Source organism: Mobula hypostoma, chromosome 8, assembly GCF_963921235.1.
Source record: "Mobula hypostoma chromosome 8, sMobHyp1.1, whole genome shotgun sequence".
NCBI lineage: Eukaryota > Metazoa > Chordata > Chondrichthyes > Myliobatiformes > Myliobatidae > Mobula > Mobula hypostoma.
The window spans coordinates 50,131,583-50,203,671 of NC_086104.1; the positions used below are offsets into that span (position 1 = coordinate 50,131,583).

At 41.0% G+C, this 72,089-nt stretch overlaps 1 protein-coding gene across 1 annotated transcript; it reads right to left on the minus strand.

Moving 5' to 3' along the window:
• Positions 1–6,410: 6,410 nt before the first annotated feature.
• On the minus strand, positions 6,411–28,155 carry si:ch211-22i13.2 (uncharacterized protein LOC553945 homolog). Its single transcript, XM_063055830.1, has 7 exons — positions 28,022–28,155; positions 27,335–27,419; positions 23,872–24,015; positions 19,003–19,058; positions 18,782–18,856; positions 15,845–15,937; positions 6,411–14,698 (listed from the first exon to the last, which is right to left on the minus strand). The coding sequence occupies exons 1-7, from the start codon at positions 28,055–28,057 to the stop codon at positions 14,648–14,650; spliced, it is 540 nt and encodes a 179-aa protein (XP_062911900.1). The 5' UTR covers positions 28,058–28,155; the 3' UTR covers positions 6,411–14,647.
• Positions 28,156–72,089: the final 43,934 nt, after the last annotated feature.

Genomic DNA, 72,089 nt, shown 5'->3' on the forward strand with positions numbered 1-72,089 from the left:
CCTCAATCAACACTACAATGATATTTGGTTTTTAAATGTGCATTTAAATTAATTGGGCATTGAGCCAAGTTGGTTGAATTTCTTGCTTGAATTTTTCTACGCTGTGATACATATTGTCAACATGATTTCCCTGTGAAAATAGACTTCAGAACATCTTGTCTGGAGAGGATATCCTAAACACTCGTTCATGCTAATGTTTATTGTCATTCTAAATCCTTGCTTGACTCTATTAAATGTCTCACTGATTATGGAACTGTTGCATACAGATTGGTATAGCTGGTAGAGTTGCTGCCGCACAACACTAGGTATGTGGGTTCAGTTCTGACATTCTGCATGGAGTTTCAGCTCTTGGCTGGTGACTGCATGAGTTTTCTCAGAGTTCTCTGGTATCCCTCCCATATTCCAAAAATCACAGAGTTTGGTGGGTTAAATATCTTCTGTTAATTACTCCTAGTCAGTAGGTGAGTGTGGAGTTGACGAGAATGTGGGGGAGAATAGAAATGGCATCAATATACTGTAGGATCAGCGCAAATGGGTGGTTGATAGTCGATGTGGATTTGGTTTTCATTCTGAATGGCTGGTTTCCATGCTGTTATCTCACTATGACTCTCTACAATATTTTCCAAGATACAGTGGATTCTGGTTAACTGGGCAATCGGTTAATCAGGGCAGCTGCTTATTTAGGACAACCTTTAAAGAACAAAAATGAATCAAGAAAATTGCTGGGATTTCCTTCATTTATTTGGGGCACTTATGCCGCTTAATTGGGACAGGAGACTGTTGCTGAACAGTTTCTAACTAGTGTCAGTCACGGGCACTTGTGTGTCCATTTGACACTACACCATGCTTGAAGTGAACAGTTTTTAAATAGCGTCAGTTGCTTGAGTTTGTGTTCAAAAAGCAGTGATTTTTGTCACTGATACAGTAGTTGGTGAGAAATAAGCAGCAAGACAATTCAGAAGTGTTCTGGTTACTGCGGTTTCAAGCATTTAGGGTTGGAAATGCTAGAAACGGCCGGGAGTGAAAATGAAATGATTTCACTACTTCAGCAAGTGAGGAACTATGAAGAATTTGAAGGTATTGATGGCCTCTGTGCATTAATGACATAACTGTCTGCAGTAATGCCTTTTTATAAGATTCATAATGTCCAAAAACAAAAGATATTTGAGGTCAATGACTGGCCTTTTATACAAATAGCATTTAAATAAATATTTATCAAATTCATAGGTTTAAGTTTTTTGCTCAGAGAGTGGTGAGTGCGTGGAATGGGCTGCCAGCAACAGTGGTGGAGGTGGATACGATAGGGTCTTTTAAGAGACTTTCGGATAGGTACATGGAGCTTAGAAAAATAGAAGGTTATAGGTAAGCCTAGTAATTTATAAGGTAGGGACATGTTCGGGACAACTCTGTGGGCCGAAGGGCCTGTATTGTGCTGTAGGGTTTCTATGTTTCTATGTTTCTTTCTTTTTCCAATATTTTTATTAAATTTCATATACACAAATACAGAATTCATAAGGATACTTATTATAAATCAAAATAAGGTAGCACAAAATGCACTATATGTAAAACACACTGATACAATCATGGTATCCCATATTCACGATCAATCAAATAAAATAAATTGAATTATGAAATACAATAATATGGTTAAATATATTATAAAAAAAATCTACACCCACTACCAAGACAAAGCTGTTGGTAAAAAAAAACAAAAGAAAAAAAGAGTACTTTACCGTATAGTGTTTTATAATAGCCCAGATCTATATTTTAATAACAATAACACTTCAAAGATTTTCAAAATAGTTCCGAAAGGGTCCCCATAACGTTTGAAAATCTTGATCAGAATCAGAAATCGAACAATGAATCTTCTCTAAATTTAAACATGACATAACATCAGATAACCATTGAGCATGTATGGGGGGGCATAGTAAAGGCATCCGTTAGTCTTGTGAGACTATGGATCTGCGCCTGGAAAGTCTTCACTCTCCAGGGCGCAGGCCTGGGCAAGGTTGTATGGAAGACCAGCAGTTGCCTATGCAGTTGCCCAGCAGTCTCCCCTCTCCACGACACCAATGTTGTCCAAGGGAAGGGCATTAGGACCCATACAGCTTGGCACCAGTGTCATCGCAGAGCAATGTGTGATTAAATGCCTTGCTCAAGGACACAACACGTTCCCTCAGCTGGGGCTCAAACTCACGACCTTCAGGTAGCTAGTCCAATGGGGGGGGGGGGGGAACGACAACCTCCTTCCATTTAAGCAAGATCACCCTCCTAGCCATAAGGGAAATAAAAGCTAGTACCAGCAAATGAGAAGGCTCCAAAATTATAGCTCTTTCCTCAACAATACCAAATAAGGCAGTCAAAGGATAAAATTAACTTTAAAAAGTACAGAAAAAGTTTGGAATACTTCTTTCCAATATTTTTCAAGGCTTGAACATGACCAAAACATATGAATTAATGAAGCCTCTCCATTATTACGTCTGTCACAATAAGGAACTATATCTGCAAAAAACGAGAGAGCTTGTCTTTAGACATATGAGCCCTATGTATCACTTTAAATTGTAGGAGGGGATGACGAGCACATAATGATGAAGAATTAATCAATTTGAAAATAGCCCTCCAGGTCTCATCAGATGATGAAGTCTGTAAATCCTATTTCCCAATCTTTTTAAATTTTGTTTAAAGGAATCATTCTCAGTCCCAAAACAGACGATAAATATAAGATATCGAGCCATTTTCAAAAGGTTTCAAATTAAAAATTACATCTATTATGTTCTTATCCAGGCTGGTAGGAAATATAAACAGTTTAGATCTTAAAAAACTCTCTAATCTGTAGATATCGAAAGAAGTGGGTATTTGATGTTTTATTTCACTGAGAGCTGCTCAAAAGAAGACAGACACCCTCCAACAAACAGATCCTGAAATCGTTTAATGCCTAATCTAACCCATTCTCTAAAAAACAGATCGGTCGTAGATGGTTTAAAAAAAATTAGAAAAAAAATTAGAAAAAATAGGACTAGAAAGAGAAAATCTCAATAAACCAAAATGTTTTCTAAACTGTAGCCAGATCCTCAAAGTGCCTTTAACCACCAAACTGTCAGTTAATTTATTTAAATATAAAGGAAGAGAGGATCCCAGAAGAGAAATAATAGAAAATTTTGTAACAGAGTTGGCTTCCAAAAAGATCCATATTGGACAATCCTCACAATTAATATAATATAACCAGAACGGGAGATTTTGTATGTTAATTGCCCAATAATATAACCTAAAATTGGGTAGAGCAAGGCCTGCATTCTTTTTAATTTTTTGAACGTGGGCTTTATTTAATCGGGGTTTTCTGTTCTTCTGTATATAGGAAGAAAGAATCAAATCTAAAGAATCAAAAGGCTGAGGAATAAAAACAGATATGGCTTGAAAAAGATATATAAATTTAGGTAAAATATTCATCTTAATAGAATTAATTCGACAAATCAGTGATAAAGAGAGAGGCGACCAATTAGAAAGTGTCCTTTTCACATAATTCATTAAGGTTAGAAAATTTTCTTTGAATAGATTTTTACAATTCTTAATGATTGTTACACCCAAATATGTAAATTGTTTTCTTACAATTTTAAAAGGAAGGTTAATGTCGGATGGTATCAAATTATTTAAAGGAAACAATTCACTCTTATGTAAATTCAATTTATATCCTGAAAACTGACTAAAATTAGTCAGTAAAAGAAATAGCGGGTAAAGAAGTTGTAACATTAGATATAAAAAGCAATAGGTCATCAGCATAAAGTGAAACTTTATGAATAGTACCTTTCCTTAAGATACCGGTGATATCTTTAGACTCTCGAAAGGCAATTACTAAAGGTTCTAATACTAAATCAAAAAGCAAAGGGCTCAACGGATATCCTTGTCTGGTTCCACATTGGAGTTTAATTGGTTTAGAATTCTGAAAGTTAGTAAGGACCCAAGCGGAGGGAGATAAGTAGAGTAATTTAATCCAAAGAATAAAATTGGGCCCAAAATTACATTTTTCTAAGGTTTTAAATAGGTAATTCCATTCAACTCTGTCAAAAGCCTTCTCCGCATCCAAAGAATTCACACATTCCAGTATTTCCTTGGATGGAGAATGCATAACATTTAACAATCACCGTATATTAAAATGGGAATATCGACTTTTAATAAATCCTGTCTGATCATCAGATATTATAGAAGGTATAATATTCTCAAGTCTACGGGCCAAAACTTTAGATAGGATCTTAGCATCAATGTTGAGTAAAGAGATTGGTCTATATGAAGAGCATTCAGTGGGATTCTTATTCTTTTTAAGAATAAGCAAAATGGAAGCTTCATAAAAAGACTGTGGCAACCTACCCACCTTGAAGGAATCAGTAAGGGTAGGACATAAATAAGGTAAAAGCAATGAAGAAAAAGCCTTATAAAATTCTCCAGAGAATCTGTCAGGTCCTGGAGATTTCCCAGAATGGAATGAATATATAGCCTCAGTGATTTCCTCCTGAGAAATAGGTTGATCCAACTGCTTTTGATTATCATCCGAAAGTCCAGGAATATTTAATTGGTCTAAAAAATTGTTCATTGCAGTATTATATTTAACAAAATCAGAACTATACAGTTTAGAATAAAATTCTATAAAAGTGTAATTTATTTCAAAATGGTTAGCTGTCAAATCACCATTGGTTTTGCGAATTTCTTTAATTTGCCGTTTAGCTATAAAGGTCTTCAATTGATTAGCCAATAGTTTACCAGTTTTTTCTCCACGTATATAGAATTGGCTTTCAATTGGATACGTTATAAGAAGATCATATTTAGTTTTAATTTCAGTATGTCTTTTGTATAGTTCAGGGTCTGGTGCCAAAGCATATTTCTGGTCTAATTGTTTTAATTAATTAACTGTCAGTTCTCTCTTTCTTAGCTTTTTTCTTAATATATGCAGTATAGCAGATAATTTGTCCTCTAATACAGGCCTTAAAAGCGACCCAAATGATAACACTAGAAGTCTCTTCCAACGTATTTTCTTCAAAAAAAAAGTAATTTGATTCTCCAGAAATTTTAGAAAGTCCTTATCAGATAACACATTTAAATTAAAACGTCAGGATCTGTTCATATGAGTGAAACCAGGAAGATTTAAAGATAGAAATACAAGAGGATTGTCGGATACAGCTATTTCTTTATATTTAATGGATCGAACTAATAGAATCATTTGACTATCGATAAAAAAATAATCAATCCTGGTATAGGAATGATAGACATGAGAGAAGAGTGAATACTCCCTTTCTGCCGGGTGAAAAAAAAACACCAGACATCAACAATATCACATTTCATTAGAAAGGATTGAATATATAAAGCTGATTTAGGAGAAGAACGATCTAATACTGGGTCTAGATAACAATTAAAATCTCCTCCCATCATTAAAGAATAAAGACTCAAATCTGGCAGGGATGAAAAGAAACGCTCAAAAAATTTTGGGTCATCCACATTGTATACATTAGCAAATACAATTAATTTATTATCTAGCTTCCCTGATACTATGACAAATCGCCCATTAGGGTCAGAGACAACTTTATGTTGGAAAAAAAAGAAATTGTATTGTTTATGAAAATCGAGACCCCTCGAGATTTTGCTCTGAATGAAGAATGAAATTGTAAACTCCTCCACCGATTAAAAAGGCGTGCGTTGTCACAACTATGTACATGTGTTTCTTGTAGGAAAATAATGGGGGGCCTTAACTTTTTAATATAAGCAAAAATCTTATTCCATTTCACAGGATGATTTAACCCGTTCACATTAAAACTAAGTAAATCAATATTTTGATCCATTTTAAATACTAATTAACAGAAGAGTTAAAAGATCTGACCATAAAATAACTATTCTTTGCATTTGTGGTCAGATGCTAAATGCATTTCATTGGTTTTGTATCTGTACTCGGCACAATGATGATAAAGTTGAATCTAATCTAATCTAATAAATTATTAGAACCAGAGAACGAACCATAAAATAAGGTACTCAAACAAAAAATTTGGACGGTAGCCCAACCCAGCTTCCAGAGAAAAAAGAAACCACATCCCCTCCCCCTGCCAAAGCCAAAAAAGCCGGCCAAAGGACAGTCGACATGCTAAACCCTAAAGACAACCCTCCCAAAGAAATCCTGCTGGCGAAACTCCAATCATTCAAGGTTACTATGTTCCTACCAAGAGAAAACAGACAAAACAAATTTAGATCAGAAATCCAAAACATGAGGATTCATTTTAATAATTTCAAAAAAAATAGAAAAACCTCAAAAAAGTAATAAAAAAATCAAAGAAAATATCAAAAAGATATATAAACAGTCAAAATGTAAGTTTATTAAAACCTTATTCTATCCAAAATTAAAAAGATAATTGCACTTGTAAGAGATATAACACAATTAATCTTCCGCTTTCAAAAAACTTCTGTGCGTGTTCAACCGATCCCAGCCATTCCTGCACACCATTTTTCTGAACAATTAAAAGACATGTGGGGAAGCAAAGGGAGTGCTTAAACCCTTTGTTATAAAGCAGTGACATAACTTCTTTATATTTGCACGTTCAGCCATAACCTCCGGTGTATAATCTTCCACAAATCTGATCATCTTCCTGTTGTAATCAATCATTCCTACTTGACGGGTGTGACGGATTAAAAGCTCCTTAGTATTAAATTCATGAGAACATAAAATAACCGACCTAGGTTGCTCCCCCGACTTTGGTTTCGGGGCCTGTGACCGGTGGGCACAGTCCAACTTAGGCAGAGACGGCAATAAATCAGGGAATAGCTGCTTCAGAAAGCTTGCAAAGAACTCCATGGGGTGGGCACCGTCAATTGATTCTTCAAGATCCAGAATACGTAGATTGTTCCTTCTGCTTCTGCTTTCCAGGCTGGTAATCTTCTTTGTTAATTTTTCATTAGATAAGATAATTTTTTGCAGAGCTTACTCATGTCTTCTAAGTCCACTTCCAATATCGACAAAGTTTCTTTATTCTCCTTAATTCACTTATCATGTTTGATTAGAGTTTGTTGAATAGCGTCCAACTTGACGTTAAGATGTTGAAATTCCTCAGAAAGTTCTGTTCTTTGCTTTTTAAGGAAATCTCCAATTGATTCCAAAGTGGTTGGAGAATCATCTTCTTTTTCTTTTGCAGAGGCTTTAGTCTTTCTCAAAGGCATAATAGAGCAATATTGAGATTTATAATAAGGTTTAAAAAAACTGGTAGGGAACAAAGATAGATAAGGTAGGAGCAAGTTCAAAAATATGTTACCCCATCAGCTGCCAGCAGGGCGCTCTCTCTCTATGTTTCTAAATAGGTTTTTCAAACAGTGACAATTAAGCAGAACCATCACATCAGAATATTTACTTCAATTGCAAAATTAAAGAATGAAGAGGCAAGTTTGCAGGACAGAGTGTGAACATGCATATATTTCTATTACAGGAAAAGTTGCTCTGCATTTTGAGAGGTTGAGGAATAGACATTTCAGTATGAACACTTAGCAACTACAACTTACCATCTTTTCAATAAAAATTCAGAAAGAGGATTTACTGCTCAGTCACCCTGTAAAACTCACATTAATTCTTTAAAATAATTTTGTCTTAATGGTGAGATCCAAAAGAACAGAATTTTGCTTGTTCCTTCATAGACCAAAAACATAAATTTTGCCACTTTCAGCAATAGGATTATTGTGAAAATCCTCCATGTGGCAGTCATATCAAAATTCAAAATATATGCAAAAAGTTCTTCACATAATAAAATTTCTATTTTTGTTAACTGTTTACAAAAACAGAATAAAAACTGGACTTTCAAACTTAAAACGAATCTGTTGGATTTTGCCATTTTATTTGCAATTCCAATTGTCCTTTCCCTCATGATTCTATTTGAGTGCAATGATAAAATTCAGTTATGTGTAGGGTGTCTCATCAGATATCTATGTTGATTATAGCATGGAATACAAATGCTGAACTACTGACATTTAAATGGGAATACTTTCCTGTGTTTCTTTCTCAACATGGCCATACTCATACACTCCTGTTTTCCAAAGGCTAAAATCCATGTACAGCTGAGAATCTGGCTGCCCTCATCCTGAAAGTTCTCATTGAGAAGCACAAAGTGTGGTCTTCATTCACAGATCAGCAGAGAGAGTGGGTGACTTTCTGCTAACCATTATGTTTTGCCAGCAGTAGGTCCTCAGCTGCCAGAATAAAACACACTTCAACTTAGTTGGTCATGAAATCTTCAAAGTGAAACTCGAAAGGAACTATAGATGATGGAAGTCTAAAATACACAGAATGCTGGAAATATTTAGCATGTCAGGTCTAATCTTTTATCATGAAATAGTTATATCTGTACATTTCTTTTTAATTTATTCTACTGAATGGGAGGAGATGACACATTAATGTGCCTGTAGTACTTTCCTGATTACTTCTCTTGTCAAGCAGCAGCAAGCAATTCCATAACATTTCTTAAGGATAAAGTAAGGTTGATACATGTAGTGGATACGATAATTTGGTCATTTTTTGTTTGAGTGGCAGGAAATAAAATTTCATATAAAACGCAAAAATAAATTGGGGAGATGGATGAATATAGGGAACTGTTGAGTGTGATACATTTTGGAGAAGAAATTTGATGCTGAATGAAATGGCACTTCTTGGATGAAAAATACAGAGGAGGGGAGAAGTTTAAGGTGTATTACAAAGAATTATTGTTAAGGTAGTGGGGGATAAAGGAAGAGGAAAACTGTTGTTAAAGTAGAACAGGAAAGTTTGACTTGAATTGGCAGAAGGACAAAAAGGTCAAGGGACCGACAAATGTGTATGGGCAGTATTTACACAGCATTTGCCCAGATTGAGGTTTCTTTAATCAGAACATCACAACATTCCAGCTTGGTTGAACCCCAAATCATACTGACCCTGGACATATATTGTTTGTGAAAAGTCACACGGCTGTTCGTGGAGCCAGCTAATGAGCTAAGTTTGCATACGAACCCAGTGAGAGGGTTACACTAGATACTGGCATAGATTTTATGTGGAAATGCTGATACTGTACCGGTCTTTGTGCCTGACAGCAACTTAAGGACTTCTGTGCAGGTATTTGCAAATGGAGTGCATGGGTAGCAATTATTCTGACTCTGGAGTTCATACAAGTGAAAATCTGCTGTAAATACTCTACACTGGTACTTCACCCTTGAAGAATTCTCTGCAAGGTATAGGTTTTTGTTAATTCTTGGGATTCTTGGTTTGAATGGCATAAAGCAGCTGAAACAGTCATGGGTAATTAAAAAAAATTCATAGTTAAAACATTATATTTATTCTAAATATTTAGAAACATTTAACAAATTATTTTAGACCATTTTAAAGCCTTGTGTTTTATTTTTTTTCAAATTCATTTATGATCTTAAAGTTTATGAACACCTTTAAGGTGTGTTCTGCTAGTTTCTAAAACCCTGATTTAATGAAACTTCTATCTGTCAGTGATGTGAGGGTGAGCAGGTGCACTTTTTGTGCATGGGGCTAGATTTGGCACCTGGCATGACCCCACTCTAGCATGGAGCCCCTTTTTGCTGTGCAGGTCCTCACCAAAGGATGCTCTCTGTGATTTTTCAAGTTTCCAGTGAGATGACCAAAAGTAATTTTCCAAACATTTTACAAGTGATTGCTGGCCAGACAGCGCTCACTCCTGCTGCAAAATCTAGATAATTAAACTTACACTGTAAAACACTTTACTTGGGCGTTTCTATGGCATAGTCACTCCTGCGACGATATACTTCTTCACGAGCAAGAGATACAGATGCAGCTTGAGCGGTTGAGAATTTCAAACAGTGTTTTTATTTTAGGCTTTCAGCATCTGCCATTTTGATTTTCTGTACTTACTGTGGTACTAATGCCAAGAAAAAAGCCTCCCTTCTGATTTGTATACACCAGTGAGTCAATTATTTGTTTCATTTCATTGCTATCACAATAAATATGCTACCATACATCTATTGTGTTGTACTCAAGTTATCTAGCATAAAAACACTGAGTGATGACTCATAAGCATTTACTTTCATACACCTACTGTATATCCAGAGTAAATTAATTGTCAATTACAGGAAACTTTGGTGCTATAAATGCACCAAGTTATCAGTGATCAACATTTTCTTGAACAAGACTTTAGGTCCATCAAAAAACAAAATGCACAAGCTCTAATTAGGCCCTTGAGAAAAACCTAAACATTGCACCATCATTCAATGTTTGTAAGCTTCAATTATTATCTTACAAAAATAGTTGCAACTGCAGGTGAAATGTGGCCAAGTTTTATCTTTCACAGAACGCTATCAAACAGTGCAGACTGCCATCCTCAAAACACGAAAAACAATTTTAAAACAGCAAAATATCCCAAGGCACATCACAAACAAAAATAAGTATGATTAAATAAGGAGATAAGACAAGAGCAGAATTGGGCCACTTTGCCCATTCCGTTTGCCCCACCATCCCATCATGGCTGATTTATTAACCCTATCAACCCCATTCTCTTGCCTTCTCCCCAAGAACGTCCCTCTATTCCGACACTGTGCCCTCTCGTACTAGACTCACCCACTACAGGAAATACCGTCTCCACATCCACTGTACCTATGCCTTTTAATATTCAATAGGATTCACTGACATTCCCCCTCATTCTTCTAAAGTCTTTCCTGTATCTTGTTAGCAGCCTCATGTACAACATCTTCTCAAAGGCCTTCTGAAAATCCAAGTAAAGACCATCCACTGACTCTCCTTTGTCTATCCTGCCAGTTACTTCCTCAGGCAACGTTTTCCCTTACAGACTTTGGCCTACCTTATCATGACCCCCGCCTGTCCCCCCCCCCAAGTACCCTGAAACCTCATCCTTAATAATAGAATCGAACATCTTCCCAACCACTAAAGTCAGGATAACCAGCCTGTAATTTCCAGTCTTTTCCCCTCATTCTTTCTGAAAGAATAAAGTGGCATTTGCAATTTCCCAGTCATCTGGAACTATTCCAGGATCTAGTGATTCTTGAAAGATCATTACTAATGTCTCCACAATCTCTTCAGCTACCTCTTTCAGAACCCTGGGGTGTTGTCCAATTTGACTTATCTACCTTCAGACCTTTCGGCTTCCCAAATACCATTCTCGTAGTAATAGTAACTCACCTCTGCCCCCTGGCATTCTTGAATTTCTGGCATACAGCTAGTGTCTTCCACTGTGAAGACAGGCAAAATACTTAAGTTTGTTGGCCATTTTTTTGTCCCCCAATACTACCTATTCAGCATCATTTCCCAGCAGTCTGATACCCACTCTCACCTCTAATTTACTCTCTAAATATCGGAAAAATCTTTTGGCATTCTTTTATATTATTGGCTAACTCAGCTTCACATTTTATTTTTTCTCTCCGTACAGCTTTTTTTTAGTTGCCTTCCGCTGGTTCTTAAAAGCTTCCCAAACTTCTAACTACTCACAAATTTTTGCTCTATTTTATGTCCCCTCTTTTGCTTTCATGTTAGCTTTGACTTCCATTGTCAGTGTCACCCTCCGTTTTGAATATTTCTTCATCTTCGGGATCTATTTTTTCAAATTTCCCCCAGAATCTTCAACCTTTGCTGTTCTGACATCTTCCCTGCTAGTGTCCCCTTCCAATCATCTTTGGCCAACTCCTCTCGTGTCTCTGTAATTTCCTTTACTCTACTGTAATACTGATACATGTGACTATTTCTCCCTCTCAAACTCCAGGGTGAATTCTCCCATTTTATGATCACTGTCTCTTCAGGCTACCTTTACCTTAAGCTCTCTAATCAATTCCAGTTCATTACACAACACCCCATCCAGAACTGCCTTTCCCCTAATGGGCTCAACCACAAGCTGCTCTAAAGAGCCATTTCATAGGCACTCTGCAAATTTCCTCTCCTGGGATCCAGCACCAACCTCATTTTTCCAAACTACCTGCATATCGAAATCCCCCATGACTACCATAACATTGCTCTTATCACATGCCTTTTCTACCTTCTGTTTTAACTCGTATCCCACATCCTGGCTACTGTTCAGAGGCCTGTAAATAACCCCCATCAGGGTTGTGTTACCCTTGCAGTTTAACTCTACCAAAACAATGTGTATCCTTGGATTTTAAACTATGATCGTCTTTCCGCCACGACACCATACCTGCCAATCTCTAACTGTGCTGCAAGATCACCTACCTTATTCTGTATATTGCGAGCAATTCAAATATAGTACCTTCAGTCCTGTATTCATCACCATTTTTGATTTTGCCCCCCTGTTAAACTGCACCTCATCGCACTGACTTCAATTTTGCCTTATTATCTGCCTGTTCTTCCTCAAAATCTCTCTACACAATGCATCAAATTGTATACCAACCGCCCCATCCTTAGTCCTGTCACTCCAGTTTCCATCCTCCTGCCAAAATATTTAAAACCATGTCAATATATAATAGATATTATGGTAAAAAAAAAACCCACAAACTTTGTCAACAAGGTTTCTTAAGGCCTCGGAGATGGGGAGAAAAAAAAGTGGAAAGTCCAGAGAGGGAATTCAAGAGTTAGAAACAGCCTGAATGTGGAGTGATGCCCAAGAAGTCAGAAATGTAGGATGACACGTAGCTAAGAGGGGTTGAAGGCTCAAAGAAATTACAAAAGTAGGTCGGGATAAGGCTATGGACATATTGAAAAGTTGAAAAAGCACAGGGGAAGCGGACAAAGATGGTTTGGTGAAGGTGTTTTGGTTAATACCAAGTCTAAAGAGTAAAGAACATGAAATGTCTGCCGGGGTATGCTGCAATAGAGATAACAAAACATTCAAAGTCTTTTATGACCAAGTTAACCCCGCCAAAGAACACTGTCTTCTAGGCCTACATACTAACTGGGCACCATGCTGGGTAGCAGTTAGCATGACACTGGGCAGAGTTTGAAGTTCAATTCCAAGAAATCTTCAAAGATTGGTGGCTCAGAAAGGCAACATCCATTATTAAGGACCCCCATCACCCAGGACATCCCCTTTTCTCATTGTTATAATCAGGAAGAAGGTTCAGAAGCATGAAGGTACACACTCAGTGATTCAGGAACAGCTTCTTCCCCTTTGCCATCCAATTCCTAAATGGACATTGAACCCTTGAACACCACCTCACCTTATTTGATTATCTTTGTTTTTGCACTACTATTTTTAACTGATATATATTATATTTATTATTAAATTTATTTATTTTTCTACATTTACCATGAATTGCATTGTACTGCTGCCACTAAGATACCAAATTTCATGACATATGCCTGTGATATTAAACCTATTCTGATTTCAATTGATAATCAAGAATATTTCTGACAGTACTTGTATAAAACAACGTAGGAGTCATAGTACACTACTGCATAGAAACAGGCCCTTTGGCCCATCTAGACCATGCAGAACTATTACTCTGAGTAGTTCCGTCCACCTGCACCTGGACTATAGTGCTCCATACCTGCTGCAAGCTTTAATAGCTTTTCTCATTGTCCACTGTGCAATTAATCTTGGTGTCATCTGCAAATTTGCTGGTCCAGTTTACCACATTATCATCCAGACTGATACAGATAACAAAACAACTGATCCAGCTCCAACCTCTGTGGCATCCCACTAATCCCAGGCTTCCAGTCAGAGAGGCAACTATCTACTACCACCCTCTGGCTTTCACGTCATCCTGAATGACGAATAACTAAACCTTGTTGATCAATATGGGACTTTGTCAAAAGCCATGGTAAAGCCCATGTTGATAACATCCACTGCTTTTCCTGGTAAACTCCTTGAAAACTCTATAGCATTGGTTAGACACAACCTACCATGCACAATGAGAAATGCATGTGTCTGAAGGGATGAATTTTCTATATTTCATCCACAGCTTTTTATACTATTTTTTCTTTTATCACAATATGCAGTTAATTTCTTACTATTCTTTTTCACTACTTCTCAAATGATAAAGATATATTTCACCTAAGACAAGCCTTTCATGGGGTTCAAGTGCAGTGTGTTTTTGTCCATTTGGAAAACACTCCTTTTTGTAAATAGGGTGACGTGATGCATTCATTTTGTTAACCTCTGCTAATTAATGCTGACCATTTCCAATTTTAAACTGTATGCAAGCATTCAATTATTAGGGGTTCACCAAAACAGTTCAATCCAAAATTTTAATCTCCTGAGACAGAAGACATTAAAAAAGTAATATCCAATGCCTCTATCATTGATGTTTTATTAATGTGCCTTGTATTTTTTTTTCAGAAACTTGGAATGTATATAATTTTGTAAACATTGCCTGAATAAAATTCTGAAGAGTCAATTCTTCCCAACTAAGCAATTTCTAAGCAATGAAACAATTTGAGCTTTCTTAAGAACTTTTTTTCCAAATGGCTACTTTGGTAATAGAATGATGGTATCCTTCAGGATATTTAGTCTTGGTTAGATTGTTTTATGTTAATTGTTTCAAAATCATATAGTCAGATTTCAACCTTTATCGCTGGAATATAAAAGTCTCCTCCATTCACTTATGAAGGGGTTTTCCCTGAGCTGTGCAAGCACACATTGGCCTTCTGTATCAAAGTCCATGCTGTTTACAGAGCCTTCATTTCATGGTTTAGAAATCCCTCTGATGCACCTCTTCTCTACATAGCGGAGTTCAGGAACTGAAGAAGTTCAGCTCGATTTCGGTCTCGCTGTGGAAAGGAAAAAAAAAGTTTATCTGTCCTAATAGATTAAATGGATCTGTTAAGAGAAATAAGTAATAATTTCATAGTTGACTTTAGTTGGAGAATTTCAAAAAGTTCAAAGCTCAAAGTACATTATCAAAGTTGACAATCTTGAAATTTGTCTTCTTGCAGGCAGCCACAAAAACAAAGAAACCCAAGAGAACCCATTAAAAAACAGTCAAAAACCTAATGTGCAGGAAAAAAACAAGTCATGCAAACAATAAAAGGCAAACAAATAACATTCAGAACTAAAGTTCATGAAAGTCAGTTCACAGCCACGAAACCAGTTCATCACTGCAGCCGGTTCAGGAGCCCGTTAGTTGCAGGCCACAGCCTCAGATTAGGACAGAGAGAGTAAACCTCATGGAGCAGCCGTCCCTCTGTCCCCAACACTCAACCTTTTCAATCTGGCGCAGCACTTAAATCAGCCAAGCATCTTCGCTCTCAGGCCTGGGCCTTGCCACTTTGATTTGGCCCCAAGCCTGCTCTAGTAATGGCCAAACCTTAGCTTGTTCCTCGCTCTTGGGTTCTGCTGCCTTGATTCGGCCCGTACCCGCCACGTCGCCACAACCGTAATGCACCTTCAAGACTCCAGTTCACTGAATCCCCCCAGAGCATTGCAAAAGTGCCAGTTCGTTCAGGTGGTTCAAAAGCACAACTCCAAAAGGGAAATTACAGACTATTGACTGCAGTGACCATCACCCAGAAAAAGTGTGATTAATAGAGTAGTTAGATTTGTTTGTTGCCAGTAAAGTACTGCTGTGTCTTACCAGGGCCATCTCAAGCCTTAAACCACTGAAAATCTGTAAATGGCAACATAGTTTCACAGAAGAGTAGCAATTGCTCAAAAGAATATGTTCAAAATTTAACAACAGCTTGTATTGGAGACAGAAACTATAGTCAGGAATACCAAAAATTTAAAGAAAAACAGGTTCAAATGGGTGGCTTCAACAGATCGGTCTGATGACTGTGGAAAACAACTGAGACCAGTTGGAATTCCCGGCAGTGAGATTTAAAAATATAGACACACATCAGATAAGGTGCAGTACAGTGCTTCACAGATAGTGTTCTTTCAAATTACTCCAATTTAAAGGGTAAAACAAGGTAACATACCTCTTTATCACCTCTGGTTTTCTTAACTTTCATTTTTATCTTCTTTCCTGTAATCATGCTATATTTATCACTTTTGTCTCGGTCTTTCAGAAACTGTAATGAGAACAATATTTATAACCACAAAGCTGTAGGCTGAAAAACAACAATGCACAGATTGCCCTCCTGTGTTCATAGAAGGATCTGCAATTTGATGGAATTCTCACTTTTGAATTTCTAAAATGGCTACAAATTTTCATGAATTTGATTTCATAATTCCTCTTTGGACCTCTCTTCTGTTCCCAACAACCAGTTCACTCCTTCGGCATGTTCCCTTGTCACTGCAGGCTTGTATCATTTGTCATTTCACCTCTTCCCTTCCCACCAACCAGAGATCAGTCAGTCTTTCCAGATATACTTGTACTTCTCACTCCACTTTCCTCCCTTCAGTATTCATAAAGTGGTATTCTCTACAGTGCAGAACCCAAACATGAATTGGGTGTCTGCTTTGTGTAACACCTGAACTTGGTCTGCGGGACTACCCCGAACTTCCCGTTGGCACTTCACTTCCATTGCACTCAGGGCTATTGGTCTGTGGCCTCCTGCACTGTTACAATGAAGTCCAATATGAACTGGAGGAACGGCACATTATTGTTCAATTGGGCATGTTGCAGGCTTTCAGACTCAATAAAGAATTCAATGACTTTAAGAAATACAATTTCACTCTCTGGATCAGTTAACCATCTGTGATGATGCCTCAGCTGGTTCAATTTGGTTTTCTTTTTCTCTGGAAGTGAAGCACTTGCCCAGCTTGTGCTGCCTGGCGCAGCTCCTTCACATCTCCTACCTTCGTTTGTCTGCGTTTCCACTCTCTAACTGCTCCCTTTCATTGCCCTAATAACCTTGTTTATCCCTGTGACCAGTTCTACCCTATCAGAGGAGTCCATCCTCCCTGCAGCTTAATAAACTTCTTTCCTGCCTTTCCAGTTCCAGCAAAGGGCTGTCAACCTGAAATGATAACTCTTTTTCTTTCCATGAGATGCTGCCTGACCTGTTGAGTATTCCCAGCAGTCTGCATGCAACACACACAAGATGCTGGAGGAACTCAGCAGACCAGGCAGCATCTATGAAGCAGAGTATGCAGCCGACGTTTGCACCAAGACCCTTCATCAGGACACAGCAGCCTATATTTTTGTTTTAGATTTCCAGCATCTGCAGTTTTCTCAATTTCTATCAGGCACTTCACAACTAATCTACCTCTACTTCATGACTGATCTACCAATCATATTCCTGGCTTGCCTTAAAGTATGAACCTTTAATTCAATTACAGGCACACTGATAAGCCCAGAATTTATTTCCCATCTCTGAAATAGCATCTCTGGAGTGGGGGGGGGGGTGTCGTGTGGGGTAAAAATGTCAGGTACTACAGGACATGCATTTAAAAATGAGAGAGGGAAAGTTTAATGCTTATCTGTGGGGTAAGTTTTTCTATTTCCTCCCCCCCCACAGAGAACAGTGGGTGTCTGGAACGGGTTGACAAGGGTAGTGGTGAAAGCAGATATGACAGTGACCTATTAGAGATCATTAAAACATGGATTATGTGTAGGCAGAAGAGAGTTACTTTAATTTGGCATTATTTCTCACACAGATATTATGAGTTGAAGGATCGGTTCTTATCACGCATGGTTCTATCTTCTAGCAAATTTACACAATTTGATGCCTCTAAATAGGCACAGATTAGTCATCGATAGTCAGTATGAAGATGTTAAGAGACAGTTGTGCTTGACCATTTGAGGGGGACAAAGAGGGCTGTCTGGCTGCTGTAGTCAATGTGGATTTCAGCAAAACATTTGACAAGATCTCACATGACAGGATGGTCAAAATGGTGACAACTGCTGGGGTCCAAGGAAGAGTGACACACTGAATGCAAAAGTGGCTCAGTGGCAGGAAACCAAGGTAAAGTTTTTTTTTGTGGCTGGTTGACCCATACCTTTTGGTCGCTCTGTTGCAACCTTTTCCAGGACTCTATCATTTACAGTGCAAATTCTGCTCTAATTTAACATATCAAAATGGAAACTGTAGGTCTAACCCCTCAGCCTCTTTAAAATGTTCTGTTTTTTTTTCCCCACATGCAATGTTCTCCAAGGTGGATTTGAAACTTAGGAACAGGGAAGTATTATTTAGTCCTTTAAGCCTGTTCCATTACTCAATGAAATCATAATTGATCTGTAATGCAAGCTGACATACTCATCACTTGAGATTTTTTTTTCCAGAATTTTAATTGTAAATCATAAATTAATTAGCCTAACATCAAATGTCATTTATGGAAGAGAGTTCCAAGACATTTCTAACTTCCTTTGCAAGTAGTACAAATTCCTAACTTCAACATGGTTCTTTTTTTTAAGACGATGATTCCTTAGCATTGTTATACATTAGTGAATGAAATTAAATTAATTTGTTTACAGTGACAAAGGGTAGAAACACAGTATATTCAGCAGAAACCTCAGTATCATCCAGTACAAATTCTATTTTGTCACTGTAAATCTGAATCAATGTTACTTACATCTTAAGTACCACAAGTACTATTTGCACAAACAAACAATATTTCTTTATGAACCAGAAAAGGTTACAGAATGGTATACAGAAAAAATTCAAGAGCACGTCCCTTTGCTGGGATAATGTTTACCATCATGATTTACAAATATAATGTTTGAAATTTTTCTACAATGCTGGTTACATCCATGGCATCCGACATATCAACACCGAACAACTTCAGATACCGTAGCACTTTCTTTAAATCATTGTTGTACTTAAGGTTATTAACAGCTTTAATATGTGAAGTAGTTACTGGGAATTGTATTTGAATTTTACACCTTACCAACATTCTGTTTTAGGGAAGAGAATTGTCTGTTGTGGCTTCATTCAAAATGTTTTAGAATTACCAACTGAGTGTTGAATTACCTTAGAAATCTGGACAGGCCCTGAACATGTATTCTTTTTCTTCTTTTGCTTTTTCTTTTTTTCTTTTTTGCCTCGCTAAAAAGAAGCAAATTATAAATAACACTGCAAGAACTTTTTAATGGGTTCAATAATAGACTAAGAGCAGTTATGATTCAAAATACTGTATTTTCCTTATATCATTTTCTTATATCTTACTTCAAATGAAAAATAAAAATCTTCACCTTTTTGTGTTGTTTTTCTTTCTTCCTTTTTTTAATTTTTGACTTTTTCTGGGATTCTGTCAAAGCAGTTACAGGATCAGACACGAGTAATGTGTGGTAAATTCCGCTCAATATTTAAACATACCACCCTCTTAGAAGAAAACTGCTTGAAATAACATGTGTTTTCTCTGTTTCCAAATAGGATTTATCAAATTCTATTAATTTCCCATTTTTTTAAAGCAACATACCAAACAAATCTTCCGGACATAGTTATCGACAATAATAATTAAATGCTTAAGCATTTTGATTTCTGATCGAATGCTTCACAGAAATTTTTTGCAAAAAAAGCATGCAGAAGTGTGGACAATTGTGTAGTTTTGTTAAATCATATTCAGAGATGCGTGGTTACATATTGTAAATTTTATGAAAGTACATTAATAAGCAAAGCCTCAGGTATAGTACAAAATGCACATTCTGGGAGGTAGGTTGGATTTACAGTGGTATGCAAAAGTTTGGGCACCTCTGGTCAAAATTTCTGTTATTGTGAATAGCTAAGCAAGTAAAAGATGAACTGATTTCCAAAAGGCATAAAGTTAAAGATGTCACATTTCTTTAATATTTTAAGCAAGAAAACTTTTTAATTTTCATCTTTTAGAGTTTCAAAATAACAAAAAAGGAAAAAGGCCCGAAGCAAAAGTTTGGGCACTCTGCATGGCAGTACTTAGTAACAACCCCTTTGGCAAGTATCACAGCTGGTAAACGCTTTTTGTAGCCAGCTAAGAGTCTTTCAATTCTTGTTTGGGGGATTTTCGCCCATTCTTCCTTGCAAAAGGCTTCTAGTTCTATGAGATTCTTGGCTGTCTTGCATGCACTGCTCTTTTGAGGTCTATCCACAGATTCTCGATGATGTTTAAGTCGGGGGACTGTGAGGACCATGGCAAAACCTTCAGCTTGCGCCTCCTGAGGTAGTCCATTGTGGATTTTGAGGTGTGTTTAGGATCATTATCCTGTTGTAGAAGCCATCCTCTTCTCATCTTTGGCTTTTTTTTTACAGACGGTGTGATGTTTACTACCAGAATTTGCTGGTATTTAATTGAATTCATTCTTTCCTCTACCAGGAAATCTTCCCCATGCCACTGGCTGCAACACAAGCCCAAAGCATGATCCATCCATCCCTGTGCTTAACAGTTGGAGAGGTGTTCTTTTCATGAAATTCTGCACCTTTTTTTCTCCAAACATACCTTTGCTCATTGGGGCCAAAAAGTTCTGTTCAAAAGTTTCAAAGGAACATCTGAACAAGCCTGATGCATTTTGGAATCAAGTCCAGTGGACTGATGAAGTTAAAATAGAACTTTTTGGCACACTTCAAGATCCACAATGGACTACCTCAAGAGGCGCAAGCTGAAGGCTTTGCCGTAGCCCTCATAGTCCCCCGACCTAAACATCATTGAGAATCTGTGGATAGACCGCAAAAGAGCAGTGCATGCAAGACGGCCAAGAATCTCACAGAACTAGAAGCCTTTTGCAAGGAAGAATGGGCGAAAATCTCCCAAACAAGAATCTAAAGACTCTTAGCTGGCTACAGAAAGCAGTTACAAGCTGTAATACTTGCCAAAGGGGGTGTTACTAAATACTGCCATGCAGAGTGCCCAAACTTTTACTTCGGGCCCTTTTCCTTTTTTGTTATTTTGAAACTGTAAAAGATGGAAATTAAAAAGTTTTCTTGCTTAAAATATTAAAGAAATGTGTCATCTTTAACTTTATGCCTCTTAGAAATCAGTTCATCTTTTACTTGGTTAGCTATTCACAGTAACAGAAATTTTGACCGGGGTGCCCAAACTTTTGTATGCCACTGTATGAACTTGTTAGTTTCAGTGCAAACTAGTTTAATCTTTAGGTTAAATGCAATAGCTTCACAAAAATCCTCAAGAGAGACATCATAATCATTTCAATTTTTCTTTTGAATTATACATTTTCACATCTATGTGAAAGCAAATCAGAAGCCATGGGGCCCAGACACAGCTGAGAGATCAGGATGCTGCCTTCAGATTGGGGGGTAAGATGGCTCTCAGGTCAGCAAAAGTTGTGTTTCCTGCGCCATCAGGAGGCCAAACAGGATTATTCAGAGAATATACAGCCATTTTGGTGACACAGAGACATGAGGGGCATGCTGGAGGGCATGCAGTCCATCCTGTGCGTTAACAACAGTGACGCTTCTCTCCCTCATAGGCTAAATGTCTTTTACGCTTGGTTTGATGCATGGAATAGTGTGCCGACGAGGAAGCCCTCCACCCCTCGAGGAGCAGACACTATCTGGTTACAACTGATGTGAGGAAGACCCTAGCTAGGGTCAACCCACGTAAAGCTGCAGGGCCTGATAACATACCTGGTTGGGTGCTGAGGTACTGCGCAGCCCAGCTAATTCAGGTTCTAACAGACACCTTGAGGATTAGTCCACTGTCCCCTCAGGCTTCAAGGTGGCTACCATCATCCCACTGCCCAAGAGGTGACAGCAACATGTCTCAATGACTACTGTCTAGTGCCACCAACCTCAACAATAATGAAGTGTTTTGAGTGACTGCTTATGGATTGCATTAAATCCCATCTGTCATATTGGACCCTTTCCAGTTTGCTTATCACTCAAATTGGTCCACTGATGATGCCATAGCCTCTGCACTCCACTCCATCCTGTCCCACCGGGAAAACAGTGCCTCATAGGCCAGAGTGCTATTTATTGACTTCAGCTCAGTGTTTACTATGATCCTCCCTCAGAAGCTGGTGGGTAACTGTCTTTGTTTCTCAACACCTTACTCTGAAACTGAATCCTGGACTTCTTGACAGAAAGACGACAGTCAGTCCATGTTGGCAGAAACATCTCTAGGTCTATTATGCTGAGCACTGGTGTTCACTACGGCTACGCGCTCAGCCAACTGTTGATGCATGACTGCGCTGTTAGATCCAGTTCAAACCGAATCACCAAGTTCGCTAATGACACATAGGCGGATGGCCTCATCAACAATGATGAGATGGCATACAGAGAGGAGGTAGAGCAGCTGGTAGGATGGTGGGAGCTCAACAACTTGAATCTCAACATGGACGAAAGAGATGATTGTGGATCTTAGGAAGGTGCAGGCTAACCTCTCCTCAGTGCATATACATGACTCCTCTGTGGAGAGAGTTAGGAGCACCAAGTTCCTGGGAGTGCACATAACAGACAATCTCACCTGGTCCCTCTTTGGTCAAGAAAACACAGCAGGATTTACACTTTGAGGAGATTGAGGTGAATGAGGTCTTCCTTTCACACCTCCCCCTTCCATTTCAACCAATATTTACAAGGGCACCATCGAGAGTGTCCTGACCAGCTGCATCATTGTCTGGTATGGGAATTGCAAGGTATCTGACTGCAAATCCCTACAAAGGATTGCAAACACTGCTGAGAGGATCATTGAGGTCCCTTTTCCACCCTTCAGAGATATTTATCAGCAGGACTGCACATACAGGGCTCTTAGCATTGTGAATCCCTCCCATCCAACCAACAATCTTTCTGAACCTCTACCATAAGGCACGAGGTACCACAGCATTAGAACAAGAATTGTCAGGATGGGAAACAGCTTCTTTTTCCAGGCTGTAAAACAACTGAACTCTTTGCCAACACCCAGATCCCATCAAGTATAAAGTGCCAGCAGCGTTACACTACTTCCTTTTTAAACATATTAAACATGCACCTTAATATTTGTTAACTTACTAGTGGTAATATTACTTTTTGTATTATGTGTGCGAGTTATACGTGATGTGTTATGCACTTTGGTCCAGAGGAATGTTGTTTTGTTTGGTGGTATACATGTATACAGCTGAATGACAATAAGCTGAACTTGAACTTTACGAGACATCTTCTCTTCCATCTCAGCTTCATATGCTCTGTTCCTTTCACCTCACTCTTTCCAATTCTCTTCACCTTTAATTTACACTTCTACCCACTGTGCCACCTCCTATCACCATTGTTTAACAGTCCACTTGACTGAATGAAAATTAATCCACTTGTAGCTGCTTTAGTAACACTGCATCAGTACACGAATAAAAAACGTAAACCTATCATCTGAAGTTTTATGTTTAGCTAATTTAACACTTATCTTGTATGATATTTAATATGATATTGAATTGTAGATAAAGAAAGTGACATTATTATCCATGTACATAAATCCTTTTCAATAATTTCTGATACTTTTAAATGTGGTAAAAACAATGTTTTGGTTTTTGGGGTTTATCAGCAGAAAATAGAAATTAAAAAATAAACAACAGACTATCAACTACAGAACGATGTTCAATTCTGAGCAAAGACATTAGAAAAGGGGAGGTGTACCAAGATATTACCAGGGAAGCATAGTCTCAAGATAAGGAATCATCCATTTAAAACCAAGCTGAAGAGAATTTTTTTTAAACTAGAAGGGGTTATAAAATTAAGGAATTCTCTAAGTCAAAAGGAAAACATGCTCAATAACCAAAAGAAAATTGGACAGAAATCAAAATAATTTTGGGGGATTATAGCAAATAAAGAAATATGAGATTGCCAACACAGCAGAGGTGGTTTAAATGTTCTGTCTAGATCTTAAATGGGAGAGCAGCTATAGATTTGAAGTAAAAGAAAATAAAACACCAGAAAGACTCGGCAGGCCAGGCAGTACCTTTGGAAAGAGAAATAGGATTAATAATTCAAGTCAGGGACACTTTGGTCAAACTGGGTAGGGGGAACGTTAGTTAAGTTGCCAGGGGCTGGGGGTTGTGGACATGAGCAACTCACGTTATGCATGTTGTGAATAGCACCAAGCTCAAAGCTACTATGGGGATGCATCTGATTATATTTTAGCTTCTATTGATGTTTTGCATATTCACCTCTACTGCTCGATCTGCTTTGACTTCTTGAAGATGATGAGGATGACGAAGATGATGAATTTGATGACGATGAGGAAGACGATGAAGTTGAAGTCACGGAAGAAGATCTACTTCTACTCCGTTTTCTTTTTCTTTTAGCTTTTCCTTCATAAAATATAAACAGCATATTTGAAACAGTAAATGCTATTATATGAACACAATTAATCATTCTTTCTTTGTATTATCGTCTCAATAGTTCAAATCACTAGCAATATAACTTCTAAGATTTAAGTGTTCCTATATTTTAATTTAATTTCATGACTGGATACTACTGCCTAACCACACCGCCATCTTCATCCATTAACACTTGACTAACTGAGATGAATTATCTGAGATATCCAGAACAGCAAGACTTCATACAGTATTATAGAATGTGATAGTATTGGGTTTGCTGACTGAAAAATTCTGAACTCAAATAAAGATCTTAAGCCCCATCTGATATAAATAGCTACAAGTACCCTCAATAAAGGTTGGTTCTACTGTAGCCACCTAATTGTCAAAGGCTAGATCACTTCCCTGTTTATCCCCCACAGCGCATTTAGCTGCCAACACCCACTATTTGATTGGATGCTTCTTCACTACCAAGGAGTTACTTTCAGCTAACAAAGTAGTTTAAACACAGTTCAACTATTTTTAATAATACACATTTACATTTAGATAAAATGCTTAAGATACATCTAAAAATCACAAAGAATTTCTATCTTAAAAAAGATTTCCAAACTACAAATGATTTCTAAAACACAAAGGATTTCCAAAACACGGGTACAATTCCTATACGATAAAAAGGCATACCAATGAGTTGTCTGTAGCAGAAATTGAAGTCTGAGGAATGAATTATACTTTACCCCATGTTTCTGTGATTTTTCTTGACCATTCCTAACAAGACTGACCACTCTTTTACATTTATACTGCTTTTTTGCCATTTGGATGACTTCAAACATATTTTCACACTGTTCATCTAAAAGCCTCTGCAAATCCATCTGGGGACAGAGTGTCCAAACACCTAAAATTAATATTGTGAATGCTGAATCTGTGTTCACAGATTTTCCAACTATTGATAGATTAGCTATTTGATGTGCTAAGTGATGGCATCAATCTGGTCTACAAGCTTCCTTGACATAACTTAGCTTGTGTTGTCTGGTTTGAAACAGGCCAATTAACCTAACTTGAGCAATCAGCACCGTGTTGTAGGCCAGCAGTCTGTGCTCTATAGCAGAGGTCCCCAACCTTTTTTGCATTGTGGACCGGTTTAATATTGACAATATTCTTGCGGACCAGCCGACCGGGGGGGTTGGGTTGCCAATGGACAAGGGTAGCAGTCAAATACGGGACACTTGTGTTTACCCCAAGAAAGACTACCATGACCACAAAGCCTTGCGCGGGCACCTGTGTGCGCATGCATTTGCGTGTATATGCCGATTTTTTTCCTACAAATCATTTTTGGTAATTCTGTTCAGTGAAACTACACTGTACATACATTATTTCTGCTTTATATAGGCTGTGTATTTATATATCATATCATATCATTCCTGCTTTTACTATATGTTAGTGTTATTTTAGGTTTTATGTGTTACCTGGTATGATTTAGTAGGTTATTTTTCGGGTCTGGGAATGCTCGAAAATTTTTCCTATATAAATTAATGGTAATTGCTTCTTCACTTTACGCCATTTTGGCACCAACGTTTCATAGGAACGCTCTGCCTTAGCGGGGACAATATGGGGCAAAGGCAGTCCCGTATGGGACAAACCAATTTAACCCAATAAATGGGATGTCCCGGCTAATACGGGACAGTTGGCAACCCTGGGGGAGGATGGTGTTAATCACACGACCGGAGTATAGGTGATAAGTCAACTATAAGTCACTTATAAGTGGCTGATACACTCAATTTTGTTTCTAAAAGGGTTTATCTAACAAATTTAATATTAAGCACACAGCGCATATTTTCCTTGCATGAATATAGGATAAGTCAATTATAAGTCATTTATAAGTCAATAGCAACATAACATTTTAAGTAACGTTTGGATATTAAACACACAGCGCATATTTTCCCTGTATGAACATATAAAATCATTGCAACACACCAATATCGCTGAATCAGTGGGAGCCCTGGGCTTGTTTCCCTGCAACAAGACGGTCCCATCGAGGGGTGATGGGAGACAGAAATACTCGAAGGGGGTTCCTTGTGTCCAGTCTATTCTGCAATTTAGTTTTCGTTGCCTTCATTGCAGAAAACCCCGCTTCGCAGAGATATGTTGGAAATGGAAGCAGCAACGTTTTCAGTGCTTTTGCGGCTATCTCAGGATACTCAGCCTTGACTTTGATCCAGAATGCCAGCAGAGATGTTATATCAAACATACTTTTTAGCCCGCCGTCATTTGCAAGCTCGAGGAGTTGATTTTCTTCCCGCGCTGACATGGATGACGTGTGCGTAATGACCTCACGTGCGTTCAATTCAACAGTGGGCGTGACAGGGAATGAGGAAAGGTGCAGCTGACTCATATCGCCAAATCATATCGTTCCCTCGTGGCCCGGTACCGGTCCGCGACCCAGTGATTGGGGACCACTGCTCTGTAGAGAGTGCTATTTGTTTACAAAGCTGACCTTTTAACTTCAGACTGATAATTACTTGCAATTTACATTAAGAACTGAAGACTGGCTCCCGTTCATGACAAGAATCTGAACAAATAATATTGGTTGGAAGTTTAGCTTGCTCAAAAACAACTCTTTGATCTTTAGAAGTTTCAGCTGCAATGTTAGAAAGCTGAGCTTGGATGAAAAAAAAGGTCCCCTGGCCCTGCACAGTGAATATTCATCACAAGAATACAATAAGCTATTGGATAAGTTATGTGATGTGATCGAAATAAAGATTGTGCATCAGCGTCAATGTGAAATATCAACGATGTGTCAAAGTATACTTGAGCTGACAAAATGCTCTAGATGTATCACAAGCAAATTGATAACAATCCACAAAATGAGATATTAGGAAATAAAGCAAAAAACTGGCAGATTTCATTTTCAGATGGAAGCTCATCAACCTGAAATATTAACAGCTTTACTCCCTCCACAAATGCTGCCTCCCCGTAGACTTTTTTTTTGCTTTTATTTGAGCTACGTTGTTGGTGAATGGGAGAACTGATTATTGAGTTCTGTAATACCTGTTCCTATTGTTTTTAGTAAGTAAAACTCCAAAAGCTGTTGGAGGCTTCTGAGAACCAATGGGAGGGAACTCTGCAAAGCTAAGTTATTCTGCTTCAAGGTATTAACACCACAAGCAACACACACTCCTTTTTAATTTAGGGTAGGTGAATCTGTCATTTTACTTAAATGGGCCAGGTATTTCATGAAATTACACTTAAATGATTCAAATAATTCCATTGTTCTTTATATAATCATAATTGACTATAAAACTTAATAAAACAGTACCTGTCTCTCTTTTCTGGTCCATTGTAGATGTGCTTGGGTTCTGCCTCATCTTTCTACCCCTCTCATTTCGATCTTCCATGACATACTGCGGAATTTACATTCCATAAAAAATTCAAATAACTTGCAACTTTATAACTTGAATGTTAAGCGCAACTTGCACAATTACAGCTGTAGCAAGCAGAATTCTGTGGGGATTTCGGTTATTAGCTAGCTTATGAAACAGACTACATAGATAACTTCAACGGGGCCAAGGTCACATGAATGAAGCAGCTAGAATACTAAAACATGATTACGATTATACTTAGTATACTGTGAAATGTGTTTCTATAACATGGGTTCAGTGTACTTTATCTACAATGGATATCTTTGATACAGCAAGTTCCCAGCGTCACTGGCGGGTTAACTGGAGCTGGACGCTGTTGGGGAGACATTTCACCCTTGCGGGAAAGATGCTATGAGACCACCACCTCGACTAGCATCCCAGGCCAAACCAAGGCCGCGGCTCGGTCTCGGGCCTACCGCTGAACCCAGATAGCTGGGTCAGGATTGAGCCCACCGTGTTGACGCCTGGACAAGGAAGGGATCCGAGCGAATAACACGGTCCCCCGCCCCTGCCTGGTTCCTGATGCGCATCTAGACATTGCCCCCCTCGGCCCGGTTATTGCCACTTTCCCCGTCCCCTCCTACCGGCCGCCGCGACTCTTCAGCCGCCCGATCCGCCATACACTGCGCACTAGGCGGCGGCACCGCCTGTCAATCACCCGGAAGCGGCGGGGAGCCCGTTCCTCAAATTGAATCCTTTGAAAAACATCTTCACAGCAAGCGGAGTGAACTCAATGCAGGTACCATTTGCAATTAAAGTTAATGGCACAATGTAGTTCTTCTACTCTTCAAATAAATTGTCAGCTGTTTGTTATTATGTGAGTCCAGCAGGGACTTTAACTTCATTGCTTTTGAGGAGAGATGAGTAGCATTAATGATGGGAGAGTTCTGCTGGAAGGGGAAGTTGAATTTTGCACCGAATAGAGCTGTGTTTAAAAACTGCTTATCCAAAAGTATCTAAATAATTGGATAGTAGATCAAATTTATGGTAAAAATAAAACCCGGGAATTGGAGACGAATAAGGGCTGATCTTCCCTCTTGGTGTTTGAATAGCATTGTTCTAATAATGCTAAAGCAGTTACCTTCCTTTGGGTGGTGGGGTACAAAGACGTTAAAATAATACACGACGAAAACTTCTCATGAGTGCAGTTTATGTCCAGGGCATTTCCATTGGGTTTATCTGTTTATGCATTTTAAAAAGTGCCGGCGAGGGAGGGCAAGACAAAAATGAATGTAAGGGATTACAGGAGAGGAGCAAATGAGATGACGAAGTAGAACAGGAGGCACTGGGCATTTTGGTGTCAGTAGGAGTTTTGGAATTTTAGTATCATGGATGTAAACTTCATCCTAATAAAGTTCAAAGTAAGTCTATTATTAAAGTAAGTGTATGTCACTATACAACCCTGAGATTCATTTTCTTGTGGGCATACTCAAGAAATATAATAACCATAATAGAATCAATGAAAGACCGCACCAAACGAACATACCACCCGTGTGTGAAAGATAAGCTACTGTGCAAATACAAAAAGAGATAATAATAAATAAATAAGCAACGAATATCAAAAACATGAGATGATGAGTCCTTGAAAGTGAGTCCATATGTTGTGAGAAAATTTCAATGATGGGGCAAGAGAAGTTGTGTGAAGTTATCTCCTTTGGTTCAAGAGCCAAGTATTTAGGCTCTTTCAGAGTAATCACAATACTTGAGGATACTGAAATTAAAAATAGAAAGTGTTTGAAGTATTCAGTAGGCCAGGTCACATCTGCATTGAATGAAGTATTTAAAGAAAAATTAACTCTATTTGTGCATGGCATTTCATTTGAAGAGGACTAGAATATAAAAGCAAGGATGTAATGTAGAGGCTTTATAAAGCACTGGTGAGGCCTCATTTGGAGTTCTGAGGGCAGTTTTGGGTCCCTTATCTAAGAAAGGATGTGCTGACATTGGAGAAAGTTCAAAGGAGGTTCACAAATCTGATTCCAGGATTGAAAGGCTTGTCCCATGTAGAGCACTTGATGACTCTGGTCCCGTACTGACTGGAATTCAGAAGAATGAGGGGTGACCTCATTGAATCCTATTGAATGTTGAAAGGCTTTGGTAGAGTGGATGTGGAGAGGATGTTTCCTATGGTGGAGGTAAGTCTAAAAGCAGAAGACACAGCCTCAGAATAGAGGGGCATCCTTTTAGAACAAAGATGAGGAAGAATTTCTTTAGCCAGAGTTTGGTGAATCTGTGGCATATTAAGCTCATTTATTTTTCTGCACTTTTGGTTTATTGAAATCTGAAGATAGTAGAACAGACAAGAATGAAATAATGAAGTAAAAAGCTACAATTAAAATGTAATATTAGTAGTGAATTATTTATTATATCTTGTTATATAGATAATTGATAAAGATAAAAACTGTGTTAAGTGTACACAAGGTCCTAGAACTTCTGTCTTGATAAATGTGTAATTAAACTCTAGGAAGTTGGTAATGCATCAGAAATAGAAAAACCCAGGATGCAAAAGTTAATGTGAATGCCGATAAATGAGTACACCTGGAAGGTGCCAACTTCTGATAGTGCATTGGAATTGTGATAAATGATGAAAGAGAAGCAAGTCAGCTGTTAAAATAGGTATCAATTAAGTGAACTCTACCTGCCAAATTGAAAATTGACTGAAAAAAGAACAAAGCCACCAAGCTTATCCATAAGAAACTCAACAACTACAAAAGTTTAACAAAATGAAATATGGAAATATTGTTGTAAGGAAATGTTATACCTGAACTGGCCACCAGAGGGAGGCAGAGATGAGCTAGCCAACCCCTTGCTCACTTGCCTTAGGCTAATTATTAGTTAATTGTTATCACTTGTACTGTGTTTATAGCCCTACTAAATTCTTTGTCCCCTCTTTCTTTGCTTACTCTTAGAATAATCTTTGATAAGAGAAGTGTTGCCTTTGTTTTTAGGAATCTTTAGTTTCTAAAGCTCTAGTTAATGTTCTTTTTAAATTTTGATTTTGCCTGTGAGTTTTTTGGACCCTCTGCCTGTACTTTGCTAAGGAATCCAGTAAAGCTTTGTTGGATTTTTTTCCCTCTAATTTTGTGTGACCTTTCTTTACAATTAGGTTCACCACTATTCTGTGTGAGAGAAGTTATATAGTCAGCTGTGACATTAAGACTGGAGCAGCTCTGTGTTGTTGAGCAGGGAGCCTTGCTTGGTACACGTCAAGGACAATTTCAGCAACCTATGGATGCTGTTAAGTAACTTGCTGAGTCTCTTCAGCCATTACACACAAGCCTTCTTCGTCCCGGTGTGCTGCCATGTCTGCACGAGTTCTGCCTCCTGGGACAGTGCCACCTGCAAATGTGCCAGCCATAGAACTCCAGATCCCAGATCCCAGATCCCCAGTGTTATGGCAACCTAGGTAGTTGCAAAGGCTTTCTTACTCAGTATGCCCTTGTGTCTGAGCTTCAGCCCTCAGACCTGCAGTCTGATAAATTCAAGCTCACCTACATTGTATCTCTGCTGTCAGACTGTACTCTATAGTGGGCAGCTGCTCTATGGTCCCGGCAATCTCCAAATTGCGGTGATCTGAAGGTGTTCACAGACAACCTTAAACAAGTTTTTGACCACCCAGTGGGCAAGGTGGCTGATCTATTGCAGTAGAATTCTGGACTCGGAAAGCCAGTGGGCTTCAGAAGCACACCTCACCACCTTTCACCGTGCCTTCTCTGAAGAAGTGAAGGATGAACTCACCAGTAGGGAATAGGGGTCCAGCCAGGGGGAAATCATAACCACGACCATCTTGATTAACAACTGTGTTTGTGAGTGGAGGAGAGAAACTCCAAGCCTGTGGTCACTGAGATGACCATCTCCTAAGCTTGTCAGTTCTAGTTAACAGCCAGAAAATGAACTGATGCAGCTAGGATGAACTCACCTGACACCTGAGAGGGAGAGATACATGAAAAAGGGGGGTGTTGTCTTTATTGTGGAGCCTGCCATGTCTCCTGCCCTGTGATAGAAGTAAAAGCCAAAAGCTCGCTAGGGACTAGGAGGACATTAGCGAGCAGAACAGCCCAACTTGAGATCCCCCACTCCTGTTTACTACTACCAGCTACTTGGAATGACCCCAATGTGGACTCGGGTGTAGCTGATAACTTCCTTGATACCGAATTGGCACAGGAGGTGTGCATTCCCCTACAGGCCTGTCCCTTGCCCTGGAAGGTTCAAGCTAGAGATGGCAATCCCATTGCCTCTGGAGTAATCAAGTATAGAACAAAGCCTCTTCTTTTGACCACAGGGAGAACCCACCTTGAATCAATTTCTTTGCATCTCCTCAAGGCCTCCCGAGATCCTTTGATTCTTGGCTATCCCCAGCTGCGGCTTCATGGCACACAGTTCTCCTGGGCCACTGGACCTCTTTGTTGGAATCCTGCATACAGAATTCCTGCACCTCTCCTGCGTCTCCAGTGACTAGGGTACACAAAGAAATAGCTGCAGCAGTTGAAGGGCTGGGTCCCTGTGACTCTCTTGACTGCTCATCAGACCTTGTGCATTTGCCTCCTGGGCATCGTGATCTGAAAGGGGTATTTAGTAAACGTTGAGCTACTGAGTTGCCACCTCACAGACCATATGACTGTGCCACTGAACTGCTCCCCCTAGTGTTCATCCTATTCCGTCTCTACCCCAGAAACAATGGCCATGGATGAACGTATCCAGGATGCTCTGGAGACTGGTTTCATTTGCCCTTCCACTTCACCAGCCAGTGTTTCCAAGAAAGGTGGTGGCCTTCGACCCTGTGTTGACTATCAAGATCTCAATAAAGTTACCACTAAGAACCATTAGCCTGTCCCATTGATGTCATCTGCGTTACAGCTTCTGCAGAAATTCACCATTTTTACGATGCTCTATCTGCGTGCTGCCTACAATCTGATATGCATCAGAGAAGGTAATAAATGGAAGACAGTCTTTTGCAACCCTAGTGGCCGCTGGGAATATTTCGTCATGCCATTTGGAGTGACTAACACCCCTGCAGTTTTTCAGGCCTTTGCAAATGAGAGATTTGTTTCTGTGTATCTAGATGATATACTAATCTTTTGAGGCTCTCTCCAGGAACATATTCAGGATGTTCAGCAGGTCCTCCAGAAACTCTGTGAAAATCACCTCTTTGTGAAGCTTAAAAAAAAATGTTCAAAGGTTCATTTGTTATCAAAGTACACAACTCTGAAATTCTTCTCCGGGTAGCCATGAAACCAAGAAAGAAAAAGAACAGTAACACTATCATCAACCCCCAAAATACCCTCCCCCGCACGAAACTCAATGAGAACATCTGCTTCCAAATCCTCCTCTCCATGCACGTAGAAACTAACAAATAAAACACAACAAGAATATACTCAAACTCCCCCTGCCCTGCGCAAAAAAAGAGAAAGAACCAAAATATTTAAAAAAACCATAATACTGGGGAAAAAAGTGCATAGTTCAAATCCATATCCAAAATGTAGAAAGCCTGGGTAACATTCTCTGGGCACAGTGGCAGACCACACAGACCTCCCTCTTCGGCAGCAGAGCCACCCCACCAGTAGTCAGAAGGCGGCAGCTGGCGCTCACCAACAGCAAGCTTGCAAATGTGAGTTCCATTCTTCCAAATTCTCCTTCCTCGGTTATGTTGTCTCTCTAGAAGGCGTGTAGATGGAGCCAGGGAAGGTTACAGCCATCACCAAATGGCCACTGCCAAAGACCTTAAAGCAAGTGCCGAGGTTTCTCAGCTTTGCCAGTTTCATTCACCATTTCAGCCCAATTGCTGTAACCATCTCCACACTAACCAAAGGCTCTCTGTCCTGTTTTCATTGGACGACTGAGGTGCAAACTTCCTTTGAAATAAAGGAGTGATTCACTTCAGCCCTAATACTGATGCACCAAAACCCTGAACTGCCATTTATTGTTGAGGTAGATGCATCCTTTAACCATAGAACCATAGAAACTACAGCACAGAAACAGGCCTTTTGGCCCTTCTTGGCTGTGCCGAACCATTTTCTGCCTAGTCCCACTGACCTGCACACGGACCATATCCCTCCATACACCTCCCATCCATGTATCTGTCCAATTTATTCTTAAATATTAAAAAAGAACCCGCATTTACCACCTCGTCTGGCAGCTCATTCCATACTCCCACCACTCTCTGTGTGAAGAAGCCCCCCCTAATGTTCCCTTTAAACTTTTCCCCCCTCACCCTTAACCCATGTCCTCTGGTTTTTTTCTCCCCTTGCCTCAGTGGAAAAAGCCTGCTTGCATTCACTCTATCTATACCCATCATAATTTTATATACCTCTATCAAATCCCCCCTCATTCTTCTACGCTCCAGGGAATAAAGTCCTAACCTATTCAACCTTTCTCTGTAACTGAGTTTTTCAAGTCCCAGCAACATCCTTGTAAACCTTCTCAGCACTCTTTCAACCTTATTAATATCCTTCCTGTAATTTGGTGGCCAAAACTGAACACAATACTCCAGATTTGGCCTCACCAATGCCTTATACAACCTCATCATAACATTCCAGCTCTTATACTCAATACTTCGATTAATAAAGGCCAATGTACTGAAAGCTCTCTTTACGACCCTATCTACCTGTGATGACACTTTTAGGGAATTTTGTATCTGTATTCCCAGATCCCTCTGTTCCACTGCACTCCTCAGTGCCTTACTATTAACTCTGTATGTTCTACGTTGGTTTGTCCTTCCAACGTGCAATACCTCACACTTGTCAGTATTAAACTCCATCTGCCATTTTTCAGCCCATTTTTCCAGATGGTCCAAGTTCCTCTGCAGGCTCTGAAAACCTTCCTCACTGTCTACTACACCTCCAATCTTTGTATCATCAGCAAACTCGCTGATCCAATTTACCACATTATCATCCAGATCATTGATATAGATGACAAATAACAATGGACCCAGCACAGATCCCTGTGGCACACCACTAGTCACAGGCCTCCACTCAGAGAAGCAATTTTCTACCACCACTCTCTGGCTTCTTCCATCAAGCCAATGTCTAATCCAATTTACCACCTCTCCATGCATACCTAGTGACTGAATTTTCCTAACTAACCTCCCATGTGGGGCCTTGTCAAAGGCCTTACTGAAGTCCATGTAGACAATATCCACTGCCTTCCCTTCATCCACTTTCCTGGTAACCTCCTCGAAAAACTCCAACAGATTGGTCAAACATGACCTACCACGCACAAAGCCATGTTGACTCTCCCTAATAAGCCCCTGTCTATCCAAATGCTTGTAGATTCTGTCTCTTAGTACTCCCTCCAATAACTTACTAACTTACTACTACTGACGTTAAACTCACCGGCCTATAATTTCCCGGATTACTTTTCGATCCTTTTTTAAACAACGGAACAACATGAGCCACTCTCCAATCCTCCGGCACTTCACCAGTAGACAGCGACATTTTAAATATTTCTGCCAGGGCCCCCGCAATTTCAACACTAGTCTCCTTCAAGGTCCGAGGGAACACTCTGTCAGGTCCCGGGGATTTATCCACTTTAATTTTCCTCAAGACAGCAAGCACCTCTTCCTTTTCAATCTGTACAGTTTCCATGGTCTCACTACTTGATTCCCTCAATTCCATAGATTTCATGCCAGCTTCCTTAGTAAATACAGACGCAAAAAACCTATTTAAGATCTCCCCCATTTCCTTTGGTTCCGCACAAAGCCGACCACTCTGATCTTCAAGAGGACCAATTTTATCCCTTACAATCCTTTTGCTCTTAATATACTTGTAAAAGCTCTTTGTTGGTGTTGGAGCTGCTCTCTCTCAGAGGTCTGTGACTGACAGTAAGTTTCACTCCTGTTCATTCTTTTCCAGTCAGACGCCTGTCCCTTGCTGAAAGGAACTATGATGTTGGAAACCGAGAGCTTTTAACAGTCAAACTAGCATTAGAAGTGTGGTGCCACTGGTTGTGAAGTTGTTCCTAGCACCCCTTTGTTGTATAGTTGGATCACAAAAATCTTGCCTATACCAGGGGACTGCTTGAATTCCTGGCAGGCTGAGTGGGCATTTTTTTTCTTTTTTTAAAACATGTTTTACTATCTCTTACAGACCAAGCTCGAAGAACGTGAAAGCTGATGCCCTTTCCCGCCAGTCAGACTGATCTGAGAAGGGCCTCTCTCCAGAGTCCATCATAAACAGAGGTGGCATTCTGGCTCCTGTTTGCGTTCCATTGAAGACACTGTCCGTGAGGCACAGTGCAGGGAACCCCCCTCAGATGGGATTCCAGTGGGATGTTTGTTTGTTCCAAGGTTCTCCAGTGGGGTCATGCTTCCCTTTCTGCTGGGCATCCTGGGGTGGGGAGGACTTTGGAGTTTATTCAAAGATGCTTTTGGTGGCCAGAGATGACGAGGGATATCCAATCGTTTGTGAATTCCTGTTCTGCGTGTGCTCAACACAGATCTTCTGATCAGTGCCTTGCTGGGCTTCTGCACCATCTACCCATCCCACATATCTTCTGACCTCTATGAATTTCATTTCTGGCCTGCCATCATCACAAGGAGGTGGTCGACCATTTTTCTAAAGCTGCTCACTTCATTTGTCCTACCTAAATTTCTCTCCACCAAAGAAACTGCTGATATTTTGCTACAGAATGTTGTTAGGATTCATGGCATTCCAGTTGACATTGTGTCTGATCATGGCCCCCAGTTTGTGTCCTGTTACTGGAAGGCTCTCTGGTCTCTGTTCTTCTATCGGTCTCTCTTCAGGTTTCTACCCCCAGTCCAAAGGTCTGATGGAAAGGGTTAATCAGGACCTTGAGAATTATCTCTGCTGTTTTGTGTCCTCTCAACTTTCCTCCTGAAGCCAGTTCTTGATCTGGGCAGAACTGGCACATAACATATTTCAGAGCTCCTCCACCAGCTTATCCCCATTTGAGTGCCAACCCACTTTTCTCCAGTCAGGAAGCAGAGGCTGGGGTTCCAACTGCAGAGATATTTGTTGCTCGATGCAGGAGGACCTGGAGAAGGGCTGGGGTAGTTCTGAAGTGCATCTCAACCATCACTAGAAGCAAGCCAACAGGAGGAGGAGATTTATTCACCCCTTAGAGACAGAGGATTTGGCTCTCAGCTCAGGACTCGCCTTTGCCAGCTGAGTCTAGAAAATCGGCTCTGAGGTTTGTTGGGCCATTTAAGGTCATCAGACCAGTCAACCTTGTCGTGTACCAGCTGGCTCTGCCTAGGTCTATCAGAGTAAGTCTCACTTTCCCACCTCTCTTGTCTCCTCTCCAGTTCCTTGCCTGCCCCCCCTTGCATTGTAGGTGGTGGCCCTGCTTCCAAAGTGAGGAGGCTGCTTGACTCCTGATGTCATGGTTACGGCCTTCATTACCTGGTTGACTGGGAGAAGCCGTCAGGTCTGATTGCTGTATCTAACGAGCCCAGTGAAAGCCGTCTTGGTCAATCATGGAATACAACAGGATCTCATTTCTCTCAGATACGGCAATCTTGCCCTCAGGCCCTCAGTTTTGTTCTCCAGTGACTAGACATTTGCCAACAAGATGCTGGGTGGAGAGGGCCTCATCCTTCTATTTTTTGGCTCGGCTTGGATCCCCCTGCCACACTCCCCCCCGCCCCCGACCCCTGCCTCACTTCCGATGATGGCTATGAACCTTTGTCCTCTTAAAGGTGCCATACCTGCCTTGTCAACGAGTCCTTCAGATGATCATGAGATCTGAAGATCATTAAGTTGATTTGAAAGTCCATTGTTTAGAGGGAAGTTGCATGTTGTGGGAGTAATTTGGAAGAGGTACATTTAAAAGAGTATTTGGAACTGTTGTTTGCAGTAGACAGATCATGGCCAAAGATCACCAGCGCCATCTTGATGGACACATGGACACATAATTACCAAATTATATTCATACAACTGTTTGTGAAAAATGATGATACTTGAATCCTAATGTATATGCCTCTTTAATTCTGATGTTATGCCTCTTATAAAAGAAAATAAATAGACTTTTGAAAAGGCATGAGCAAATAAATATTAAAAGAACATTCTATCTACTTGTGTTTGGAGAATAAAACATCATTTTGTCTAAATACGAGAGCAATAATAAACATTTGGGATATTTAGAGAGTTGTCTGCTATCAAACATCAGAACTGAGTGACCAATGTGATGTTGAGATGCCTAGAATATTGAGAAAGGACTGATTTTTTAAAAAATACCTGTATATCGAGGAATTTCCAGACTTATTTTGATCTATTATTAAAATATGGGAAACTTGTATTTTTCATAAATAGTTTGTTGTGTTGGTAATGCTGTTAGACATTGATTTGCCTGATTGGAAAAGTATCTTAATATATGATCTGCTCAATAATCGTGCAATGTGCAATCTTGTCTCATCATCCACATTCCTTTGCTGAAAGGTGTTGATTGATAGCAGACTGATGTGTTTTAATATCTTAATCCCTAAGACATTGGAAAGATCAGGCAGATTGGGCCTGATCACCATTGGTGTATTTGAATCACCATTCCAGGTGAGAACTCATTTCTAATGACTGAGCCCAAAATGGTAGAAAAAAAAATGAAGAATGGACATATGAGTCAGCATGAATGCAGAATGCACTGTTGTGTTTGTAAAATAACTTAATCTCAATGGATAAATCTGATTGGTCTTTGCACACATTCAAAAATTTGTTCTCAGTCTACTGTTAGGCAGCCTGGAGTTTTGATCTCTTGATGGGTGAGTTTATGACCATAAGATATAGGAGCAGAAGTAGGCCATTTGGCTCATTGATTCTCCTCTGCCATTTCATCACAGCTGATTCATTTTTCCCTTTAGCCCCCATACCCTGCCTTCCCTCCCACCCACCCCTCCATATTCCTTCATGCCCTGACCAATTGAGAATCTATCAATCTCTTAAATAAACGTAAAGACTGGGCCTCTACAGCTGCTTGCGGCAACAAAATTCTAAAAGGAAGCCTTCTAATTGACGCTGTGTGTTCTGGTCTTAGACACTCGCACCATAGGAAATGTCCTCTCCACGTCCATTCTATCAAGGCCTGTCACCATTTGCAAAGCTTCAATTAGGTCACCCTTCATTCTTCTAAGTTCTAGTGAATACAGGTCCAGAGCCATCAAACACTCTTCATGTGACAAGTAGTTTAATCCTGGAATCATTTTTGTGAACCTGATTTAAACACTGTCCAGTTTTAGCCCATCCTTTCTAAGACAGGGGACCCAAAACTGCTCTCAGTACTCCAAGTGAGGCCTCACTAGTGCTTTATAAAGTCTCAACATTGTATCCTTGTTTTTGTATTCTAGTCCTCTTGAAATGAATGCAAATATTGATTTGGCTTCCTCTCCAGAGACTCAACTTGCAAATTAACCTTAAGGGAATCCTGCACAAGGACTCCCAAATCCCTTTGCACCTCAGAGTTTTGTATCTTCTCTCCATTTAGAAAATAGTCAATCCTTTCACTTCTTCTACCAAAGTGCATGACTATAAACTTAACAACATTGTATTCCATCTGCCACCTCTTTGCCATCATTAAAGTCATTGACATATAACATAAAAAGAAATGTTCTCGACATTCCACTCTTTGCTTCTTGCCAATCAGTTACTGCTTTATCAATGCTAGTATCTTTCCTGTAATCCCATGGGCTCTTAACTTGTTAGGCAGCCTCGTGTGGCACCTTGTCAAAGGCCTTCTGAAAATCCATGTACACAACATCAACCAATTCTCCTTTGTCTATCCTGCTTGTTATTTCTTCAAATAATTCCAACGGATTTGTCAGGCAAGATTTTATCTTGAGAAAACCATGCTGACTATGGCCTACTTTATCATGTGCCTTCAAGTAACTGGAAACCACATCCTTAATAATCAACTCCAACATCCTCCCACCCACTGAGGTCAGACTAACTGGCCTATAATTTCCTTTCTTCTGTCTCGCTTCCTTCTTGAAGAGTGCAGAAACTTTGCAATTTCCTAGTCTTCCAGAACCATTCCAGGATCGAGTGATTCTTGAAAGATCATTACTGGGGTGTAGACCATCTGGGTCAGGAGACTTATCTACCTTCTGACCTTTCCATTTCCCAAACACCTTCTCACTAGTAAAGACAACTTCACACACCCGACCCCTGACACTCTGGAACTTCCACCATACTGCTAGTGTCTTCCACAGTGAAGACTGTCGCAAAGTACTTATTTACTTCGTCTGCCATTTCCTTGTCACTCATTACTAACTCTCCAACATCGTTTTCCAGCAGTTTCATGACTTCACATAGCTCAGTTGAAAGGTAATACTGGATGGGTCCTTTCTCTGAAAAGTCCTATTCACGCACATCTGAACAAATTAAGGTGGAATACGGGTACAGGTATGTAAGGTCAAAGACTGTGCTCTCGTAGTCATGGGGACATTTATTGTTCCTCTGAAGTCCAGAGTCTCAGCCTATCTCACTTCATGAATATGTTATCCATTTGATATAAATTTAATTGCTTAGGCAGGAAAGGGAATAACAATGCATCTACTATATAACTTGACTGCTTTCTTGTTGGTTTCTTGAAGAAGGGTTTCGGCCTGAAACATTAACTGTTTACTCTTTTCCGTAGATGCTGCCGGACCTGCTGAGTTCCTCCAGCATTGTGTGTGTGTTGTTTTAATTCTTGTTAGAATTTATTGTAAGATTATGTACAAATCAGAAAATAGTTTCAAACTACACTTTATCTGTAATTGGCTAATCATGTCTACTTCCAAAATACAAAACTATCTGCCAGCATTTTAGTTTATGCCAGACACAGCACTTGCAAAATTGAGTTTTGGATGTGATCATTGTTTATTACTTAAAGATCAAACTTTCTGGTGACATTTTCAGCAGAACACTGTTTATATTTGTCAGCTGACACACTCGTCAGAAAAATGACTTAATTTACCTGGTTAAATTGTAACTTTAAAACATTACGAAAGTGGAGGTGCTGGAACTTTTGAAACATTTTAGGATAGATAAGGCTCCAGGGGTGGAAAGTTCATACCCCAGGTTCCTACAGGATGCACCGAACTGACTTGGAAATATACTGTATTGCTGTTCCTTAACTGTTGCTGGGCCAGATTCCTGTAATTATTATCCAGCACATTGCAAAAACTTCATCACAGAGTCCAAAAAGTAGTTCAAGTTTAACTGTCATTCTACCGTACATGAATACCCATGAACAAAGGCAAACAAAACTGTATTCCTCTGGGGCCAAGGTGCTAAACGCAGTACCAACAGTCATACACGGCACAAGGCACATATAGCACACACAAGATAGCAGTAAAATAGTCCCACAAAAAAAAATAGCCCAAGTCCCCAAATGTTGTGGAAGCCTTTTGCCGAACGAACACTCGGGAGTGGGGAAGGACCAACTCCAGCATGGATGCTGTGCCACACCGCTTCTGGTATTGCAGTGGAGTGCCCGACTTCCGCTGGGTGGCTGCAAATCAAGATTTGAGACCCAGTCCTTGCTATGAGCGAGGCCGTGCAGCCGCCCCTCTCTCCTGCCCCCCCCCCCCCGGGCCATTTGTCAATAAACTATTTAATTGTACTTGCAGCATTCCACACCACAAATGTCCAACAGGCTCTTGTGATCACAAAGAAAGTGACTGAGAGGATGACCCACTGTTAGACTGCACACCCCCTTGGCACATTGATGCCTCGCTTGCAGGCTGCATCATGGTCTGCATCAAGTCCAGCTTCTTCAGTTTCTCTGCCAGGGACCAACTCGCTGATAGGGTAGACCTGCAGTATTTAAGTTCTTAACATCCGGTAGGGCCTTGTGATCATAAAAAAATGTTTAAAAAAGACAATTGCACCTTTGGTTAACCCCACAGAAACCACTGCACCTGAGCACGTCACCATCTTACCTAAAGTTCTTCACGCAAGTATCCAAGACAAGTTGTTTAGTTTGGTCCTTTTAACTGAGAGCAATGTTCTTGTGAATTGTTTGCTTTTTTCAGCATGATCAGAAATTAATATCCTTCCTTAAAGACAATTAGGAATGGGTGTTAAATTCTGATCATGCTTGCAACAACAAACGGCCTACAAGAGCAGCGGTACTGGGCCACAAATCATGTGCTACCGGGCCGCGAGGAAATCTTTCCTCATTCTCTGTCACGCACTGTTGAGCCATTACGCATGTGAGGTCATTACCCACGCGTCATCCATGTCAACACGGGAAGAAATTCAACTCCTCGAGCTTGCAAATGACGGCGGGCTGAAAAGTATGTTTGACATAACGTCTCTGCCGGCATTCTGGATCAAAGTCAAGGCTAAATATCCTGAGATAGCCACAAAAGCACGGAAAACGTTGCTTCCATTTCCAACATACCTCTGCAATGAATGCAACGAAAATTAAATTGCGGAATAGACTGGAACCCCTTCTAGTATCGCTGTCTTCCATCACCCCTCGATGGGACTGTCTTGTTGCAGGGAATTAGCCCAGGGCTCCCACTGATTCAGCAATATTAGTGTGTTGCAATGATTTTATATGTTCATACAGGGAAAATATGTGCTGTGTGTTTAATATCCAAACGTTACTTAAAATGTTATGATGCTGTTGACTTATAAGTGACTTATATAACCATATAACAATTACAGCACAGAAACAGGCCATCACTGCCCTTCTAGTCCGTGCCGAACGCTACTCTCACCTTGTCCCACCGACCTGCACTCAGCCCATAACCCTCCATTTCTTTCCTGTCCATATATCTATCCAATTTTTCTTTAAATGATAATATCGAACCTTCCTCTACCACTTCTACTGGAGGTTTGTTCAACACTTTCTTCAAGCTCCCCTGTCCTCCCCTGATAATTGACTTATCACTGTATTCATGCGAGGAAAATATGTGCTGTGTGTTTAATATCCAAACGTTACTTAAAATGTTATGATGCTGTTGACTTATAAGTGACTTATATAACCATATAACAATTACAGCACGGGAACAGGCTGTCACTGCCCTTCTAGTCCGTGCCGAACGCTACTCTCACCTCGTCCCACCGACCTGCACTCAGCCCATAACCCTACATTTCTTTCCTGTCCATATATCTATCCAATTTTTCTTTAAATGATAATATCGAACCTGCCTCTACCACTTCTACTAGAGGTTTGTTCAACACTTTCTTCAAGCTCCCCTGTCCTCCCCTGATAATTGACTTATCACTGTATTCATGCGAGGAAAATATGCGCTGTGTTTAATATTAAATTCGTTAGATAAACCCTTTTAGAAATAAAATTGAGTGTATTAGCCATTTATCACCTATATTCCGGTCGTGATTAACACCCCTCCCACCCCGAACAGAATCACCAAAAACGATTTGTAGAAAAAAAATCGGCACGTACACGCATGCGCACACAGGTGCCCGCGCAAGGCTTCATAGTCATGGTAGTCTTTCTCAGGGTAAACACAACGTATTTGACTGCTACTCCTGTCCATTGGCAACCCTACTCCCTCCGGTCGGCCGGTCCGCAAGAATATTGTCAATATTAAACCGGTCCGCAGTGCAACAAAGGTTGGGGATCCCTGTACTAGAACATTGCTATCAGTTAGCAAAAACCAGACTAACAAGTTTGATTTGATCATTTATGTATAAGGGAATTAAGTGATTGCAGATGCTGGTTTCTGGAGTGGAAAGTGAGCTCCTGGAAGATCTCAGCAGGTCAGGCAGCAACTGTAGAGGAAAATGGACAGCAACACACATAAAATACTGGAAGAACTCAGCAGGCCAGAAAATAGCACAACCATACACTTCCAGACACCATATTCCATCTGCCACATCTTTGCCCATTCTCCTCATCTCTTTAAGACCTTCTGCTGCCTCTGTTTCCTCAACACCACCTGCCCCTCTACCTATCTTCATATCATCTGCAAACTTGGCCACAAAATTTGATGATGTCCATTATTAAGGCATCTTCCCAACCACTGAGGTCAGAAAAACTGGCCTATAATTCTCTTTCTTTTGTCTCCCTCCCTTCTTGACGAGTGGAGTGTCATTTGCAATTTTACAGTCCTCTAGATACATGGCAGAATCTATTGAAAGATCATTACTCATGCCTCCACTATTCCTCCAGCCACATCTTTCAGAATACTGGGGTATAGACCATATGGTCCAGGTAACTTATCTACCTTCAGATCTTTCAGATTCCAAAGCTCCTTCTGAGTAATGGCAACTTCACTCACTTCTGTCCCCAACATGCTCAAACTTCCAACATATTGCTAGTGTCTTTCACAGTGACTGATGCAAAATACTTATTCAGTTCATCCACCATTTTCTTGTCCCCCATTACTACCTCACCAGCATCATTTTCCAGTGGTCTAATATCTACTCTTGCCTCTTTCTTGTACTATATATACTGTATTTGAAGAAACTTTTGCTATCCTCTTGCATATTATTGGCTAGCTTACCTTAGTATTCCATCTTTTCCTTCTTTATGACTTTTGGCTGCCTTCTGTTTTTCAAAGCTTCCCAATCCTCTAACTTCCCATCAATTTTTGCTTTCGTAACTGCCCTCTCTTTGGCTTTTATGATAGCTTTCACTTCCCTTGCCAGCTATGGTTACATCATCCTGCCTTTAGAACACTTCTTTAGGATGTATCTGTCATGCAGCTTCGGAATTGCTCCCAGAAACTCCAGCCATTACCCCTGTGCCATCATCCCCACTGGTATCCCCTTCCAATCAATTTTGGCTAGCTCCTTTCTCATGCCTCTATAATTTTCTTTACTCAAATATAATACTGATACATCTGACTAGTTTCTCCCTTTCAAATTGCAAGGTGAATTCTATAATATTATGATCACTGGCCCCTAAGTGTTCATAGAAACATAGAAAACCTACAGCACAATACAGGCCCTTTGGCCCACAATGCTGTGCCGAACATGGACTTATTTTAAAAATTACCTAGAGTTAGCCATAGCCCTCTTTTTCGAAGCTGCATGTACCTATCCAGGAGTCTCTTAAAAAACCCTATCATATCTGCCTCCACCACCGTTGCCAGCAGCCCATTCCACGCATTCACCATCTGCGTAAAAAAAACTTACCCCAGACATCTCCTCTGTACCTCCTTCCAAGCACCTTAAAACTGTGCCCTCTCGTGCTAGCCTTTTCAGCCCTAGGAAAAAGCCTCTGATTATCCACACGATCAATGCCTCGCATCATCTTATACACCTCTGTCAGGTCACCTATCATCCTCCGTCGCTCTAAGGAGAAAAGGCCGAGTTCACTTAACCTATTCTCATAAGGCATGTTCCCCAATCCAGGCAACATCCTTGTAAATCTCCACGGCACCCTTTCTATAGTTTCCACATCCTTCCTGTAGTGAGGTGACCAGAACTGAGCACAGTACTCCAAGTGGGGTCTGACCAGGGTGCTATAAAGCTGTAACATTACCTCTCAGCTTTTGAACTCAGTCCATGGTTGATGAAGGCCAATGAACAGTATGCCTTCTTAACCACATAGTCAACCTGCACAACCTGGGATTCAGCTCATCTGGTCCCGGAGACTTATTGAACTTCATGCTTTCCAAAAGCTTCAGCACCTCCTCTTTCTTAATGTCTATATGCTCAAGCTTTTCAATCTGCTGTAAGTCATCCCTATGATCGCCAAGATACTTCTCCATAGTGAATACTGTAGCAAATTATTCATTAAGTATCTTTGCTATCTCCTCCTGTTCCATACACACTTTTCCACTGTCACACTTGATTGCTCCTATTTGCTCACGTCTTATCCTCTTGCTCTTCATACTTTGAGAAAGCTTGGGGTTTTCTTTAATCCTGCTCACCAAGGCCTTCTCATGGCCCCTTCTGGCTCTCCTAATTTCATTTTTAAGCTAGCCTTATAACCTTCTAGATCTCTATCATTACCTAGTTTTTTGAACCTTTTATAAGCTTTTCTTTTCTTGACTAGATTTACAACAGCCTTTGTACACCAAGGTTCCTGTACCCTACCATCCTTTCCCTGTCTCATTGGAACGTACCTATGCAGAACTCCATACAAATATCCCCTGAACATTTGCCACATTTCTGCCATACATTTCCCTGCGAACATCTGTTCCCAATTTATGCTTCCAAGTTCCTGCCTGATAGCTTCATATTTCCCCTTACTCCAATTAAACACTTTCCTAACTTGCCTGTTTCTATCCCTCTCCAATGCAATGGTAAAGGAGATAGAATTGTGATCACCATCTCCAAAATGCTCTCCCACTGAGAGACCTGACACCCAACTGGGTTCCTTTCCCAATACCAGATCAAGTTCAGCCTCTCCTTTTGTAGGTTTATTTACATATTGTGTCAGGAAACCTTCCTGAGCACACCTAACAAACTCCACCCCATTTAAACCCTTCGCTCTAGGGAGATGCCAATCAATATTTGGAAAATTAAAATCTCCCACCACGATAACCCTGTTATTATTACACCTTTCCAGGATCTGTCTCCCTGTCTGCTCCTTGACATCCCTTTTACTATTCGGTGGTCTATAAAAAACACCCAGTAGAGTTATTGACCCCTTCCTCTTTCTAACATCTACCCACGGAGACTCAGTAGACAATCTCTTCATGACTTCCTCCTTTTCTGCAGTCGTGACACTATCTCTGATCAGCAGCGCCACACCCCACCTCTTTTGCCTCCCTCACTCTCTTGAACATCTAAAGTCTGGCCTCGGAGTTACTATTCCTGCCCGAGCCATCCAAGTCTCTGTAATGGCCACAACATCATGCTCTAAGCTCATCTGCTTTGTTTATGATGCTTCTTGCATTAAAATAGACACATCTCAAACCATCAGTCTGAGTGTATCCCTTCTCTATCACCTGCCTATCCTCCTTCTCACACTGTCTCCAAGCTTTCTCTATTTGTGAGTCAATCACCCATTCTTCCGTCTCTTCAGTTCAGTTCCCACCCCCAGCAATTCTAGTTTAAACTCCCCCCAATAGCCTTAGCAAACCTCCCTGCCAGGGTATTGGTCACGCCTGTCCCAAAAGAGGTCCCAGTGATCCAGAAATCTAAATCCCTGCCCTATGCTCCAATCCCTCAACCACGCATTTATCCTCCACCTCACTCTATTCCCATACTCACTGTCATGTGGCACAGGCAGTAATCTCGAGATTACTACCTATGAGGTCCTGCTTCTCAACTTCCTTCCTAACTGTCTATAGTCTGTTTTCAGGACTTCCTCTCTTTTCCCACCTTTGTCGTTGGTACCAATATGTACCACAACCTCTGGCTGTTCACCTTCCCACTTCAGAATATCGTGAATATCAGAAACATCCCAGACCCTGGCACCTGGAAGGCAAAATACCATTCGTGTTTCTTTCCTGCATCCACAGAATCACCTGTCTGACTCCCTAACTATAGAGTTCCTTTACCTTCCGCTCGCTAATTAATTCCAGTTCATTGCACACACCCAATTCAGAGTGTCTGATCCCCTAGTAGGCTCAACTATGAGCTGCTCTAAATAAAAACATCTCATAGGCATTCTACAAATTCCCCCTCTTGGGATCTAGCATCAACCTGATTTTCCCAATCTATCTGCATATGGAATTCCTCTATGACTATTGTAACTTTGCCCATTAGATGTGCATTTTCTATCTCTCATTGTAATTTGTAGACCGCATATTTGCCATTGTTTGGAGGTCTGTATATATGGTAACTCCCATGCGGTTTTGTAACTCTACTCGCAACGATTCTACACCTTCCAATCCTATATCACCTCTTTCTAATGATTTGATACGATTTTTTACCATTAAAGCCACTCTACCCCCTCGGCCTACTTGCCTGTCTTTTCAAAACTGTGTATGCTTGGACATTAAGCTCCCAGCTATAATCTTCCTTCAGCCACAATTTAGTAACGCCCGCAATCTCATACATGCCAATCTGTAACTGTACTACAAGTTCATCTACCTTATTCTGTATACTCCATGTATTCAAATGTAACACCTTCAGTCCTGTATTCATTAGAATTTTCAATTTTGTCCCCATTTTGCATTGTAGCTCATCCAGTTGACTGCAATTTTGCCCTATCATCAGCCTCTCCTTGCTAGGAGTCTCACTATACATTACCTTTGTTTGTATACCAGCTTCGTCCTATCACTCCTGCCAAATTAGTTTAAACCTTCCAAACAATTCTAGCCAACCCTCCTGCAAGGATATTGGTCCCCCTCGGATTCAGGTGTAACCAGTCCCTTTTGTGCAAGTTGTTCCTTTCCCAGGAGAGATCCCAATAACCCGGAAATCTGAACCCCAGTCCTCTACATCAATTCCTCCATTTCACATTCATCTGCCAAATCTTACCCTCACTGGCAGCAATCCAGAGATTATTACCCCAGAGGTCCTGCATTTCAGCTTTCTACCTAGCTCCCTAAGCTCTCTCTTCAAGACTCCTCACTTTTCCTATCTATGTCATTTGTGCCTATATGTCAAGATTTCTGGGTACTCACCCTCTCTTTAGAGTGTTGTGGACACAATCCAAACCATCCCTAAACCAGGCACCTGGGAGGTAACATACCATCTGGGTGTCTCTATCATGCCCACACAATCATCTCTCTTTTCCTCTAACTGTGGAATCTCCTATCGCTACTCCAGTCCTCCTCACAAACAAAAGAGAATCTACAGATGCTGGAAATCTAGGCAGGCAACACACATAAAATGCTAGAGGAACTCAGCAGGCCAGGCAGCATTTTGTGTGCGTTGTCCAGTCATCTTCCCTTCAGGCCAGAGACCTGGCCGCTGTGGATTCTCCTGATAGGTTTTCCCCCTCAACAATATCCAAAAGGGTGGCCAAGTGGTTAAGGCGTTCGTCTAGTGATTTGAAGTTTGCTATTTGGAGCCTTGGCTGAGGCAGTGTGTGTGTCCTTGAGTAAGGCACTTAACCACACATTGCTCTGCGATGACACTGGTGCCAAGCTGTATGGGTCTTAATGCCCTTCCCTTGGACAACATCAGTGGCGTGGAGAGGGGAGACTCGCAGCATGGGCAACTGCTGGTCTTCCATACAACCTTGCCCAGGCCTGCACCCTGGAGACTTTCCAAGGCACAAATCCATGGTCCCATGAGACTGACGGATGCCTATACTTATTATTGAGGGTAATGGTCACAGGGTTACTCTGCACTGTTCCAGTTCCTTAATGCATTCTCTCAGGAGCTGCGGCTCGGTGCACCTGGTGCAGATTACCCTACCCAACATGTGACTGTTTATTGGTCTGTGATGTGACATCACATGATTGGTCGATTCGCAGGCTTGGCCTTCCACTGATTAACGTTTGACCTACTAATCCTGCGTGTGTGAGCATGTCATTGTTTCCGAGTGACTACAAGTTAAACAGATCTCTTCGGCTGCACTGTATATGATAAATGTTCTGTTTCATCCTCTGGGTTTTTCTTTAATTGTAACAGTGGCGATGAGGAAGGGGTCTGTAACGTTCACTCTTTTGGAATACTTGCTCACATTGGAACAATGAGCATAACTGGGAAAGCTGAGGAATACTGTGATCCACAATATCCCCAGAATGTTTACGTCGAACGTTTGGACTGTTTTATTTTGCGGCAAGTGACATCATGGATCCCAATAAAAAAAGCCAGCATCTTGCTCAGTGTAGGTATGCGACCCAAAAACATATGACATCGTTCAAAGTTTGGTGAATCCCATCTACAAAATGTTATGGAGAACTTGTGATATTGATTGGGCCTCATTACAACCCTAAACCATCAGCTATTGCACAACGCTTTAGATTCAACACTTGTATTCAGTTAGAAAATAAATCTTTTGCAACATTTGTTGCTGAATGAAGGAAATGGACTGAATTTTGTGATTTTTGGTGCTGTCGGAGAAGGTATGATGCACGATCGCAGGCATATGTGTTGTTTGCATTTAACATTGCCTATTGGCAGAATCCGAGCTCACAGTTAAATCAGCCTTTGATATTGCAACTGGCACGAAGCAGTAGATAAGAATGCAGTTTTGTTGCAACAGTGCAAAGTACAAGGAGAGGCAAAGTCCCCATCACCTGGCATATACTGACATTAACAAAGTGTCCCGAGCCAAGAGAAAAGGGCATTATGCTCTGTGTTTCTGATGTTACCATTGCGGTGAGTTTCATCAGAAGCCTACTGACTGTCGACACCTAGACTCCATCTGCTGTACTTACCAAAAGAAAGGACACTTGGCAAGAGTTTGCCAATCTTGGCCTCCATTCAAACCAGAATGTTCCACATCAGCATAGTATGTGACTACAGAGCTGGAAGCATCTGTAATGCACTCAAATGGTCTAGGGCTGTTCCCTCTATATGCATGGTTTTAAATATTAATGGCAGACCCATTCCCTTTGAACTTGACACTGGATGTGCAATTACTCGATGCAGTGAGAAGACATATTTTTTGCCCTGACTCTTTGAAGACCCTTACACCGCCACATCACAGACTGTAGAATTACACGGGGGAAGCAGTTACTGCTGCTTGGCTTGACAGGGTTCATCTTGAGAATGAAAATCAGCTACCAGTGCATCTCACTAAAGGAGGTGGAGTGATTTTACTTGGGCACGATTGGCTATAGCAAGTTCCTGGCCTAGGTGTGTACCACATGAAAACTGACATGTCGGCTGAGAGCTTACTCAAGCAGTGTAAACTTTTCAGCAATCCTGATGAAGGTAAGCTCAAGGGTACCAAAGTATGTTTTCCAAAATCTGGCACAGCCAAACCAAAGGTCTTCATGGCATTTGAACAAAGACAAAGGTCTCGCTCTAAGTAAGAACTGGAATTCGATTGTAAACAAGGTGGGAGATTGGAAACTGATTGGATGGGGACTAACCAATCAGGAGGGACAGACTACAGGGGTATAACTACCACTGGACTAGACATGCCCAGGCATCATCCCTGAAGAAGATGGCAGAGTTTGTCATGAAAACGCCGGTTATAATTAATACCTGTACCCAGCTGGAAGCTCGAGAAGAGTTTATTCGTCATGTACGCTGGGAAAGCAGTGGATCTTTTTTTTTTTATGTCTTCAAGGCATGTTCCTTGCCTCCAAAATTGAGGTAAAGCTTATGCAATAACAAGAAAATGAGATAATTGAACCTGTGAGATTTTCACACTGGGCAACCCCTGTTGCGCCAGTAGTCAAGAGGGGTAGGAGCGTAAGGATATGTGGAGGTGACAAGGTCACAGTGAATCCATGCCTACTCACCGAGACATACCTGATTCTAAAGATAGAAGACATCTACGCAACACTATGTGGTGAAAAAATCTTCACCAAACTTGATCTCGAACATGCATACCAACAGCTCGAGCTAGAAGAGCAGTCTAAACCTCACTACTATTACAACCCACAAAGACTTGTTCCAGTATACTAGGCTGCCGTTTGGCATAAATTCATCTCCAGCAATATTCCAATGTACCATCAAATCCTGCGTTAAAGACCTGCCCAATACAATAGCTTACTTAGATGATATTCTGATTACAGTGTTGACCCAAGAAGAGCACCTGAAAAATCTTGATAAAACCTTCTCCCAACAGATGTGACTTAAAGCGCAAAGAATGCAACCTTCTGGCAAAACATAGAGAATACCTGGGTTTTTGCTTGGATTCCAAAGGTATACATCCAATCGAAGAAAAATTTTGCCCCATTCTTGAAGCCCCAGCACCAGGAAACATCCAAGAACTTCACTCCTTTTGGGCAAGTTCAATCATTATGCCAGCCTTTTGCTTCAGACAGCCACGCTTCTTGCTCTGCTGAATGATCTATTGAAGAAAGGTATGAGGTGGTATTGGGAAAGGGCAGAGGAATCTGCTTTTCAGAGATCCAAATAAATGTTGACTCAATCCCAAGCATTAACGCACTTCAGACCTGGGGCACCAATAGTTTTGTACTGTGATACTCCCCGTATGGTATTGCTGTGGTGCAAAGTTAGAATACGGACAGTGATGACAAGCCTGTCGCTCTCATGTCACACACCTTAACCCAGCTGAACAAAACCATGCACAGTTGGACAAGGAAGCATTGGCAGTTGCTTTTGGTGTCATGCATTTTTACCATTACCTGCTCGGCCAAAGTTTCAAGATACATACGGATCACATGCCATTGGTGGGATTGTTTGGTGAGAGCAAGACTGTGCCGCAGATAGCATCACCAGGGATGCAACGGTGGGCCCTATACCTGTCCGCTCATCCGTACGCAGTTCCCAGTAGAAACAGCTACACCACAGATGCCTTAATCCCTCCTCCATTATGAGAATATCCTCATGAGTCAGAACTTCCAGATGAACTAGTACTCTGATGGACTGGGTCAACGCATCTCTGATTACCGGTTCTCAGGTAAAAGAAGAAACTGAAGAGAGATGTAACATTGACACAAGTAAAAAGGTATGTGGAAGATAGATGGCCAACTAGTGTGCCCGAAACTGTGCTACCCTATGCCAGACGTCAAAATGAGCTTAGCATCTACGACGTTGTCTACTGCGGAGAAGTCATCTTGTAATTCCTACACAATTACAGTCCCCTATCCTGGAAGAATTACATTGTGCACATCCAGGAATATCACATATGTAGGCACTAACCCAGAACTGCATTTGGTCAAAATTGATGAAGACATTGAGCAAATTGTGCATGCAACCCATGCCAGCAGGCTTGACCTTCAAACGCTCCCGTACCTATAGTTCCATGGCATTGGCTAACCAAGCCCTGGAGATATTTACACATGGGCTATGCAGGTCCATTGAATGGTCACATGCTATTGGTAGTAGTCGATGCGAATTCTAAATAGATTGAGGCCAAAGTGGTGAAGACTTTAACCAGCCAGGCAACTGTAAACATGTTACGCACACTATCTTGTATACATGGAATTGCTGATACTGTGGTCTGTGCTAATGGTCCCACATTTACAAGTGAAGAATTCAAAATATTTTTTACAAGACAATGGAGTTCAATTGCAACATATGCCTCCTTACCAACCAATGGTATGCAGTTCAGACTGTCAAACAGGGGATACAAAAGTTGAATGGTGACAAACACCATACACGAAATGCTGGAGGAACTCAGCAGACCAGGCAGCATCTATGGAAAAAAGTCCAGACCCTTCAGACGGAAATGTTGCTGCTTGGCTGGCTGAGTTCCTCCAGCATTCTGGGCATGTTGCTCAGATTTCCAGCAGCTTGATGGTGACATACACATCAGGATCAACCAGTTTTTGTTTGGGTACTGACTAACCCCACAAACTACCACAGGTTTCTTTCCATTTGAGCTATTGGTGGGCCAAAGATTGCATTCCCGATGGATTTATTGCGCTCAGAGCCAGAAGGCCGAGTAAGAGACAGACAAAAGACAATGGAAGTGCTGTATGATTCAAACACGGTGCATCGGAACTTTGAGGTGGGAGATCCAGTTTATGTTTGCTCAGACTCTGAGAGTCGAACGTGGGTGAAAGGAGAAGTTGTGGTGAAAGAGAGCCAATAAGTTACTTCAGCACTTGAGTATGGTAGTGTATACTGCCAACATCTAGACCACAAGAGGAGATGACCATGTGAGTCCCTTGTTTCAGAACAAGTTGGTGAACAAGACGAGTTAGCACTGTAACCTATCGAAGCACAATCTCCTGTTGAAAGCACTGAATCCGGACCAACACTCAATTCTGCGTCTTCTGGATTGCACTGATCAGAACGGGCCAGAAAACCAGTGGAATATTATCAAGCTGGTTTCACCTAAAAACTAGCTGGCGGAGAGATGTCCTATCCACCGTGTTATTGCTTAGTGGTTTGTCATATGGCATCTCGTGACTGGTTGATTTTACAGGCTTGTCTATCTATCAGTTAATATGAGACAGAGAGACAGAGAGACAGAGAGACAGAGAGACAGAGAGACAGAGAGACAGAGAGACAGAGAGACAGAGAGACAGAGAGACAGAGAGACAGAGAGACAGAGAGACAGAATGAATGCGTCATTGTTTTCGGGTGACTGCGAGTCAAGAAGATCTATTTGGCTGCACTGTACATGATAAATGTTCTGTTGTAACCCCTGAGTTTTTCTTTAATTGTATTGCATATGTGGTTATCCAGGAGTCTGGAAGTCTCCCAGAATTCCCACATCTCACACAAAGAACACAATATTGCCACTAGAGCCATTCTCACTGCACTAACTGTGCCCTAACAGTCAGGGAATGAAGAATGCAGAAGAAACATACCAGATACTTAACTTGCTCAAGCCTAATTTCACCTAAGACTGATGAGCCAACACTGGCCCACTCACACAATGGCCACTCTGCTTGCCCCTGCCTTATTTTTATTCACTCTTTCTAATTAATCCCGTTCACTGATTGGATGCAGTCCAATTCCAAAAACTGCTGTGAAATGCAGCTTTTTAAAATCTTTAATCATGGACCTATCTGAATTTTAGCTATTATGGTTTATTTTCACTCCTCAGCTTAGAGATATGTTAAATTTATTTTCAGCCAGACCAAAGAGCGTCTTTCACTGAGGCAATAGTCTTCCAGCAGCATTTGATATCTGTCTTGGTGTGTTACACTGTGAACAGCCCATACGTTAGAGAGTTCTTATGCAGCTGCTGGGGAAGAACTGTGAGGGGACTCCTCTAACCACTGGCCATGAGAGCTTTTGGTGCTTGTTGGTGCGTTCTGGTGATGAAGCATTCTGCCAGATGATCTGGAGGAAATCAGCAGGACGGGCAGCATCTATGGAAAAAAGAACAGTCCAATGGGTTTCGGCCTGAAACATTGACTCTACTTTTTTCCATAGATGCTGTCTGTCCTGCTGAGTTCCTCCAGCATTTTGTGTGTGTTGCTCGGATTTTCAGCAACTGCATACTTTATTTTGTTTGTGCCAGATGATCTGGATGGTTTGCTCAGGGAGCTATCCCACAGTTTCCATCAGGTACCTGTCTGCAGGATATTTTGTGCTGACCACTGCCTGACGGACTTGTGTTCAAAGGCATTTTCTTGCATTCAAGTGATAGAGAACTAATTCCCAAACACACATTTCTTCTGAAAGAAACTTCTGCCCTACTACCCTAAAGTCTAATCTCAAAATTCCTAATTTTACAAAGGGACTTAGAGGCATGAGAGAGGTGCTTGCCCAGGTGGACTGGAGGAGGAGACTGGTGGGGATGATGGCAGAGCAGAGGTGGCTGAAGTTTCTGGGAATAGTTCACAAGGTGCAGGATAAATATGTCCCACAGAGGAAGAAGTTCTCAAATGGCAGGGGGATGCAATTTTGGCTGACAAAGGAAGTTAAGGATTGCATAAGAGCCAAGGAAAGGCTTATAAGGTAGCAAAAATGAGTGCGAAATTGGATGATTGGGAATATTTTAAAGTCCAACAAAAAGCTAAAGCCAGATATCAAAAGTTTATTTCCAGTTTTATAAAGATTAAAAGAGAGTTGAGTTGACATTGGACCACTGCAAAATGATGCTGGTGAGGTAGTAATGGGGGGACAAAGAAATGGCAGGTGAACTTAATGGGTACTTTGCATCTGTCTTCACTGTGGAAGACACTAGCAGCGTGCCAGAGGTCTGAGTGTCAGGGAGCAGGAGTGAGTCCTTTGCTATTACAAAGGAAAAAGTGCTAGGCAAACTCAAAGGTCTTAAAGTGGATAAGTCACTTGGACCAGATGAATTACATCCCAGAGTCCTGAGAGAAGTTGCTGAAGAGATAATGGATGCATTGGTCATGATCTTTCAAGAGTCACTTGATTCTGGCAATGGTCCTGGAGGACTGGAAGATTGCAAATGTCACCTTTAAGAAGTGAGGAAGGCAAAAGAAATGAAAATGATAGGCCAGGTTGCCTAACCTCTGTGGTGGGAAAGTATTGGAGTCCATTATTAAGGGTGAGGTTTTGAGGTACTTGGAGACTAATGATAAAATAAGTAAGTCAGCATGGTTTCTGTGAAGGGAAATCTTGCCTGACAAATCTGTTAGAGATCTTTGAGGAAGTAACAAGCAGGGTTGTCAAAGGAGAGGCAGTGGATGTCACTTGTTGGATTTTCAGAAGGCATTTGATAAGGTGCCACACACGAGGCTGCTTAACAATATAAATTCCTGTGGTGTTACAGGAAAGATACTGGCATGGATAGTGGAATGGCTGACAGACCAGAGGCAGTGAGTGGGAATAAAAGGGCCTTTTCTGGTTGGCTGCCGGTGACTAGTATTGTTCCTCAGGGATCAGTATTAGTACCACTGCTTTTCACATTGTTTGTCAATGATTTAGATAATGCAATTGATGGCTTTGTGGCAAAGTTTGTGGATGATACAAAGATAGGTGGAGGGGTAGATAGTGCTGAGGAAGAAATGCAATTGCAGCTGGACAGACAAATTGTAAGAATGGGCAAAGTTGCAGATGGAATACATTGTTGGGAAATGCATGATAACGCATTTTGGTAGAAGGAACAATAGCGCAAACTATTATCTAAATGGGAGAAAAGGTTCAAACATCAGAGGTTCAGAGAGACTTAGGAGTCCTTGTGCAAGACTCCCAGAAGGTTAATTTACAGGTTGAGTCTGTGGTAAGGAAGGCAAGTGCAATGTTGGCATTTATTTCAAGGGGAATAGAATATAGAAGCAAGGAGACATTGCTGAGCCTTTATAAGACACTAGTCAGGCCGCATTCAGTATTGTCAACAATTTTGGGTCCCATATCTCAGAAAGGATGTGATGTCATTGGAGCGATTTCAGAGGAGGTTCATGAGGATGATTCCGGGAATGAAGAGGTTAACACATGAGAAGCATTTGGCAGCTTTGGGCCTATACTCACTGGAATTTAGAATAATGTGCTGGGATCTCATTGAAACCTACCAAATGTTGAAAGGAGCAGATAGGGTGGATGTGGAGAGGATGATTCCTATGATGGGGCTACCCAGAACTAGAGGGCACAGCCTCAAAATTGAGGGGTGACTCTTTAGAACGGAAGTAAGGAGGAATTTTTTTTAGTCAGACAGTAGCAAGTCTGTGGAATGCTGTGCCTCAGACTGCAGTGGAAGCCAATTCCATCTGTATATTTAAGGAGGAAGTTGATCATTTCCTGAGTGGTCAGGCCATCAAAGGATATGGCGAGAAAGCAGGTGCATGGGGTTGAGTGGAATCCGGGATCAGTAATGATGGAATGGTGGAGCAGACTCAATGGGCTGAAAGGCCTAATTCTGCTCCTCTCACAACACACTGGAGGAACTCAGCAGGTCAGGCAGCATCCGTGGAAACGATCTGTCGACGTTTTGGGCCGGAACCCTTCAGGCTGATCAACTGATCGTTTCCACGGATGCTGCCCGACCTGCAGAGTTCCTCCAGCATGTTGTGAGTGTTGCTTTGACCCCAGCATCTGCAGATTATTTCGTGTTTACTAATTCTGCTCCTGTCTTATGGTCTTGTCTACAGCCCTTTCTTTCCATACCTTCATCTTTTTGGGGTCAATTGTTAGATTATGAAGAGACGTAGTCCTCTTTTATTGTCATTTAGTAATGCATGCATTAAGAAATGATACAGTATTTCCTCTGGTGTGATATCACAAAACACAGGCAGACCAAGACTGAAAAAACTAACAAAACCACATAATTATAACACATAGTTACAACAGTGCAACAGTATCATAACCTGATGAAGTCCATGAGCACAGTAAAAGTTCGAAGTCTCTCAAATGTCCCACATCTCACGCAGATGGGAGAAGGAAGAAAAACTCTCCCTGCTATGCCGACCACAATCTGACTCTGAGTCATCCGAGAACATCGAGCTCTGATCAGCTCTCCCACACCGAGTACTGAGCACCATCTCTGTCCGAATGATTCAACCTCAACCTTGGTCACCAACAGCAGGCAAAGCCAGGGATTTTGAGGCCTACCCTCCAAAAGATTCCCGACCACGCAGTAACGACAGCAGTGAACGAGCGTTTCAGAAATTTCTCCAGCTGTTTCTCTGTGCTTTCACATCCATTCTCCATCAAAGCATGTGATTATGGAGTGCTTGGTGACACAGGACAAGATTGGACTAAGTCAACATGGTTTTCTTAAGGGAAAATTTTGCCTGACATACCTGCTGGAATTCTTTGAGGAGACTACGAGGATGATAAATAAATGGGATGCAGTAGATGTTGTATATTTAGACTTCCAGAATGCCCTTGACAAGGTGCCACACAGGAGGCTGCTTATCAAGTTAAGAACCTATGGTATTACAGAGAAGTTACTAATATGGTTAGAGCATTGGCTGATTGGTAGGAGGCAGCATTTGGGAATAAAAGGATTCTTCTTTGGTTGGCTGCCAGTGACTAGTAGTGTTCTGCATGGGTTAATGTTGGGACCACTTCTTTTTATGTTGTATATCAATGATTTAGATGATGGAATAGATGGCTTTGTGCCAGGTTTGCAGATAGTACGAAGATTGGTGGAGGGGCAGTTAGTGTTGAGGAAACAGGCTGCAGAAGGATTTAGACAGATTAGGAGAGTGGGCAAGAAAGTGGCAAATGAAATACAATGTTGGAAAATGCATGGTTATGAACTTGGTAGTGGAAATAAATGTGCAGACAATTTTCTAAACAGGTAGAAAATTCAAAAATCTGAAATGCAGAGGGACTTGAAAGTCCTTGTGCAGAATATCCTAAAGGTTAACTTGCAGTTTGTGTTAGTGGTGAGGAAGGCAAATGCAATGTTAGCATTCATTTCAAGAGGTCTAGAATATAAGAGCAGGGATGTGATACTGAGACTCTATAAGGCACAGGTGAACAGTTTTGAGCTCATCATCTAAGAAAAGAGGTGATGGAGAGGGTCCAGAGGCAGTTCACAGGGATGATTCCTGGAATGAAAGGGTTATCATATGAGGAACGCTTGATGGGTCTGTAGTCGCTGGAATTTAGAAGGATGCGGGGGGGGGGGGGGAGGAATGTCATTAAAACCTTTTGAATATTGAAACACCTGGACAGAGTAGATGTGGAAAGCATGTTTCCCATGGTGGGAGAGTCTAGATGTGGAAAGCATGTTTCCCCATGGTGGGAGAGTCTAGGACAAGAGGGCACAGCCTCAGGATACAGGGGCGTCCATTTAAAACAGAGATACAGAGAAATTTCTTTAGCCAGAGAGTGGTGAATTTGTGGAATTTGTTACCACAGGCAGCTGTGGAAGCCAGGTTGTTGGGTGTATTTAAGGCAGAATTTGATAAGTTCTTGATTGGACATGGCATCAAAGGTTACGGAGAGAAGGCCAGGGAATGAGGTTGTAGAGTGGAAAAAAAGAATCAGCCGTGATTGAATGATGGAACAGACTCAATGGACTAAATGACCTAATACTGCTCCTATGTCTTATGGTCTTCCTGCTCTCCCTTACTGTCATCTTATAGACCTGTAGTTTCCCTTTCCAATCTTCTTTATTAATTTTACATACAAGAGTATAGAGTACAAGAAAATATCAATACATTATACTAAATCGCATATAAAGACTCCTTACCCTATGTTCATACAGATTAATTAATTTGTAACATTGAAATATAGTAATTTTATTATATAAAAATTCTAACCCACTACCAAGACCGAAGCTGATTATGTCACAATCGGGTGCTGTGAACGGACCCAAATGTGAGACACAGACACTGAAGTACAGGAACAGGACTTGACTGGAGTAGGGACGTGACAGGATTCAGGCAAGGAGCAGGGACAAAAATGCAGAGTTGGGCTAGGGAAAGCGGGACCAGGACTAGGAACCATGGACTAGGAGACATGGCTTGGACTCTGAGCACGAGACTGGACAAGGACCCAGAACCTGGGTCTTGCCTCGGGCTCAGACCCCAGAACCAGGCAAGGACATGACATGGCTTCAGGACAGGACGTGGCTGGGGGCTAGAGGCCTGAGCTTGGAGACAGGCTGGGGTCTAGGGTCTCGGAGCTTGGCCACGGGATTGTCGAGGCTTGGGGTCTCAGAGGCTGGAGCTCAGAGACAGACTGGGAACTATACATCAACATAGAGCCAGGACTTATCCATCGAAAAGCCAGGACTCATCTTTAACATGACACTAACACGAGACTGGACAGTACACAAACATAGAGCCAGGACCTATCCTTAAACAAGCTGGGACTCAACTTTATCTCCACATCAAGGTGAGACAGGTCCACCTCTTGGGTAACAGCAGAACAGCCAGACTTACCCAACAGAGGCAAAGACATGACAAGACAGGCTCCCCCACCCCCCACAGGGCAACAGCAGAACAGCCTGACTTACCCCACAGAGGCAAGGACAAGAAGAGACAAACACCAAAGAACGACAGACAGTTCCTTCTCTGCATTGGGGTTGCTCCAAGTCTCAGTTCGGCCAGCAATCTCAGCTGGCTACAGAAACAGCCAGATCCCTATCTAGCTCAGAGTGGCTGGCAGCCACTCAGCTGGCCCCAGAAACAGCCAAATCCATACCACAAAGTCAGCTCTGACTACCAACAGCAAGGGTCCATGAAGTGATGGTTCTCTAACGCAGCCTAAAGGTGGCAAGTGGCCACTCTAGCCTTCCACCAGCAGGTTGCTCCCAGGAAATCTTGACAAGACAAACCAGCAGCTCACACTCACCCCCAAGGCTACTTATATTCCAAGCCCCAAGATGGAAATCAGGTGCCTATGATTAACTCAATCAAATGAGGGACAGCTGGAAGACCAGGAGTCCTGAGTCCAGGGACTGGACCGTGAATTGGAATGCGGACTTCACGGACTGGACCATGACAGGTTAGTAAAGAAAAATTATTAGTCATCATCTATGCTTTAACAGCATATCAAAGGTTTTGAAAATAATTCAGAAAAGGTCCCCACAATGTTTGAAAGTCTTGGCTAGATTCAGAGATTGAACATTGAATCTTCTCTAAATTTAAACATGACATCACATCACGTAACCATTGAGCGTGAATAGGAGGGGCCGCTTCTTTCCATTTAAGCAAGAGCATCCTTCTGGCCATAAGAGAAATAAAAGCCAAAATGTGCAAGTCAGATGGCTCCAAAATAATATCCTTTCCCCCAACAATACCAAATAAAGCGGTCAAAGGATTAGGCTTAAAGTTTACTTTGAAAAGTATCGAGAAAGTTTGAAATACTTCCCTGGGATTCATTATTTCACTGGCATTTACAGAAAAAATAAAGAAACACAATAGAATCTATGAAGAAACATATCAGTACATAAACAAAGACTGACAAATAACCAATATACAAAAGAAGACAACTTATGCAAAAATAAAGATAGCACTAAGAACATGAGTTCTCAAAGAGTCCTTGAAAATGCGGCTGTATATTGTAGAGTCAGTTCACATTTGTGGTAAGTGACGTTATTCATTCTGGTTCAGAAGCCTAATGGTTGTAGGTTAGCAATGGAGAGGCAAGAGTAGATATTGGTAAAATTATACTGCAGAGGTAGTAATGAGGGACAGGGAAATGGCAGACAAACTGAGTAAGTGTTTTGCATTAGTCTTCACTGTGGAAGACACTAGCAGTATGCCAGAAGTTCCAAGAGTGTCAGTGGACATAAGTGAGTGAAGTTGTCATTACTAGGGAAAAAGTCCTTGGGAAACCAAAATGTCAGAAGGTAAGTGAGTGAGCTGGACCAGATAGTCTGCCTGCCAGCTCTCTGAAAGAAGTGGCTGAAGAGATTGGGGAGTCTTTAGCAATGATCTTTCAAGAATCAATCGATTCTGGCATGGTTCTGGAGGAATGGAAAATTGCAAATGTCACTCCACTGTTCAAGAAGCAAGAGAGGAAACTATAGGCCAATTAGTCTAACCTCAATTGTTGGGAAGATGTTGGAGTTCATTGTGTGACGGGGTCCTGAATTATCCCTATAAACTGTGCTCGATTACCCCTATGAACTGTGCTTTTGATAAGAGAGAGAGAGGGAGAAAGAGAGTTATTTAACACCAACATCTTGTTTTTAAGAGAGCGAGAATGAAGGAAAGAGAGAGAGAGAGATATGAAGACTGCTTTGAAATGGTGTTATGAACCCCCAAGGTTCATATTTCCTGTGGACTGTCACTTTAAGGCACGAGGAGGAACTGAGACTAACTTTTGGATTTCTGCTGAGTTGGAGAGAGAGAGGGTACCGAGCAGCTCGTAAGTCGCTATGGTGACCGAGGGCGGCATTATTTGATGGACAATTGATGTTATGGTTTCTCTGGAGCGTGTTTATACTTCCCAAGGACATGGCCTGGTAGTGCATTCTTACACAGAGAAAGGAGGGAGGAGTTATTTGAATGACAGTTGGTACTCAGTACGGTGAGATAAATAGAAGGTCTGATGATAGACCTGCAACACATGTTTTTGGACACTGAATGAGCTTTGTTGTGCCCACAGAAAAAGTGGGTTTTTTGGAGGATCGATCAGGCGGATCGATCAGTGGCTCTTGCAGTGAGAAAAGGGATTGACTGGTGGGGAGTTGTCCATGTGTCCACCCTTGCCTGGGTTGATGATTCCACCACAGAAAAACGGTCCCCTTTGTTGAAGTCACAGTCGGTGACTTTTAAAGGATTTGGGGGGACAACGAGAAGATCGACAGCGTCAGCTCACCTGAAGACTCAAATCTCTCCCTCTCTCTCTCTCCATCACTACTCAACTCAATACCACGAACTGAACTGAACTTTACTCATCATCGTAAGACTGTATCTATTTACCCCTAGACTTGAAGAAGCTTGGTTTTCATATATATTTTCCACACTTACTTATATATAATCATTGCTAAACTGTTTGATTTATCTGCATTTATATTATTGTATTGCGTAGTTACTAATAAATATTATTAGTTAATAGCAATACTGGACTCCAAAGTGTTTTCTATTTCTGCTGGTTCTTTAACCCGTTATGGGGTATGTGACAATTGTTAAAGTTGTGGTTTTGGGGTACTCTGAGGCACATGAAAAAATAGGCCATAGTCAACATGGTTTTCTTCAGGGAAAATCGTGCTAGACAAATCTGTTGGAATTCTTTGAAGAAATAACAGGCAGGATAGACAAAGGAGAATCAGTGGATCTTGTGTACTTGGATTTTCAGAAGGCCTTTGATTAGGCGCCAGACATGAGGCTGCTTAATAAGAGCCCTTGGTATTATCTGTTAGTGTGGATAGAGCATTGGCTGATTGGCAGGAGGCAAAAATTAGAAATAAAGGGAGCCTTTTCTGATTGGCTGCAGGAGACTAGTGGTGCTCCACGGGGGTCTGTGTTGACACTGCTTCTTTTTATATTATTTGTCAATGATTAGGATGATAGAATTGATGGCTTTGTGGCCAAGTTTGCATATGATACAAAGACAGGTGGAGGGGCAGATAGTATTGAGGAAGCACTTAGACAGATTAGGAGATTGGTCAAAGAACTGGCAGATGAAATTCAGTGTTGGGAAGCGTATGGTCATGCATTTTGCTAAAAGAAATCAAAGCGTAGACTATTTTATAAATGGAGAGAAAATTCAAAAATTTGAGGTGCAGGGGGACTTGGGAGTTCTCCTGCAGAATTTCCTAAAGGTTAATTTGCAGGTTGAGTCAGTGGTGAAGAAGGCAAATGCAATGTTAGCATTCATTTTGAGAGGACTGGAATATAAAAGCAAACATGTAATGCTGAGGCTTTATAAAGCACCAGTGATGTCTCACTTGGAGAATTGAGAGCAGTTTTGGGCTCCCTATCTCAGAAAGGATGTGCTGACATTGGAGAGGGTTCAGAGGAGGTTCACAAAAATGATTCTGGAATTGAAAGGCTGATCATACGAGGAGTGGGGCGGGGGGGGGGCGGTGTGACCTCATTGAAACGTATTGAATGGTGAAAGGCTTCAATAGAGAGGATGTGGAGAGGATTTTTTCTTTGGTGGGGGAGTCTAAGACCAGAGGACACAGCCTCAGAATCAAGGGATGTCCTTTTAGAATGGAGACGAGAGGTATTTCTTTAGCCAGAGAGTGGTGAATCGGTGGAATTCATTGCCACACATGGCTGTGAAGACCAAGTCACTGGGGACATTTGAGGCAGAGGTTGATAGATTCTTGATTAGTTGGGGCATGGAGGGATACAGAGAGAAGGCAGGAGATTGGGGCTGAGAGCAAGTGGATCAGCCATGATGTAATGGCAGAGCAGACTTGATGGGCCAAATGGCGGTCTTGTGGTCTAATAACTGTTTCTGAACCGGGTGGTGTGGGACCCATGGCATCTGTACTTACAGTGCCAAGGTAGCAGTGAGAGGAATGGTGGGGGGTGGTGCTGGATGATGGAGGAGTTTGCTGCTGGATGCTGCTTTCATTAGCAGCACTTAACGGTGGGGAGGGCTTTGCCTGTCATGGACAGACATTCTGCAGTCTTTTCCATTCCTGGGCATTGACCTTTCCATACCAGGTCGAGATACAACCAGTTGGGATACTCTCCACTGCACTCTATAGATGTTTGTCAAAGTTTTGGTGACACATCAAATTATAAATGAGAGGCGCTGATGTGCCTTCTTTGTGATGACGTCTAACATGCTGGTCCCAGGACAGGCTCAACCAGATCTTCTGGCTTCCTTCTACATGCCGATCCGTCACAATACGGCATTGGAGCTGTATTTAGTCTCACAGCCCGAGGTATAAAGTGAGTAGGTCCATGCTGATAACAGGCCAGCGATCCAGTCGGATCGTACAGTTTACAACCCAGGTTGCAGCCTTGCCTCGAAGCTCACCGTTTCTAACACCGCAAAGGTGTAAATTCAGATTCCATCGATTGCTTCAGTCTGACGTGATGTAAATGAGATAAGTCGGGGAGCTGTTCAAGGGTTAGAATTCCAATCGCTGCGCAGTTACATTGTATGCCACAGGTGATAGCGCGACGTTTCAGTTTTCTATGGAATTACAGCAATGCCTTCAGAAAGTGTGAAAAACACAGTAAGAGGCCAATTGCCATTAAAAGTTTTTTCCAATTTTAATGTCAAGAGAGACAAACATCATTTAACTGAGTCGGACAGAGAAAACTTGGTTCCAATTGAACAAGCAAGTGTACGGGGAAATATAAAACGTTTTAAATTTAAACTGAAGCAAGTAACTATTCTGCCAACTGTCGATGAGCTCCAGGAAACGGAGGGACATCCACTCGGAAGCGTTCAAGAGCAAGAAGAAACCAAAACATCAAATTGTAAAAAGGTTCACCTTGCTTTCCTCCCTGACAGATACGAACCTTTAATCGAGTCTCAGGCCGTGAGTGCGAGCGAGCCCAGGGCAGACAAAAAATACAAAAGAAAGCAAAAGCTTAAAAAATGCAGGAAGGTAAGCAAATAAAATATGCAGAATCTTAACCCTTCAATATTTCGAAATCAACTTTTTGACATCGGTGTTTCTTTCAAGTGCCACGGAACTGCTGTTTATATACAAGTAAATATTTGGATTATCTCTTGTTTAAATCCTTTTGGTTAATTTAGAACGATGAAGCGCAGCAAATGACAGTCTGAGGCAGGTGGTTGAACGTTTTACTTGTATAGTTAAGTGCGCTTCACACGTTAGGCTCGATCTTCCAGTTCGATTTTGTGCACGTAGGTAGAATTCTTCTGTTTCAACGTGTAATGATTAACAGCTCGAAAAATGTTTCATAGTGTATAACGGAACATTCTGCATTGAACTTATCTCAAATCCTTCAGAACTCAGGGTCTCATCAAGGCAACAACTTTAGAAAATGCGTTTAGCGACTAGCAAACTAAATTTGCTAGAGTTGGAAAGGGCAGTAAACCATTTAAAAGCACACAACCCTCCGATTTCACAGCTCGAGAACTTAGCACATCTCAGCGCTCCGACGTGATAAAAGGCACCTTCAGTTCAATTGATGTCAATGCATTTTCCATTTGAAATATTATTAAGCACCCTTAAATAGTTACATTTTATATTAATCTTAGTAGCATAGCTTTTTAATCTTAAAATAAAAATATTCCCGTTTCCCAAATACAACGTGATAGCCACTCGGGAATTCGCCATCCCTCCAGCTTCCCGGGCTTTCTAAGTAATTCGCTACCACTGTGCCCTCTTCCATAAATTACATTATAACCTCTGTTCTTTTGCTCAGTGATAATTCTAAATCCTTAGGAGAGGTGTAAGGAAGTGGACAAATTGCCGTGTCCTTGGAATTTATATGTTGCAAGAGAATTGTAGTCACATCTGGGGGGTGCCAGGTTCTGCTCCAACTGGTTGATTTGGTGAGTGGGTTAATGGCTTCAATTTTGTGGCTATAATGTGAAAAGGCCTCCAAGAGGACCACAGCCTTGTCGTTGTTTGGAGGCTTGCGTGCCTCGGTGGCCTGGAGCGCTCTGTTGGCTGAAGCCAGGGCTTTATGCTTTGACTCTTGGTAGGGTCATCCATGCCAAACAGGTCAAAGGTTAGAGGCCAGACTTGGAGTGGTCCACCAGTGTTCCAGGTTCACTGGTTTAGCTCAGGGCTATCAACCCTAATTGGTAAAACAAAATTAATATGGAAACAGCAATGAAGAACTTCGTCGGAGTGGCCAAGGATTGACAGAGATGGAGGACCTTCATTGTTGCCCTAAATGTCAGGGGTGTAACAGGCAGTAAGTAAGTAATGTGAGAAGTGTAGTCAGCATTATTATGTGTGGCCCTAATTGTCCTTGGTAAAAGTAATGGTAAGTAACCTTCTAGACTTCTTGCAGTTCTCCTGCTAAAGATACTGCTACAGTGACGTGAAGTGGGCAGGGAGTAACAGGCCTAATAGCAATAAAAGAACAGAGGTAGGACACACACCACAGTGTGACTTAATGGGGAACCTGCTTGAATGCCAAAGAAGTGGGCTGCTGTAGTTGGATGGTGTTGAAGTTCTTGCAAGGCTACACTCAGCCTTGTATTTCACCTCGACACTGGTTTGTATGAATGCAAAGGCTATGGGGTGCCATGGTACTTACATTGCTGGAACAGATGAGTTTTTGATTAAAGTAAAACCCTGGATGTTGATGGCAGGTGCCCTGGCAATGGTGAGGCTAATGAATATTAAGAGTGGCTGGTTAGGCTCACTCTCACAATCAACTGCCACGTGTCAAAAGTTTCTTCTCACTTATCAGCCCATGTTGTCTGGTTATTTTATGCTAGATGTGGAAATGGGCTGTCTTTTTATTTGCTATGAAGCTGTGAATGAAGTTTAACACTGGCTGACATTGGTGAATATTTCCAGTGAAATCTTGTGACACATGAAAAATAATTCATGAAGAAACTGAAGATGATGGAACCTCGCACTCAACCTTAGGGAGTGTTCTGGCAATGTCCTATGGCTGGTATAATGGCTTCCAACTACCACAGCAGTTTTCCTTTGGGCATGTTATGAGTACAACCTGCCAGGCTTATTCAATTGGGTGCACAATAACTGGAATTGTACCCGGGCTACTTGATACCACACTCAGTCAAATTCTGCGTTGACATCAAGAATAGACTCTCTCATATCTCAGTCCTAGAATTCTGATACCTAGTCCATAATTGGACCAGGGCTGTACTAAAGTCTGGAGCTGAATGCGAAACCCAAATTGTGAGCGGGTTACTGATGAGTAAGTGCTGCTTGATAGAACTTTAAATAAAACATTCCACTGGAGCTCATATGGAGATCATATTGTCTGGACTTCAATTAGTTGGATTTGTCCTACACTTTCCGTACAGGCCATTCCTGGGCAATTTTCCTAATTGTGGATAAAACACTAGTTAGAGATGTGTCTGGTTCTGGAGATAAAGTCCTCAGTAGTCCTGATCTGAAGGTCTTTGCTGTTTTCATTGTTCATAGTAGTTTCTTCATATCTATTTATGGTTTTATTACTATTTATTATTTATGGAGCAACTGTATCGAAAATCCAGTTTCCCCTGGGATCAATAAAGTATGACTATGACTATGTAACTTGAATTGAATTGGCTCAATACTTACTTCTGTGATGGTAGGGATGTCAAGAAGAAGGGGAGGTGGACTCTTCCCTGGCATTTTGGGCTGAAAGGGATTGCTTTGTCAGGTTGGCATCTCATGTTAGGCGTGCTTGGCGCTGTTCCTAGCTGCTGCTCTGCATGCCTCATTGAACCAGGATTGATCCCCAACATGAACCTAATGGCAATGTGAAGGATGTGGCAATCTTCTTCGGTGGATTTCTCCTGTCATTGGGACAGAACCTACCCAAGGATTCTGATGGAAGAGTCTAGCATTTGATTTCTGATCTGTGCAATGATGTCCTGAGGGCACTATTACAGTACCTTGGGCACTGGATTCTTTGGTGCTGATTGGTGTTAGCAGCTTTAACAAAACCTGTACACCATTGTGGTGCTAGCTGCCATCACTCTGCAAAGTAACAGCAAATGGCATTGCAGAAATTATTGTGGTTTGTTGCATAAAGTTCTTAAGAGAATTGCTACATGCACCCCTTTTAAGCATTTTCTACTTTTTTTTTAGCTACGCTAGAAGAAAGTGAAAAGATTGCAGCTAAGTTGATCTATTAGCATTATCATTATATTTTTATTTTCCAGTAGGCAAATGCGTGGTTCACTTTGGTAAGACATGATTGGCATTGGGAGGTTATTGATACATTTACTTACCGTAGTTATGTATTTTTCTGGAGCATGATTGAAGTGATCTTCAAGAAAGGCATTACCTCCTTGAAGAATAGAACAATATTAACAGTTATTTGCTTTTCAGTTATGTTAATATTCCATTATTGAAGTACTTGCTTTTCTTATTCTTTTTAGAATGTTGTAAAAGTCCTTTGTGCTGGATGGCATTACCTTGTACTTGGCCTTCAAGAACTTGCAAAAAGTTATACAGCACCATTCTCAACTTCTTTTGCTGTGATTGCTGAGTCCCACTGAAGGACTGAAAAACTGCAAAATTTCACGCTTTGCATTTTAATGGAAAAAATTGAAAGGAATAATTATACATTTAAATAAATTTTATACATTGATATTTTAGTAAAAATAAGTAATAAAACTAAAGCTAATTTACATATTTAATTGTTATTGTTATTACCTGTATTTATATGAATTGTAATCATGAATAATTTGTAAACCAGTCTCATTTTTATTACTGATAAAATACTGATTAGATATTTTAATTGTTTCTAAGTGTTAACCTATAATTTCTTTTGCATCTACTCTGTAACAATGAACAATGTTTTTCACATATCTATTATATATTTATTATAATGCCAAAGCAACCTTACATCTGCATAAATGGCTCTGAATCCCACCTCACTTTAAAGTACAATTTTAAGACTGTTTTGTTCATGGTAGCTCTTGAAAACTGACAGAATCTCTAGGCTTTCTAAAAGAAAAAAGGATTCAGCTTGGAGCAATTGATATCACGTAGTAGGCAGATGACAAATATATATAAGTGGGAAGGAAATGTATCAGGGATATTATGTACTCTGTTTGCTGGACAAAAATCTGGGATCTGGAGAATGAATTGATACTGCAGGTAGTGCAGCTATTTAACAGCTTCAGCAATATGGCATCCAGAATGTTCTCTCTGTGACGGCATGGATTTCGCTGGCATGCTCCAGTTTCTTCTCTATTTCCAAACATACGCTTGGGTATTAGGTTAAATTGGCGGTGTTAATTTACTCTTGTAAAGCGGTGGATAGTTAGAGGATCAAGAGGTATTACTGGGAGAGAATAGGTTACAGGAAAATAAATTGTGCTGTAGGATTGATGGGGATTACTCATGTGCTCCATTGTTGTATCCATTCAGATGATGCCACTTTTGTTATTTTTTTCACAAGGTGCCTCAGTGAAGGTTCATTAGGATAATCCCAGGTATGGAGGAAAGATTAACCAGGACAGGCCTCTAGTTTTTGGAGTATAGAAGAATGAGAGACATTCTTCAGAGCTGGCTGATTCTGATGAGAGACTGTCAAACTGTAAATTAAGTCAATTTTACTTTCTGTATGAATGCTGCTTGACCTGCTGGATGCCTTCAGTATTCGCTATTACTTCAGATTCTCTCAGTTGAGACCACCAATTTTCACGTCAACTAATCTCTTTGGTCTTCATCCTATCATTCCCTTTGTTCTTTCCAGCCCTCCCTTTTGCTCTGACACAAGATAATGTTTGATGTTTAAGCTTTCCTAATTCCTGTAAAAGGTTATCAGACTGCAGTGTTACCTCTTTTTCTCTCTCTGCAGATGATGGCCTGACCCCATGATTATTTTTTCACACCTTAATGTCTTTATAATACTTGAGGCTGTTCAGTGAGTTGCCAGACAACAGTAATACTCATAATATTGATTGTCAATGACAACGCAATTGAATATTAAGGGCATATTCTTAGACCCTTTCGTTCAGAGTCATAGAAAAGTGCATCATGGGAATAGGCCATACCACCCACTGGTCCTGCAGTGCTCGTCAAGCACCCATTCACAATCACCCAACTCTAACTCCCTTTAATCTTCCCGCATTCCTATTCATTCCCCTCAAATATTGTCCCCGTATATACACTTGGGTGAATTTTCAAGGGGAATAGCATATAAAGGCAATGAGATAAAGCTGAGCCTTCATAAGACACTATTCAGGGCTCACTTGGAGTATTGTCAACAGTGCTGGGGCCTCATATCTCAGAAAGGATATGTTATCATTGGAGAGAGTTCAGAGGAAGTTCACGAGGATGATTCTGGGAATGAAGGGGTTAACATATGAGAAGCATTTGGCAGCTTTGAGCCTGTACTCACTGGAATTTAGAAGAATGCGGGGGAATCTCATTGAAACCTACCAAATGTTGAAAGGACTGGATAGGGTGGATGTGGAGAGGATGTTTCTTATGGTGGGGGTATCCAGAACTAGAGGGCACAGCCTCAGAATTGAGGAGCAAGCTTTTAGAACAGAGGTAAGGAGGAATCTTTTTAGCCAGGGAATAATGAATCTGTGGAATGCTGTGCCATAGACTGCGGTGGAGGCCAAATCTGTGGGTATATTTAAGGTGGAAGTTGATCGTTTCCTGATCGGTCAGGGCATCAAAGGATATGGCAAGAAGATAGGTGAATAGGGTTGAATGGGATCTGGGATCAGTCATGTTAGAATGGCGAAGAAGACTTGATGGGCTGAATGACCTAATGCTGCTCCTGTGTCTTATGGCCAATTAATCTACTGATCTGTACATTTAGGGATGTCGGGGGAAACCAGAGCACCCAGAGGAAACCCACATGGCCACAGAGAGAATGTGCAACATTCTGTAGAGACAGACTCGGAGGTCGGGATTGAACTTGGGGTGCTGGAGTGTGGTGCCCATATTTTATTGTAGGTTTACTTGTATGGCTTTAAAGTTGCCTGCCACTTAACACAAGTAAGGTTACTTTCCAGATCTTGTTTCCAGCAAACAAAGGTTGTTTCATTATCCGTGGACTGATAATGAAGCTGAACCTTTGTTTTAATTAACAAATTTCCCTCCTTTTGGCTTAATGATGGGAAGTAAACCATTTATATTTTGACCTAAGATTTCTGTAGTGTCATGAAGTATTGATCATTAACTTCCAGCAACCACAATCATTCCATCTCTTAGCAGGTATGAAACTGGTTTCAACTAGATTGGTGGTGATTTCATCTTTACTTGAGTTTTCTGATCCCACTCTTGGGTTGATACTACCATGATGTCAAAGATCACTTCACTTCACAGTTCAGATTCTGTGTGGAACTGAAACTGACCATTGTTGAGTGGGTTTTTGATGAGTAATTGCACCCTGATAGGTTTAGAACTGGGTTTACAGGACATTGTAAAGTATTAGTAGAGAATGGATGTGTGATGAACAGTATATGATTCTGTGATGGAGTTTTACTACAGGAAAAGCCATTCAACTACACTAAAAAATTAAAAAAAAACTCAAGGTATGTCATAGGGGAATTAATAAACAAACTGTGATGCCAAACTGTACATACATTTCAGGGTAAATAACTGAAAGCTTTGTCAGAATGATTCGTTAATGAGCAGTTTGAAAGAGGAAAGGGAATTGGACAGGTTTAAGGAGGTAATTGTAGGGTGTGGTGCTTTGGCAGCTGAATCTAAGATCAGCAACAGGATCAGTATTAAATTATGAGATATGAAGAAAGAATTAAAATACGGAGAGATCACAGTATGGATGAATGATGAATGGGATTTGTTGAGACGTTAGACTCTCATGCAGAGGCTTGGATGAGCCCAGTTTGCAGAGAATGGGAACAACCAGGCCTAACCAAGAACGCACCAACAAAAGCAACATACATCAAAGTTGCTGGTGAACGCAGCAGGCCAAGCAGCATCTATAGGAAGAGGCGCAGTCGATGTTTCTGGCCGAGACCCTTCGTCAGGACTAACCTGACGCACCAACAAAAGTTTGCTTTACGAGTAACTTTTATAAGAGCAATTTAAAATATTACTGGTTAGGCATTTTGTATGTATTCATAAAGTCTTAATTGTCTCTTTTTTTGGTAGAACTCCTAAATCAATTTCCATAATGCCACATGAAAACAACTTGTACTTAACACCATGAAAACCTAAAATCTGCAAATGCTGAATATCTGAAATAAAGACAGAGAATGCTAGAAACACACAGCAGAGAAGGAAAAATAGTTAACACTTTAAGTTTGGTACCATTCATCAAAATTCAATTATTTCTCAGTAGGGCAAGGGGAATAGCTCCATTAAAATGTAGTCTAATAAAGCAATTGCCAGCACATTCACCCAAAAAAAATGTTGAAAATATTCAGAATGTCATCTGCATATGTTAGGATGAGAAACAGTCAA

Excerpts from the sequence above, each read along its gene's own strand:
- si:ch211-22i13.2 (XM_063055830.1), bottom strand. The coding sequence starts at position 28,057 with ATGGCGGATCGGGCGGCTGAAGAGTCGCGGCGGCCG. Across the intron at positions 18,857-19,002 it reads AAGAAAAACAACACAAAAAG|CGAGGCAAAAAAGAAAAAAA; the intron begins GTGAAGATTTTT and ends GCTTCTTTTTAG. Across the intron at positions 15,938-18,781 it reads GGCCTGTCCAGATTTCTAAG|TTTCTGAAAGACCGAGACAA; the intron begins GTAATTCAACAC and ends TTCTCATTACAG.